General features: G+C 39.6%; 4 protein-coding genes, 1 long non-coding RNA gene and 1 pseudogene across 5 annotated transcripts; 1 reads left to right on the forward strand and 5 right to left on the reverse strand.

Annotated features, from left to right (window-relative positions):
- Positions 1–2,966: 2,966 nt before the first annotated feature.
- LOC114265644 (uncharacterized) lies at positions 2,967–5,172 on the reverse strand. Its single transcript, XM_082873121.1, has 5 exons — positions 5,118–5,172; positions 4,255–4,623; positions 3,964–4,158; positions 3,761–3,901; positions 2,967–3,349 (listed from the first exon to the last, which is right to left on the reverse strand). The coding sequence occupies exons 1-5, from the start codon at positions 5,170–5,172 to the stop codon at positions 2,967–2,969; spliced, it is 1,143 nt and encodes a 380-aa protein (XP_082729247.1).
- A 3,835-nt stretch (positions 5,173–9,007) lies between these two features.
- Positions 9,008–11,423, reverse strand: LOC145789654 (uncharacterized). The gene is made up of 2 exons (XR_014327807.1): positions 11,015–11,423; positions 9,008–10,090 (listed from the first exon to the last, which is right to left on the reverse strand). It is a non-coding gene; the product is annotated as an uncharacterized LOC145789654 (long non-coding RNA).
- Positions 11,424–11,507: 84 nt separating this feature from the next.
- Positions 11,508–13,122, forward strand: LOC114274788 (putative receptor-like protein kinase At3g47110 pseudogene; annotated as a pseudogene).
- Positions 13,123–18,351: 5,229 nt separating this feature from the next.
- LOC114274790 (putative LRR receptor-like serine/threonine-protein kinase At3g47570) lies at positions 18,352–36,939 on the reverse strand. The gene is made up of 6 exons (XM_082873193.1): positions 36,831–36,939; positions 36,625–36,745; positions 21,088–21,413; positions 19,814–20,106; positions 19,114–19,765; positions 18,352–18,730 (listed from the first exon to the last, which is right to left on the reverse strand). Exons 1-6 carry the CDS (start codon positions 36,937–36,939, stop codon positions 18,537–18,539), a joined length of 1,695 nt encoding a protein of 564 aa, XP_082729319.1. The 3' UTR covers positions 18,352–18,536.
- A 1,658-nt stretch (positions 36,940–38,597) lies between these two features.
- LOC145792570 (uncharacterized) lies at positions 38,598–39,059 on the reverse strand. The gene has a single exon (XM_082873310.1). It carries the CDS (start codon positions 39,057–39,059, stop codon positions 38,598–38,600), a length of 462 nt encoding a protein of 153 aa, XP_082729436.1.
- A 405-nt stretch (positions 39,060–39,464) lies between these two features.
- Positions 39,465–40,196, reverse strand: LOC114293276 (uncharacterized). Its single transcript, XM_028237312.2, has one exon. It carries the CDS (start codon positions 40,194–40,196, stop codon positions 39,465–39,467), a length of 732 nt encoding a protein of 243 aa, XP_028093113.2.
- Positions 40,197–72,089: the final 31,893 nt, after the last annotated feature.

The following is a 72,089-nucleotide window of genomic DNA, read 5'->3' on the forward strand; positions in this document are numbered from 1 at the left end:
TTCATAATTTTGCTGCAAATCCTAAGAGGGCAAATGAGATGAATAATTTTGTGATAGATTGGAATGAGATTAAATTTGATTTGGGTTACACCATTTGATGAGATTATTAGTAGTAACAACATTGACTCGTGAGTTGATATTTTAGAACATGTAGGCGAGTTTCGAGTACCTTCGAGATTGGTAGAGTCCATTGTCTCAGAATTAGTTGTTGATTATACCCAAGTGCAGTAAGTGTTTAGGGATATGATGTAATTGATGTCTCGGGAGTTATGTTAGCAAACCAATGTCTTTAAAGAAAATTTTGAAATGATCATGTGAGGATGTTGTGATTCTATGGAGATTATGATCAAGTGCCTTGAGATGGTTGATGTGACTATGATTTTAGTATTTTCATGAAAATTAGTGCTTGATCCATCGCGAGTAATTAATGTTAATTTTTATAGTCACTCTGACTTATGGATTAGAAATTATGACTATGAGAAGTATACGTGAGCATTTTGAGTTAAGTTTGGCGTGTGTAGTGACGGTGATTGTCATGCAATCGAAATGGAGGTTATTTTGTATCCCTTGTCCTTTAACTATAAGATTGTTTTGTATTCTCGGTGTAAGAGTTGTGAACCCCTTATATTAATCCTTCGTTTTGCTATAAGTGTGGTGAGAATTTGTGCTATTGGTATGTTGATCTAATATTATTGTTGGGTTTAATTTGGGTGTACTTGACCTTAAGTGGTAAGTGTTTTCTTAATTAAAATGTATTTAGTTTTGCCTAATAAAGGATGATTCCTTATTTTAAATTTGTTTCATCATGTTTTGTGGTGATATTACCCTAGAAGAAGTTATTTGGTATACCCCTTGTCAGGGAATAAATTGGTATGAAGTACTTTCGTTATTTTGTTAGTCTTAGAAATTGTTATGGGATGACTATTGTTGACATAGAAAATTTCTTAGAGTGAATGAGTGCCTTTATAACTTGTGGTAGTATCTTTTAGAATTTGGGTGGAAGTGAGTTGGCTAGAGACTTTATAGAAGATTTCAAAGTAACTAAAACTAGTGTTTGTTAGTGTAACCTTTTGTCTTGAATTGTGTAGGATTTTCGTGGTGGGTTTAATATGGTAGTTGGTGTTGTTATTTGTGACATGAGCAGTAATGAGGATTCAATCAGGGTAGATTACTTTTAGAGTTAAATTGTTTATTTTTCAGGTGTGAAGCAGATTTCGTAGTGATTGGATTGAAGTACTGAAAAGATTATTTTAATTAGAATTCTGAATCAGAAGTGTAGAATTATTTCTTTTGGTAAGGGATGTACATTGAATTTCCTTTGGAGAGATTTTATTGTAATTTGAGGTTAATCAATTTATTAACGATTCGAGAATTTTAGAGTCGTTTCAGTGTCAATCTTTACGAGTGTCTCATTGTGATTGGTTTTGTATACTTCTAGGGTGAGAGATAGAATATTCCGTTAATTGGCCTCAATAGCGGTAATAATACTTGTCGATAAGTGAGTTGGTATAGTAAGAGTTGTTCAATTTGGGTTTGATCTCATGGGTTATTGTAATATTAGTGTGATGTAGAATCTTGTTGTAACTTTGGAGTTAGTGTCATGGCTTGGGTTTTAAAGAATGAGAATCGTGTTGGGAATACCTTAGTATTGTTAGAATGTGTATCTAGTCTTGATGAATTCTATGTGGACTCGAAGTGCATTGTGTGAGCGTTTGAATAAATTCTATATTGGAGTGAAATTGTGTGGGTGGAGGTAGAAAAGTTTGTGTAAACTGTTAATTGGTTCGTCGAGTGAAAGAAATAGAGTGGATAGGTAAAAGTAATACAGAAATTGCTTGGTTGGGCAATTAAAGTTGTGGCTGAGAATTTTTGAGTAGTGTGTTTGGCATGATTGCATTATGTTTCATAAGAGTTGGTGGTTAGTGCTTTTGAAGAGTAATTATTTCGTTTTGTTAAGGTCTCGGAGTAGTGATAGTTATTTGGCATTGGGATGCAATGGGCATTAGGCGATGGAGATAGTTCGTTGAAGTTGGGTTATCACCAAAATGACATTAATTATCATATGACGTATTGGACAATAAGTTCACTTATTAGGACCTACACGTAAATCCCCTTAATTTAAATTAGGTTTGGTTTGTGTAGAATTCTATATGTAATTAAGAAAATACATGTTGACACAACTCTATTAGAAAAAGTAAGTCCTTATAATGCGCTACCTAAGCATATGAAAAACACTACTTTTAATAATATATATGTGATTTGGTAAATTTATACTTTAATTTGATTGTTTTAATAGTATTAATTAATTTGATCATATGAATTATTAAAAAAGAAAAAATAAATGTGGGGTGGGACATGATTTTAATTTTTTTAAATAAGTTCGACCCGTACCAGACCATTAACTGGTCAAAACCTAAAAAATCTATTAATATATATGGGATGTGGACACAATAGTTATGGGTCGGGTAAGCTTGGCCCGTCCCATTGATGACCCCTAACACCAATAGGTCCTACAAGTTCTTTCTATCATGCCACAAGTCCCATGGCAATGCCGCACACCTATCTAACAGAGCATGTAAGGCTAAGAGTCCAATCAAATAAACCACCAAAATAAAATACTCAAAATAAATCTTTAATTATCATAATGTCAAAATCTATAAATAATAAACAATCCTTATCATATGAAATTGTTCACTAAGTCCACTAATATAATCCACTAACAAAATAGTAATCCAAAGTAATTTAAAATCATATTCCTACTCTCGGCATTCCTACAAGTAAAAACCCATGTAGCTCTACTCAGTGGCGGAGCTAGGAATTTAATATGGGGGGGGGGGGCACCTATTAATTATAATCTCAAAATTTTTCTTCCCCAATCAATAACAATAACATAATAATAATTTTTCGAGCTAATATTAAACATCAAAAATTAATATTCATTACAAAAAGTTTTTAATTTTAAACTTTTACAATTGACCCCGGCGAGTTTTCATCTTTTGAAATCTTTCCATGATAGTATCATTGTCAATACCATCAAAAATCTCTCTCTCAATGTAGACAACCAAGCTATCATTTATCCATTCATCACCCATTCGGTTCCGCAATCGATTCTTCACAATATTCATAGTTGAATATACCCTCTCAACAGTAGCAGTTGCAACAGGCAAGATTAATGCTAAAGTCAAGAGCAAATACACCAATGGATATATTTTGTCTCTTTCAGTCTCCACCATTTTCTTAGCAAGATCGGCAATTCCATTCAACCTTGATAACTCAATACTGGATAGCATGTCGATAATATATGTATCAAGTTTATCACTAAGTACTATGAGCTCTACTGAAGAAAATTCTTTGGGATAAAATTCAACAAGATGAATTAACTTTTTCTTGTCAAAACTAGAGAAAGAGTTAGATGGATTCAAACATGCCACACAAAGTAACAACTCAGTGTTCGCCTCAGTGAAATGAGCATTTAGTTCTTGAATTTGCATATCAAAAACAGTGTAGAATTACTCAGCGTGATAGTGATGTAAGTTTATAATTTCTTGAGCATTGCGCCTTTTTCTCCCTCGAGCTACAAACATATCATCCATTTGGGGAACATCAATTTCATGCTTTTCACAAAAAGACAAAATATCATCAAGTAAAGATGTCCACCCACTCTCCCTCATCTTTTAGAACCGTACTTTAGAAATTTAAACTAAATTCATGGCATTAACAATATCTTGATCTTTCTTTTATAGTGCTTGCGATAACTCACTTGTAATAGCCAATATCGTTTTCATCAAATGAAGGTTGAATACAAACTCAAATGATTGAATTGAGTCCAACAATACATTTGCTTCTGCTCGTTGTTCTGAATTTGAACCATTCTTCGAAATCATTTCAAGCACATCAATCACTGTTGAAAACATACCAGCCAAGCTGACTAAAGTACCATAGTGTGAACACAAGGTGTATCACCAGCACATTTAAGATTAGTTTCTTGATTTAAGCCTTGCCCACTAGATAGCTCTCCAGTATTAAGTGGCTCAGCAACTTTTGCAGCTTGCTTCTCCCTAACAATATCTCGGCATTTACATGATGCTCCAACAACATTTACCACATTAGAAACCAAAGTGAAAACTAAAGCAATTTGATCATGATTCTTTGCCACGGCTACAAGTGCCAATTGCAATTGATGAGAAAAACAATGAACATAATATGCACAAGGATTCTCTTTCAGTATAAGTGTTTTAAGACCATTGAACTCACCTTGCATATTACTAGCCCCATTATATCCTTGACCCCGCAATCTGGAAATACTCAATCCAAGTCTGGAGAATAAATTTTCCACAGCTTGTTTGAGCGAGAGAGCATTCGTATTAGCAACATGCCCAATACCCATAAAACGCTCAATCGCTTGGCCTTTTTTGTCAACATATCGTATTACAACTGCCATTTGTTCCTTGATTGATATGTCACGGGCTTCATCAATCAAAATAGAAAAAAATGCATCACCAAGATCTCTAATAATCACATTGATAGTTTTAATTGTGGCCACATTTACAATATCTTTTTGAATATCAAGAGATGTCAACTTGAGATTTTGTGGAGGATTGCTTAATGCAACCACTTTGACATCTTCATTATGATTGACAAGAAAATTGAGAAGTTCAAGAAAATTTCCTTGGTTACTTGAATTTTCAATTCATCATGCCCACAAAATGCAAGTCCTTGTCTTCGAAGAAATTTGACACAATCAACCGATGCATTCAAACAGGTTCGATACTCAATTCAAGCTTGATCAGATTGTTTGAAAAAAATCATTTGAATATGTTGATTTTGGTTAACAAGTCTTGACATTTACTCAAAGCTTGATTATGAGCACTATTGGGACCTCCAACATGAGTTTGAATTTTTTTCTTTATTCTTCCAATTTGAGAAACCCTCACCAACAAAAGAATCACTACCAGCTTGATCTCCAATATCGGGTTTGAAAAGATAAAAATAAAAACAATTTGTTACACTACACTCCAACCAATTAGGAAATTCACTAAACCAAGCCTAATTAAATCGCCGAAATTTTTGTTCAAATGATTTTTGTGAAAAATTATGATCACGAGGCTGACAAGGACCTTTTTGTAGATATTCCCTACGAATTTGGTCTTTATCATTAGCATTATAGTCCATAATCCGAGATGTAGTCCTGGATCTGCAAGAAGGTCTTCTAAGTTGAATTCTATGCGACTTTGTTTTGCGGAAGAATAATTATAATCTTCTTCTTGAGGAAGAGATGATTCAAACTTTGATTTTCTTTTGAAATATTTCTCCATGACTATTTTAAAAAATAAAAATCAAAATAAAAATTCATAATCAAAATCACAAACCCCCACAAATCAAATCTCCAATTTTAATACAAATCAAAAAATTTAAATTTAGCACAAATCACAACAAATAAAATTTATAATATACCTATATTAAATGAAAGTCCCTAATTTAAGTAACAAATACTACAAATTAATATTTTTAATTATAGCACAAATCAAATCCCTAATTTTAGCACAAACAACAACAAACCAAAATCCCTAATTTTAATATAAATCACCACCAATTGAGATTCATAATTTTAGCATATCAAAATCTCTTATTTTAACATAAATAATAACAAATAAAAAAATTTTACAAATCAAAACTTAACAAATAACTATAAATTAATACTCATAATTTATATTTAAAAATAAAAAATCATAAATAAAGTTACCTGTAAACAATGAAGAGAAGATACCAAGGTTGTAGTGTGATCCCAAATCTGTGTTGTGTGATCCTAATCTAGTGAATCGCGAGTTGATAAATTGCAAAGTAACAAAGAGAGATAAAGAAAACAAAAATATATATATATATATAGAGAGAGAGAGAGAGACACTTAACAAATACTGTAAATAAATTTAAAAAATAAAAAATTCCATACACCTTTAGGGTTTTAGGATTTCAGCCTTGCTACCGGTTTCTCATGAATCAAAAAAAGAAGAAGAAGAAGAAGAAGAAGAAGAAGTAATGGGATTGGAGTTGTGCCAGTGTGTTTGGGTGCGTGTATGCCTGTGTCAGTGTTTTTGGGTCAAATTGGGCTATTGTGCATATAGGCACTGTGTGTAAGCCACAAACAACCCTCAAAATAAAAAAAAAAATTAAAATTTTTTTTTTGAAAAGTCAGGGGAGCACGTGACCCGCTGGCCCCCATGTCCCTCCGACCCTGGTTATAACATCAAATAAAAATGGAGCTAGTAACACAATATCACTTAAACATTATAGTTCATGCACTGCTAGTTGCAAAATTGAACCAAGAGCTCTTTATTGAGATTCAATTAATTCTTTACAATTTTTGTTCTTTTTTTTTTTCTTTTCTTTTTCATATATGAATAAATAATTTCTAAGAATTATGATGACATAAACAATCTAATATATCCACATGTCAACAAGCAACAATCTGAGGCTTTGGGTTTGGCCTAATGGACTTGTAGCTACATTTTAGGGTGTCGTGAGTAGAAGGTCAGGAGTTCGAGCTGATAGAACAGATGCGACCCTTTAGTTGTAATCTTATTTTACTAAGAACTAACATCCTACAATCTTGGCCAAAAAGAATAGAAAAAAAAAGGGAACAATCTATTCAAATTTTAGACATTTTAATTTTTAAATAAAATTAAAAAAACAATTGAAATAGAACTTGAAATGATACAAAATTTGAAAACATCTAAGAGAAAATCAAGACAAAGTTCAATTTTAGAATGGTCGATTGGGTTGAAGAGAAATTTGGTAAAATAAAATAATTACTTTGGGCCCTCCATTATTAATTAGAATAATTTTATTTTGGGTTTGGTATTAACACTCCATTTGGATTAAGGGGCTTGGTGAGAAATGAAAAAAAAAATAGAGAAGTTGTGAGAATGGCGATAAAACCAAAGCACACCAAACTTAAGTTTTGTTTCTCATTAAAAGTGGTGAGATTTGGTGAAAAATCAAAATTATTTTTTTAAACATAGTATCTAAATAAGAAGGTGAGAAACCATAATCATTTTTTTTTTTTTTTCTTATCTCTCAAACCAAATGGAGAGTAAGCGTTGAACTTATTTTGATAAGTAAAGTAATTGGGTTCTTCTACTAATATTTTTTAGTTTGGTGGTGGGGTCATCTCTTTAATTGAGGTCTAACAAAAAATAGATTATGTTAAATTTTAATCCTATATGGACCCTATTTTTTAATCCTAAACTGGCGGGTTGAAACGGCAGTTTCCCAGAGCCGGCCATGAAAGATACTTGGCATAAAAGCAATCCACCAGAACACAGTCATGCACGTTCTTTGCTCAATGGGGCTTCGAAGCTTAAGCTTGAGCATGTCATGGTTAGTTCACAATTTGCATATTCATCTAATACTCTTATGTTGTTTGAGCATTCTAAACTCTGGCTTTACTACTACCATATCCAGCTCCTGGCTAATGGGGAACGAGACAGACCGACTTTCATTGCTGGCAATCAAGGCCAAAATAGTTGATGATCCACTCCATGTTTTTAGCTCCTGGAATGATTCCATCCACTTCTGCCAATGGCAGGGTGTTATGTGTGGCTGCAAGCATCAGAGGGTCATTGCCTTGGACTTACAGTCTTCGAAACAGGTCGGATCAATATCACCACACCTCGGGAATTTAAGCTTTCTGAGGGAAGTACAGCTTCAGAACAATAGCTTTGGCAATGAAATTCCACCGGAAATTGGCCGTTTGAGAAGGCTACATATTTTGCAACTGAAGCAAAACTCAATTGGTGGCCAAATTCCTGTAAATATATCTCATTGTGCTAACCTAATTTTCTTTGATTTTTCTTACAATAGGCTGGTAGAAAAAGTTCCTATGGAGCTCGGATCGTTGTCAAAGCTTGAGACAGTAATTATAAGAGACAACAATCTTACAGGGAGTATATCTCCTTTCGCGAATTTGTCCTCTCTTTTCATATTCTCTTTAGCCAACAACTACTTTGACGGAAGCATTCCTGATGGTTTTGGTCAATTAAAGAATCTTCAGGAGCTCGAACTCGGCATAAACAATTTGTCCGGCACCATCCCTCCTTTGCTCTTCAACCACTCTTCTCTCACACGGTTTGATGTCACTATTAACCAAATCTAGGGAAGTCTTCCCTGGGACTTGGGCATCACCCTTCCTAGTCTTCAATTATTCAACATTGGTCATAACCATTTTACAGGATCAATTCCGGTTTCAATGTCAAATGCATCTCAACTCCATTACCTATTACTGCTTCAAAACAAACTTACTGGAAAGGTTCCTAATTTAGCGAGGCTGCAAAACCTCCAGTGGCTATGAATTTGGGACAATCAACTTGGATCTGGGGAAGCTGATCACTTGAGCTTTATGTTCTCTCTGATCAATGCTACCAATTTACAGCGTTTGGAAGTGAGTATGAACAATTTTGGCGGCAAGTTGCCAGAATACATCGGTAATCTCTCGAGAAACCTTGAATATTTGTATGTAGACCACAATCAGATATTCGGAAGCATTCCACCCGAGATTGTAAATCTTGTTGGCTTGCAGAGTTTGCTTATGCAGGTTAATCAACTCACTGGTACTATTCCAATTGAGATTGGAAAGGTTCAAAATTTACACAAATTAATTCTCTACAGCAATTCATTGTCTGGTAACATTCCATCTTCCCTAGGAAATCTAAGTTTGTTAAGTGAACTTGATTTGGGAAGCAATAATTTTCAGGTAAACATTCCTTCCAGCCTACGGAATTGTAGAACCTTGCAAATGTTGTTTCTTTCTCAAAACAACCTTAATGGTACCGTACCAAAACAAGTTGTTTCTATCTCATCCTTATCTATATATCTAGACCTATCCCAAAACCAATTGAGTGGTTCTCTTTGTCACACCCCAAATCCGGGCATGACCGGCCGTGGCCCACAGGGACTTAGCCCAAGGCACACGTAAGCCTAAACACGCATTCAATTTCACCTTGAACAATTAAACAATAGTCCAATAATAAATAACCAAAACTCAATCCAGACATGTCACAATTATAAACGGCAAAATCAACCGTAATAAAAAATCATCCAAACTTATGGGATATAAACAACCCACATATCAAAAAATAATCCTAAATGAACTTCGATAAGAATAAATATAAATATGCACAAACTTGACATAACACTCTAAACTAAAGGAATGCCCTAGAGGTCCATGCAATTGAGTCCCCGCTATGCCATGAGTCCACTCTAAGTCCTTCTAACACCTGGAAGTGATAAAAACTAAGTCAGCTGATAGCTCAGTGAGTAGCAACATGGATAGTAAATACAGTTTTGAAAACAGGGTTCAATTCCAAAATAAGATATATATCACAGAAACTAGATTGGCATACAGTTTGGTAAATACAATCTGTTTCAAAAAGAAGGTTCCACAAATCAACACTTAAAATACTTATGTCTCGCAAGAACATGATAAACGGCATTTTCCACTTAAAACAGATTATAACATGAACACCAATAATTTTCTGGGTACCAATAAAAACAAATAATCTGCCACACATTTCTCAGGCTATAAGCCCCGTTGGATCCAATACCGAACTAAGAGTCATCCTCAGGGTGGCACCTGGGCCTTTTCTCAAAGACGATCCGATTGAAGGTCACCTAGTTGTTTTTAAAGGTCTGTTCCTTACAATCGTTGAGCACTAGAGTCATCACGGCCCAACCCGGATCTGTTCCCTAGTGGCCAGAGTCACCACACGCAGTGGAATAATTTCCCTGGACTAAATACACACATGGTCCCAATAATCAATACACATCAGTTTCGCAAAACATGGTAGTTCATCATTATAAACATGAGACCAAAACAAATAGTTTACAGTATGCCAAGTTCACACATGTTTCAGAAATAATTTGATTCAATTGATAATATAATAATTTATCAAAACAGTTTAATCATGAAACAACAATTTAATTTTTCCAACAGTTCAGGGTAGGGGAACATTTATAAAAATATGTAGCATGAAACTACTCACCTGAAACGAAATGATGTAATCCTCGAATAGAGTATGAAAGTCCAACTAGTGCCCTGAACCAATATGAAAACTACACGTCACTGCTAATTTAAAAATACTAAAGAATACGAACTGAGTAACCCCAAACTAAAGCGCACTAACACGGCTCAACCCAACTCACCGTTACTCTTAAATATTACCTAAGTTCATGTTGTTCAAGGTCTAAAATCACCCAAGACATAGGTTCCGATCGAAACTTAACTAAAAATAACTTTAAGATAAAACAGTGTTTTAAACTAGTTTTCCCAATCTATTCGCTAACTTTGAAAATTACCAAAACCCACTCCACGCTATTCGAAAAATTCTAATAACCTCCAGATATGATCTAATATATCCTAAGTTTCAAACCCAATTGGTTTCACTTGATTTGCTTATCAAAATAATTTTCTACAATTAATTATATCCAAACAAGTTGTTTTCTGCAGCACTTTAAAGAAATTGACGGTTCTCTTAATATACACGAGCAATCAATGCAAGGCCAAAAACATACGAAACTAGTCTCGTAACCGGTTCTAATGACACTAATTTGATAATTTTTGGATTTATACCCAAAGAGAACAACAATCCCGAATTTACTGTTTCGGACTGGTTTCCTGGACAGATTTGAATACCTCAATTTATATGGATTTCGACTCCCAAAAATTATAAAAAAATTCAGATATGCAATTCAATGTGTAATTGATCTACTGTAAAAATTTCAGATTAAAATTCATCTGTTTGATATGGTTTCTTGATTTTTAAAGTTTGCGATTCTGTGCAGAATTTTTTGGACTGAAAATTACACCCAATCTTTACACATAAATTTAGCTCCTCAAGTTTCTTAATAGGATATCTATATACACAATACATAAACCTACAACCTCTCCATGAATGAATAAAATAATTATAGAATAAGGATAGAACAAAGAAAGAAGAGAAGAAAACCTAAGAGGGCTAACCTTTGATGATCACACACAACACAACACACCCAAAAGTTCTTTGATTGCAACATCTTCTTCTTTTTTTCCTTCTCTCAAACCTTCTCCCGTGGCTGCTGTGTTGTTGCCCTATGTGGTGAACAAATAATAGAGTAGGGTTTGTGTTTATTTTATTCTATACTAGTGGTGGGCACACTTAGGTCAAATAGATAGATAAATATACAAAACATATGTATAAGTTACATGCAACTCAAATGGTAGGAGTCTTATATATTAACCTTGTGGTCTAGAGTTCAAGTCACACCCTCTTCTCCATTTTTTTTTTTTAATAATAAATCTTGCTTCTAAATCAATGACTTTCACCATAAATTTATTTTAGGTTTGAAATTAATTAAAAGATCCTCCAATAATATTTAATTTGCACCTTAGAATTCACCACCAAAATATTTGAGATTGTAATATTATTATTTAATTATTTACTTAATTTTTATATTCGGGTTCTCACACTCTTCCCATGGAAGTTGGAAACTTGATAAACCTTGGTTACTTGGATGTCTCTAAGAACCTATTATTGGGTGAAATTCCAAGCATTCTGGGCAGCTGCACAAGCCTGGAAACGCTGCATTTGGGGAACAACTTTTTCAATGGAACCATTCCTTCTTCTTTGAGTTTCTTGAGAGGCCTTAGTGAGTTGGATCTTGCAAATAATAGCTTGTCTAGTGAAATTACAGCATACTTGGAGAGCTTTATTTTGTTGCAGAGTTTGAATCTGTCTTTTAATAATTTTGAAGGTGTAGTACCAACACAAGGCGTATTTAGTAATGCAAGTAAAATATCAGTAGTGGGAAACAGTAAGCTCTGTGGGGGGTGGGCGGGGTTTAGCTGAATTGAAGCTGCCTAAATGCAACTTCAAAGTGGATGAAAATAGGAGATCAAACAGTGCCTTAACTTTAACACTCTATATACCCTTTGGGCTTGTAGGACTAGCTCTTGTGGGGTGTGTTCTCTATCTTTGCCAGTTTAGAAATAGAAGAAAAGATACTCCTTTAGATTCATCAAAAAATTCCCCCTTGAGGGTGTCTTACCAAACTCTTGTTAAAGCCTCTAATGGCTTTTCATCTTTCAATTTAATCGGTGTTGGTAGTTTCGGGTCTGTGTACAAAGGAGCTATCGATGGAAGAATTGTCGCTATGAAGGTACTCAACCTTTTGCAACATGGAGCCTCGAAGAGTTTTCTATCCGAATGTGAGGCCTTGAGAAACATCAGACATCGAAATCTTGTCAAAGTGCTAACAACATGTTCGACAGTAGATCATCGGGGTCATGACTTCAAGGCCCTGATTTATGAGTTCATGGTCAATGGGAGCCTTGAGGAGTGGTTACATCCAAATCCCAATGAAGATTTATCAAATGAAGAGTTTAGGAAGTTAAATCTTTTTCAAAGACTAAATATTGTCATTGATATTGTTTGTGCACTAAATTATCTTCACAACAAGGGTCAAACATCAATAGTTCACTACGATCTTAAGCCAAGCAACATTCTTCTTGACAAAGATATGACTGGGCATGTAGGTGATTTTGGATTAGCAAAATTCCTTGCAGACAATGCCACCCATGACTTGTCTACAAGTGAAACAAGATCTATTGGCATAAGGGGAACAATAGGTTATACTGCTCCAGGTGAATATGCTTTCATTTGTTCTTAATTGTTTCGTGCACCAAAAAGTGTAAAGAAAATTGCATGTGATTTGGGCAACACATTATTTTTTCTATGCACAGTTCTTTGACTTTTTCTATTTATGAAGCATTTCTGTCTTTTATATCGAATATCTTGTTTTGCCCTTTACAAATGCATTTTGCTTGCAGAATATGGTATGGGAAGTGAGATCTCAACATATGGTGATATATACAGTTTTGGTATCCTTGTGTTAGAAATGTTTACTGGGAAGAGACCCACCGATGAAATATTTAAAGATGGTTTAAGCCTCCATAGCTTTGTGAAAGAGGCTTTGCTTGGCAGTGCATCAGAGATTTCAGACCCAATACTTTTTCAGACCGAAGGAGACGAAGAAGAAGAAAACTCCATAAGGAGTGAAAAAGATTGTGGAGTGCTTGAGTTTGATACTTGAAATTGGAGTCAATTGTTCTTCAGATTTGCCTAGAGAAAGAATGGAGATTAATGATGTTGCAGCTAAATTGTATTTCATCAAAGACGCTCTTTTAGGATCTGAAATACATTGAAAGTGATGAATTTATGAGGGAATCAATTGGAATGTAATACTTTTGTCTTAACGTTTTCCTTTCTAGAAGAGATTACATGTTTAATAACAGCCTTACGTTCACATTGGTTGAGCCGATTGTGCATTTGGTAAGTAAAACGTATGTTACCTATTCAAAAAGGAATGTTAGAATTTGAAATGTGTAGATACAATTTATTTTGAATGTGATTCACATTACACCAAATTTAAATCTACACCACGAATTCAAAATTAAAAATTCAAAATTTGAGTGATTTATTTTGGATTAATTACATTTTCCCTGGTATGTGTCTTGTATCATTTTGGTCATCGATATTTTAAATGTGCCAATTTGATTTCCAATCTACTAATTTTGTAGTAAGTAGTTTCTACCTCTATTTCCATTTAAAATTGATAATGGAAGTAAGGGCATTTTCATCAAATTACATTTAAATACCAGCAAAACGAGAAAAAAAAAAAAAAAAAAAAGTCTCACAATGTGCCATTAGTTTCATGTTGCTCTCCGATGTTTTCAATTGTGTCAATTTGATCCCTAACTTATTTAGTGTCATAGGTAATTTGATGAAAATGCCCTCACTTTCATTATCAATTATAGGCAAAAACAAACATAAAGACTATTTAGTGACAAAATTTATAAATTGGAGATTAAATTGAAGCATTTAAAACATTAGAGATTATTTGTGCAAAACATAAGAGACGCACTATGCTGTTGGAAACTAATGAACTCCGGTGCATTTTACACTTGCAATTCTATATATACATTTGGGCAAATTACAGCGGTAATCCCTATAGTTTACCTGTTTTATCATTTTGGTCCCTGTTGTTTCAATTTGATCAATTTTGTCCTTGAATTTTACGGATTGTGTCATATTAGTCCAATAAATAACGGTGGTTAACTCTAATGGATGGAAAATAAAATGGTGTGTCAATTTGGTCCCTGTAGTTTACAGAATGTGTCAATTTAGTCCCTGTTGTTTTGACTTTCCTATAAACTACAGAGACCAAATTGACACATCCTATAAATTACAGAGACCAAATTGATACCTCATTTGATTTTCTATCCATCAAACTTAACCACCGTTATTTATTGGACTAATATGACACAATCCGTAAAATTCGGAGGCAAAATTGATCAAATTGAAAAAACATGGATCAAATTGATAAAATGAGTAAATTATAGGGACCATTTGCATAAGTTGACCTATATATTTTTATGCTAAATTACATTCATATCACTTTTAATTTTAATTTTAATAATTTCATCTATATACTTTTAATTTTGTTATAAATGTGATTCCTCCATCATTTACTATAAAAATTTGAAATTAAAAAGACCAGGTGTAAAACTAGTGCGACCAAAGACCAATATTCCCTTTAGTTTGTTTGAAATTTCACTTTAATCCATCTAATTTTACACATAATTTTTCCATTCAAATGTTAACAACACATGCCAGATGGATCACAATACAATAAAATTCAAAATGTAGAAATTAAATTATTCAAATTAAAATTACGATGACTAAAGTAAATTTTGTTCAAAATAAAGGAAACGATATAATTTACTCTTTTTTAAAAAATAAATAAATAAATAAATAAATAAACTACAATTCTCTTTTGATTTATTCACTTACAATTATGGGAAAGAAGTTAGAATTTCTCCAAAATCTTACACTGGTTGGTCTGTGTTTAGACTGAAACAATAATAAACCAATCCCTTCCCATTTTTCCCCATTTTATTACCTTCGTCCTTTTCCCCATCACAATTGTAGAGAGCCACCAACCAACAGCTCATCTGCCGCTGCCACCACCACCACCATCCAACCATTGTCGACCATCATTCAGCCACCATGACCGTAACCCAGATCTGATTCAGCCATCATTGAACCACTGCAATCGTCGAACGACCATATTGCCACCATTGCATTACCATCAGATCTCGTCAAACCAAAAATAGGTAAAATTACATGATTGGTTCCCTTTAATTTGAGCAAAATTTTACTTCCGTCCTTGCCATTACATTTTCTTAATATTTTAAATAAATAAAAAAAAATTCCGTGCAAAAACTAAAAAAGCTTAATATAATTAAAAATATGTAGTATATTTATAGGGTTCATTGAGGCTGTTATAATTTTGCATGTAAAAAATTCTAACAGGACAATAGTGTGACAAAATTAAAAATATAAAATATAAATTATTCAAATTAAAATTACAAAAATTAAAGTGATACTTGGATTAAATTTTAGATATTAATAGTTTAATTTACGCACCAAAAATCTTCCCTATTTTCTTTACTTTTTTGGCTGGTACAAAAAATAATGCATGTGCAACCATTAAGACTTTGCTTAATTTACATATATTTATTTATTTTTAAAAAGTCTCGAACTTTTGAACTACTTGTCTAATTATCTTGTATTTTGAGAATATGATGGTAATGTTAATCTTGTGGTTGCAATTCTCGTTGTTGTTTTTTTTTTTTTTTTTTTGTTTATTTATTTATTTATTATCAAGTTTCCATTATTTGGTTGCATGGTATTCTTTTACCCTTTTATGGTTACATGAACTCATATCACACAAGTGCATTACATTACCATTCTCATATGGACTAAATGGGAAATAATGCGGGAAGATAAAAGTACAATCACAATCCTCTTCCTTCTTGAATGAGTGTTGTTCCACCATTTCTCACAGCTTTGACAAGCATCAAGCTTCGTTGTCCTGTAATTTAATTACCGTAAAGCAAAAATGAGATATCAAGGGAATAAATATGAACTCATTCAATGTTGATTTTGGGTGCTAACATAATTCATGCAGTTCAAGCACACAAAAGCATTATTGATTATTTGAATCACCATCAATAGTATGTTAGATTACTTATAGAAGCATGGTGGCCAATATTTTTAGAATAATGCTATACAAATAAAAAAAAAAAATTGGATTGTTTACAATTGATATTTTTTGATTGGAAAAGAATAAGCTCATCTGAAATCTCACACTAGAAAACATGCCTTGCTTGCTCCCCGTTATCGTCCAATTATCTATGCATTGTCCTGTTAACAAGGACAAACCATGGAGGATCAAAACAAATGTTAAGAGGATCACTACACTATTTTATAAACCATTATAAATGCCGAACAATTATTGTTTGAAGGTTAATTTTTTCTATAAAAAACTGATGGAACAGTACAACAAATGGCAGTTTTGGCGACTAAATTTTTACTCGCCAAAAGTCCATTTTTAGTAGCTGAAAATTTTTACTGACTAAAATTTTTAGTCGCCAAAAATTTATACCAATTTTGGAGTACAATTTGCTGCATCAAGACTGCCAAAATACTTCCGATAGATATGTTGATGACATTAACAACATCATTGTTCAGCTGCAAAATCAAACCAGCAACAGATGTCAGCAGCAGTGAATTAAAATCCGAAACAGAACAACAGCAGAGAGAGAGAGAGAGAGAGTTAAGTTGCTAAACAACAATCTTCCCAGTGTTATACCAGGCCACATGGCATAAAGAACTAACTTCACTTCTCACACATACTAAAAAAAGATGGATACCCGGTAAAAAATAAAGAATTGAAAAGATAATTTGTGTTGGTCACCTACCCATCGGAATCCTTCTTTTCTCTTGGAGGGAAGCATCTATCACACTTTCACCAAGATTAGGAATCTGGGAAGCTACAACACAAATCACAGCCTCGGGTCCATTTATCTATTTTCCAATTATTTTTTCAAGAAAAGGAAAAATACATATTTGGTCAGATATCTTTGAGGTAGAACACTATTTAGGCCTCAAAAGTCTAAGAAAATGTCCCCCACTGACTCCAATCAATAAACAAGCAGAAATACCAGACTTTTCACATTATCTCACATAACAGCCAAAACAAACAAATAATAAAAAATCAAATTGAACAAAAAAAGGCATAGCAGAAACAAAGAAGAAACCAATCAAGTGATAAAAAATAATACAAATTGCAGAGACTAGAAAAAAAAAAAGGACTACTATTAGCATTTACCTAATTTCTTTGGACCCCACTTCTTTGAACCCCTGACCACTTAATTGAGTCCCACCCATTTTCTCTTTGAACCTCCACCTTAATCCCACAATACCCCTCTTTTTGAACCCCCAATTCATCTTCTGATAATCTTTTCCTACCGCTGGCAACCTTTCACCGTCAGTTGGTGACCTACCTTCCAGCAACCTCTCCATTGCAAACCCCAAAGCCCATTATCGTCATCTCTTTCATCTGCACTCTCTCTCTCTCTCTCTCTCTCTCTCTCTCTCTCTTTATATATATATATATATATATATCAATTACAGTAGAGAAGAGGATGAAAAAAATCTCTCCTTCGACGACCTTGGCTTCGTCGTCTGCGGTCCCCTTAGTCGCCTCACCGTCGACTCATTCTAGATTGGTTCAGGGGGTTAACATAATTCATGAAGTTCAAACACATAAAATAATCACATTGAATCTTTTAGAATACCCACACAAGGGCATGGTGGCCAATATTTTTAGAGTAATGCTATTCAAACAAAAATTAATATAGAATGATATAACAAGTTTTAATCTAGATTAGTTCCTGGTGCTAACATAATTCATTCAGCACATAATGGCATTATTGATTATTTAAATCACCGTTAATCAAATTTAGTATTTTAGAATACCCACAGAAGGGCATGGTTGCCAATATTTTTAGAGTAATACTATACAAAGAAAAAAATGTAATTAATTTACTACAAAAAGACATGACAACTGTTGATTTTATTAATTTAAAGAAAAAATTCAATCAAAATGGATTAGATTTTAAAAAATGTCACTGTCATACTATTCTGGTTAATAGTCATGAATTCTATTTGACTGGAAGAGGCCAAACTAATTTGAAATCTCACAATAGAAGGCATGCCATGCTTGCTCCCACCGTTGTCCAATTTTCTTTGCGGCTTCCTGTTAACAAGGACAAATCATGGAGGATCAAAGCCAATGCGATAAAACGATAGGTGTAATTCTATAGAAGAAAGAAGTTAAAAATATTGAGCAAGACCGTTTCACTTTCATACCTTGTAGAAAGTTCATCTTGAAGGACTTTGTTCTTGACCAAATGATGTTCATGAAGGATATTACTTATGCTCATTCGACCTTGCGGTGACTCTGTAGAGCATGCCACTCCTATATGGACCATGGAAATTAGACATTCCACCATTTTGTCACCATTGTTCACTTGAATTGATTCCCAAGTACTGGAAGCAACAGCAGTAGCTGCTGTTGTTGCTCCTGCCTCTTCTTCATCATTGTCTAGGAGCTCCGGGTCTACAATCTCCTATCACACGGTTAGGAAAGGCCATCCTAGAAAAGCTATGAAGATTAAGGCCTTCCTCAAACATGCTATCAGTGGGTCTCTTCCCTGTTATTATATCCAATAATAGGATCCCATAACTGTAGACATCTCCATAAGTGGACATCTCAGTTCCAAGACCATACTCTGCCATTAAAGCAATTCACATTGAAAACCCCTAACAATTTGTTTTGCCTAAAAACAAAAATGTTATAAAAGAAAAAAAGGAACAATCAAATCTGGTATATGAGAATGTCAAAATAATAATATGAAAGCAGTGCATTATACATATTCCCAGTATTAGCAATGGAAAGCATAGCCATTTATTAATTCTATGACTAACAGTTGACTAGCTATGGACTAGGTCTTAAGGTAACCATGCAAAATTCCCCATCTTGAGAAGTAGATAGATCAGTACCCATTTAACATTCCTTCAATGATAGTTAACTTATATTTTGTTTGAAGCTTTAAATTTTCATCCTAGAATAGGCATATGTCAAAGTAAAAGAAGGGTAAAGAGAATTTGTTACCAGGAGGTACATATCCAATGGATCCCCTTATTTCAATTGAACTACTTTGATTAGGAATGGTAAGCTCTGGGCAAAATCTAGCTAGACCAAAATCTCCAACACGGGCAACCATGTCATGATCAATAAGGATATTACTTGGCTTCAAATCACAATGAATGATCGGTGTATGGCATTGGTGATGAAGATAATCAAGTGCATAAGCCACATCTATGGCAATGTTTATTCTTTCTAGAAGGTTGAGTCTCCGGTGCTCATTTTGCCCATTATTAGTTTTTGGACTTGAATGTAGCCATCCCTCTAGACTCCCATTAGGCATGAACTCATAAACTAGAGCTTTAAACTCATTTCCTTGAAAATCAACACTAGAACAAGAAGTTATGATCCTGACCAGGTTTCGGTGTCGAATATTTCTCAAAGTTTCGCACTCTGCCATGAAACTCTTTGCAGCTCCATGGTTTTGAAGGTTAAGTACTTTGACAGCAGCGACAAATTCCCCATCTTGATCAAGAATCCCTTTATATACAAAGCCAAAACTACCAAAACCAATCAGATTCGCGGAAGAGAAACCATCTGTTGCTTTGAAGAGTTTTTCATAAGAGATTGTCAAGAACAATTCTTTCAATACTGGAATTGTATTATGAGTTGTTCTTTTCTTCTTGAAGCAATAAATTATATAGAGAGACACTAGGGTTCCTCATACAAGTACAAAAGCTACTGTAATTGGTAATATATGTGAAAGAGACATCTTATGCTTTGATTTTTGGGTGATGCAGTTGGGTAGTTGTAATTCAGAAATACCACCACAAAGTCTGTAATTTCCAATAATTGATATTGCACTCGCATTTGTGAAAACTCCTTTCATTGGTACCTCACCCTCAAAATCATTGAATGAAAAATTGAGTTTTTGTAGGGCAAATTTTTCTAAGAATGTTGGAATTTTGCCAGGAAAGTTGTTATGAGAAAGATCAAAGTTTGCAATCCCTCTCAAAGTTTCTAATGAAAGAGGAATAGATCATTGGTAGAAATTTTCATGCAAGTATAGGTTTTCAAGGCTAGTACAACTGCCAAGACTGCTAGGAATTTCATCAAACAACCCATTTTCAAAAATATCCAATTCCATTAAATTTTTGAGGTTTCCAGCGCCAGCAAACAAGGAACCAAACAAACGGTTCTGAGCTAGATTTAATGAAATTGATAAAGATGAGATTCTCAAGAGTTCTCCAGGAATGGTGCCACTCAAGTTATTTTGAAATAAGTGCAGCAACAACAAATTTTGGCAGTTACCAAGACTTGAGGGTGTGGTCCCCTCTATTCTGTTGCCCGCCAAGTAAAGTTCAGTCAACAATGACAACTTTCAAATGGAACTTGGAATTTTTCCCAAGAGCTTGTTATAGTCAAAACTCAACCTTTGGAACTTCTGAAGATTACCAATGCTAGGGGGAATTTCGCCAGTGATATGGTTGTTGTCCATACCTAACAAAGCCAAGTTGACAAGATTACCTATTGTTGAAGGAATAGTTCCATAGATTTGGTTTCATCAAGCCTTAAAAAAAAAAAGAAAAAGAGATGGCCTGACAAATAGCCCACAGAATCTGGTAATAATACCCCTCTGAATTGATTTTTCTCCATACTCAACTTTTCCAAATTGCTACAATTGACCAAAGAACCAAGAAAGGCTAGTTCATCAAGTTCCTCGCTTCTAAAATGGTTATCTGATATAGTTATATCTCCCTGAGATTTTGTAGGCTTCCAAAATCATTTGTTATTTTCCCATTGAAGTTGTTTTCTTCCACATCAAAACTTACTAGTTCTAAAGAATTGGATATTGAAAGTGGAACATGTCTAGTAAATTGGTTACCATATAGCTGGAGGATTTGAAGATGGGGGACTACCGTGAAGTTGGTTATCAGGGACAAAAAAAAAAAAAAAAAATAGTTAGCAAGGAGAGGTTATAAATGGAAGAAGGGATCATACCAGAGAGTTGAGTGACATCCAATCCAAGGAAACTTAGTTTTTTCATTTGTCCCAAGGTATCTGGAATACTTCCACCAAAAGGATTATAAGCCACAGTAATTCTTACGAGAGAAGTAAGATTCCCAATGAACGGAGGAATACCTCTTGTCAAATTGTTCAAGTGAATTCCTAGGTATATGGGCTTTGATAATGAAGTAAGCTCTTCGGGGAATTTTCCTACTAGATTGTTGGAACCTACACCAAGGTATGTGATGTTTGAGCAGCGAGAAAGGTTGGCTGGAATTTCTCCTTCAAAATTGTTTGTGCTCAGGTTAGTTTTTGGCAACCTGAACAGATTTACAATTTTAGTAGGGATTTCACCCCGAAAAGTGCCGTTATTGAGCCTCAACTTGTGAAGGGAGCTGAGATTCCCAATGTGAGGAGACAAGGAACCAACTAGATCTCTAGATTATAAGTCTATAATGGTGACTCTCTTGTGCCGGTGACCGCATCTAACACATTTCCACTCACAGAAATGGTACGAATTGTTCCATGAGTTCATAACCCCATGAGGGTCTTGTGTTATGTTTGTTTTGAAGGCGAGCAATGCAAGGCGATCAGTCTCATTCCCAACAAAGGTATTCGTGGAGGTGGTAGTGACTATGAGATATATGCCACTCCACAAGTAACATAATTGTAACAGCCCAAAACCCATCCTTGAAGTTGAAGGCGGAAATGCCATTTTTTCTTTCGTTTTTTCTTCTTTGTGGCAATGAAAAGTTAGCTTTTAGTTTGTTTTGTTACAATTAAATAACCTACAAATTCTAACTTGTCCGCATTGAAAGAGGTAGGTTTTTTTTTTTTTTTTTTCTTTTTTTTTTAACAGTAATAAGGATGCTCTGTGGTGTCGTCATTGCATCCGCAAGGCTTGGCCCTAGGATAGTCAGTTGTTGGTCAGATTTAACCCAAATACATAGAAAGGAATCCAATACCGAGGCACCAATGGAATTCAGCCACACGCCACAAAAGAGCCCAGAATCGATCAAAACAATGCAAAATCTCAAAGAGAGCCAACTCAAAATCAACCATTTTTCACACCCTCAAAATTCAAACATGGATCATTCCTGTAGAGAGAATTGCATTCTCCACTTAGCCATGAACCCCGGTGGTATTGAATGGGGTAGTTGATCAACTTGTTTTTGATAACTTTATTGTTTGTCCACATTTCACAAGTCTCTTTTATTAAATGAGCTATTGACATTGACAAAGAAAATGGAACAAGAAAAGTCATGTAATGATGTTTAAAATGATAACAATAATAATTATTAGATGTTCTTGGAGTATCATTTGACATTATTTATCTTTGATTTTTTAACTACCTAAAAAAGGTGAGTTAGTATGTCTTATCTATGGAATTTTCAATTACATTTAGAGTGCCACGCAGTAATGCCACATGATTCTAAGACAATTGAATAATAATTACCTTGAAAAAATGAAAAGTCACATGACAATAATAAAGGGCGCAAATTCCTTACTCAGAAATTATTCTGTCTTACGGAGCATTTCCACATCATTTAGTCAGACAAATCAACATTGTCAACACAGGATAACTTCATAGAATTTTATCAAATGATTGAAATAATCAAAAGAATCAATAACGAATAATTTCACAGAATTTATAAAATGACCAAAATAATCAAGAGGAGTACAAATAAGAAGTAATCACAATGAAACTCTTTACAAAGTGATTTAAAAGAAAGCATATTGTATAACACATAGTTACCTCAAATCAATTCTTCTGTCACCAACACTTTAATCATCTGATGTTTCACCATAGATCTCCAAATGTAGCAGATTAAAATTTTAATGCACAAGGTATACAAGGTTTGGCAAAATCTATAACTTTCCTCTGAATAAAATTAATTACTCTCATTCTAAACACTCTCAAATTAAACTCAAAGTTATATTACAAACGGAGAAGAAAGAGAACAAATTGAGAGAGATGAAACGGACAAAGAGAGGGAGAGAGAATGACGAAGCATAAAAGGGATGAAAGAATAAACTTTCGTCAATTTATAATGAAGAAAACTTGGGGGCAAGGAAAAGAAAAAATAAAATAAAATAAAAAGGACATGCAAATGAAGGAGGAGAAACATGGCACGGTATGGCATGTGTTGCCTATTAATCAAAGATCAATAGGTATGGGAAAGGATGGGGGTGGTTGGCCATTTTTTTTTTTTGGTGTGTGTGTATGTTTTTCTTAGTAAGGAAGAAATATAGTAAATAGGATAGAAAATTTATTTTAAAAAGAGATGAACTAAATATTATTAATGATGAGATGAAAATAAAATAGATAAAATAAATATAAGGGAGTAAACTAGATTATCATCTAAAAATCACACCACCAAGTTATTATAAATCACTAATACCTCTTACGAAATATTAATACCTCAAAAATATGAGATTTAACAAAACATCTTCCTAATCTCATATACGAGCATCTACTAATCATTGTGTGCCTAGCGAATGTTAGGCCTTAGAAAATGCCTAGTGAATGTTAGTACTTATTCCAAAATGCCTAACCTTATCAGGGCTTATTCCAATAATGTCTATGCTTCTAGGTCTTATTCTAAGAATGTGTAGTGCTCCCAAAAATATTGGCATCCGATATATCTAGATTAGCTCATAGACATAATCTAAATCCCATTACTTTTCATTATTGCATACAAGAACATTGAATAATATGGACATTTCAATAGTCAATATTCATACTAAATCTCCATTTTTCCATTAACGATATCCAACATGAGATTTCACAAAAGAGAGACCACATGCATTAATACATTCATCAACCCTAAGATATAAATTTATAGCATGTGACAATAACAAGGTAAAGCAACAATATACAAATTAATGCCTTAATGGTTACAAGTTCCAAGGCTTTGCCCGGTTATAACAAAGTGGTTTTCAAACTCATACATAGATAGCCCTTGGCTTGCAAAACAAAACAAAACGAAACAAATAAATAACTGAGCTTTGTGCTCCAAAAAGATCCTCCACGCCTTCACTTCGGCGAAAGCACACCAAAATCGCCTGAAAAATGGTTTCCACTAAGGAATGAGCATAAAGCTTAGCAGAGATAATTTAAATAAAGTGTACACAATTTAACAATATCATGAGATGCAATGCATATGAGATACCAATGCCAAAATCATAGGTTTTCTCATTTTGAAATTCTCATGCCATATACTTGTTCAAAAACATAACCAATTCAATCATCTATTTGATAGAACAAGAGGCGGTAAGTACGACACTGGTAATCCCTAGGCTGGTGTATGTAAGTATGTATAACTAACACTACCAATCTCCCCTTTACCGGTTCCAAATCGAAAGGCACGTGGTACCTACTCAGTGCGTGTTTTCGGTCTTTCTTCCTGGACACTTAGGCTAACTAAAACAATACCAATCTACACCCCTCATCTGGACTTACCAAATGTATTACCCTATAACTCAACACATTTCAAATATTCCCAATGAATCAATTTGAAAAAGAAATCGATTTCTCAAATCCAATGAGAGGATTAAATCATGAGATTATGCAATATTCAATGTCATGCATGAATTTGCAAATATTTCAATTTACCTGTTTCACATGCAATTTCTACAATATTCAATGTAACCCTCCACGGTTGCCCAAATAATTATCTCTATACAAAATATAAATTTTAAGAGACAAATATAACTCATAATCTCGTATTTTCAATAATTTCAACATATGAGTAACAATCACACGTTCAATCTCCTCTTTCCTAACTCAATCAAGAATCATAATATTCTTCCAATTTTTTTTTTTTATTTTATTTTATCAATTCTTCCTTTTTATTCAAACTCAAGAATTCACCAAGAATCTTATAATGTCAAAAACAACATATGTTTCTTTCAACTTTTCTTAATACCTCAACATGATAAATATTTTCATCTTTTTCAAGAGTTCAATATTTTTAAATTAAATAATTTCCAAAAGGAACCTCAATGGTTTCCAATATTCCCAACAACATTATCATCAATCTCATCTCTTTAAACATCCACTTTCAAATTCTCATTTGTTCAAATAAACATATGTTTTTAACACTTATAAGCTTTTCACAAACTTAGTTCAAAATCTAAATCTTAACATTTTAAATTTCTAGGATTTTATTAAAATTTGAGGATTTCTCATTTGAAAAAAATACGTTCCTCAGAATCAATAAGTCCTACAAAAATCACACTCAACTAATAAGAGATTTTCAAAAAATGTTGAGAACTTCCCCCTTTTTATATATTTAATATACCATTAATAAAATTCTAATCTTTTCAAACATTACACTATCAAAATAACACATAATAAAGTTAAAACACATACACGATGTTTAGAAAATCCCTACCTCAAAAGCTAGAAAAAGAAACAAGCAAAAACTCCAATTTTTGACTTTGCAAGATTTTGATCTCCATTGGCCAAAATGTTGCTCTTGCCAAGCTCTTCACTTTGGCCTCAACGACTAGGGTCTAAAACCTAATAAATTTTGGTGGATCAAAGATCTTACATGATAATTTTAAAAAAACTAATAATAATAAAAAAAATCTAAGAGAGAACTGAGAGAGAGAGAGAGAGAGAGAGAGGAGCACTGCCTATAGCGATCCCGATTTCCCTTTTCTTTAACTGTTGTATCCGGACTTAGGTTCCGTGGAGTTGGTTGTTGTATATGTCTTGTTTACATCCTTTACTCCTTGCATTCGAGTCTTGGGTTGTATTGGGCGAGTTTGAAACAGGTTGGTTGAACTTAGAAACCAAGAGTAGTTGCCCAGATTTTGACCATCACGCTCGAGCGGGTATTTCAACGCTCGAACGGGCCCTTCGTTGTTGTTTGTCCACTCGAGCGGGGTTTTCGACGCTCGAGCGTAGTTTTCCATCTTCCAGTATCTCCTCTGCAGTGTTGTATGCTCGAGCGGGAGTTTCAACGCTCGAGCGGGAAGTTGTGTGTGACGCTCGAGCGGGAGGGTTGACGCTCGAGCGGAGATCTGGTTCTGTAAAAGTTATAGGGGTGTGTATCCGCCGCTCGAGCGGGATTGCTAACGCTCGAGCGGGAGTTTGTGAGTGACGCTCGAGCGGGGAGTTTGACGCTCGAGCGGGGCGACTGGGTTAAAGCTCCGTGTTTTGGCTTTTCAAATCACTTTTTCCATTCTCTTTCTCTCTCTTACTTTCCAAAAAGTCGTTTTGAGAGCTCCTCTCTCTAGAAACTCCCTTCTCTCTAGGGTTTAATCTAGTTAGAGTGTTTTCCTCTCCTTCGGCCTTTGTAAAAGTTGTGTTGATCGTCGAGGGCGTCGTTTTGATCCGAGAATCTTGGCTTTTGGAGCACTTTGGTTTTGGTCTCTTCTCCATCCGAGCTCTAACTTCGAGGTAGGGATAACCTACTCCTTACTATGGGTTTTGTCTTTAAATTTTAGTAGTTTGAGATGTTGGAGTTGGTTTGGTAATTTTGTGAAAGTTTGGGACTTTTGTGCAAATTTACAAAGTTGGGGTTTTAACTATATAAAAGTCTAGATGCATGTTTGGCATGGAAAAGTGGAATTAATGTCAAAACATTAATGAAAGTGGAACCTAAGGGTTGAATGTGAATTATGGAAAATACCCTAATTACATCGATTAATTAATTTGTAAAATTAATTGTGAGAAATGAGGAATTGAATTAGAAATGTTGAGATTGGGAATGTATGAGATTGAAGGGTGTAGTTGGATTTTTTATCGCTCACCTAGTTGAAAATGTTGATTTTATATCCATTTGTTGTATTTATTTTCTGTATAGAAATAACTGCTTTGGGCTATCGGTGGAGGATAGTCTTGATTGTTGTAGACAATGCATGATGATTAGGCAAACTAAAACTAATCACCGGAATGTGTCATTGAGTATGACGGTTGAATGAATACATTAAATGTTATGTATTGGTTGATGATGTGTATAATTATTGTTTATATACATTGTGTTGTGTTGGAGGAGATAGGGGATGTACTCCACGGTTTAGGGGATGATAGGGGATGGACCTCTAAACCGGATGTTGTTTGGGAGAAGATAGGGGATGGACTCCATAGATAGAGCTCATATGCTTATCTAGTGATGTGTTGACATGGCTCATATGCTTGTCTTGGGAAGTGTGATAGTGCTCTTATGCATATCTATGGAAGTGATGATATAGCTTGTATGCTTATCTGTTGGTGTGTGATATAGCTAGTATGCTTATCTGTTATAAAATGGGAAAGTGCTTAATATGAGTTACCATCTCATGTGAGTTGTTTGGCCAGGTTCTAAGCCAGGGTTATAAATTGAGAATTTAAAGGAATTGGAAAATGGATTGTAACATGGACTTGTATGTCATGAAACTGTAAAGTGTAATAAGAGAAAGTATTAGTGTTGGCCATCTATCAAACTGCTAATCTTTTAGTCATTGTTCATATTTGGTTTAGTGTATTTCTACTGGGCTGTGGCTCACCCTATATGGGAACATCATTTCAGGTACAGGTAGCATGCCACCTCCAAGGACATAGCTTGGGAGGCTTGAGGCTGACGGACTTTTTGTTGTCTTTTCCCTTTTGATGTATTACATGTAAATTCAAGCCAAGGGCTTAATGTGTAAATGAGTTAGTACTCTTTTGTTGTACCCAAGTGTTAACTTGGAAAGCTGTAAGCCTTTAGGGCATTTGCTTTTGTCGTTAACATGTAATACTTTATGTAATGAAGCTCTGATGAATAGAAGAATTGTGGAACTTTTATTTATCAATGCATGTCTATATTGATGGGTTTAACGTTATTATTTTGAGGGCGTTACACTGCCGCTCAAGAACAAATAAAGAAAAGGGAGAGAAGTCAAAAGAAGAGGAGGAGGGGGGCAAGGGAGGGGAGGGTGCAGCACCCTCGCATGGGTCTACCCCTTTCCAAACATTTAATTAATTAATTTTTATCTTCTTTTAATTCACATCTTTATATATATATATATATATATATAATGAAAAGTACATTATAATTACATTATAAAATTTTATAACATAATTTATAAAATATTATAATTTTTCTCACCACAAAATATACTTTGTTTATACACCATAAATATTTGTAACTCTCTCAAGATGATAAAATAAATAATAATAATAATAACAACAACAACAACAACAACAACAACAACAACAACAATAATACATGGTTACAAACGAGTCGTGATTCAAACAATTTAGTCCAAAATGAATGAAATTTAATAATCTAAAATAAATCTTCGATTAAGATTAAAGCATAAAATAATTTAGATAAATTCAAGATGATCCCCACCATTAACATAGTCAAATATGAACTAAAACAATATAATTTGGGTTAGTTAAATGAAATTCCAAAAATCAAATTTATATCCACATTCAATAATCAACTCAAGAATAATCAAAACTAAAACACATTACAAAGCGGGCCTAACAAAATCGAAATTGTAACACTCCGAAAATATAACAATAAAACCATCTCACAACAATTACCCATTTACAATACATTTAGAATGGAATGAGATCTCTCTTTACATTCATATGAGTCTATGGTTACAAAAGATGACACATATGCAACTATACATTCATAAGTCCTAACCCTAAATCTATAGCATATGTCATAAGCAAGTGATATGAAATAAAAGTTACACAGATATAGTAATGTCCTATTAGCTACAACATTACAAGACGGGGCATGGTTGTAACAAAAGTGAGTTTAAACTCAATACACATACAGACCTCAGGTTGTACAGAATAATTACAACAGTGACAAAATAGAAGCTCTTGGCTCCAAGTCTTCCCAAACTATTGCCTTGGCGAAGGCATATCATCAGCACCTGAAAATGATTTTCCATATAGGGTGAGCCAAAGCCTAGTAAAGATACTCTAACACAGTGTATAAGTCTTAACAGAGCTATAAGATGAATGCATATGCAATACTCATTCCAAAACATTTTATATCTTTTTCCCAAACCATGCAATGCCTAGTTGGCAGTGAAGACGACACTAGGAATCCCTAGGACGTGTCTACAAGTAGGCTACAAGCACTACCCATTTGTTAGTTTTACCGGTATTAACCGAAAAGCTCGACACCTAACCGCATAGGTTTCTGAACTTTCACCAAGGACACCAGGCCAACATAGTACCACAACTACACTTCTACCCAAATTCATCAAGGTATTCACCCATTTTTCTCAAAACTGTATACATTTTCGATGAGTAATTGTGTCACAATGCTCAATGCAAATGGATGGGAAAATAATTTCAATTCACCTATTCTTCATGCAATTTCTACAATAATCATAGTTATCCTCCACCGATAGCCCAAAACAGATATCTCTAAATAGAGAATTAATTTTCAACACAGATATACTTTCCAATATTCTCAAATAGAAGTGATAATTCATATCCAACTCCACCATCATCATCATCATCAATGTTCCAATACCATAAAACCAACATCGATTTCCATTTTCTCTTTACAAAAATCAAATCCTCACAATTTAGGGCAAAACCCCCTTTTCTTTAAAATAAATTTCCATTGATAAAATCCATGATCTATCACAACCCAACTATTTTTACAAAGCCACAATCATTTACAATAACCCATTTTGAAACCCCTCTTTTAATTTCGAAGCCAAAACCCTAGGTTTTATCCAAAAATCTCCAAATCACTAACTTAATTAGAAAAGCAAATAACTTAAGTTAAAAATCATAAAAAGAGTCAATGCAATCCTTACCTCAAGGAAGAAGACTCAAAGGAAAGATGGGTAAAGCTTGACGGAGCTGAAAACACGAACTTCTCCGATTAGAACGAAACCCTCGATGTGCTCTCTCTTTTTATCCAAGGAACTAGGGTGTAGAAATTGATGGATCTAGGTGTATTTGGGTCAAATGTTCAAGAACTAGAGAGAGAGAGAGAGTGTGTGTGTAGATCTGAAGTTTTGAAATGTTTAGAGAGAGAGAGAGGTATGCAAAAGTGACTCAAAAAGGTGACTTTACGGACTGATATACACGCAGACCGCTCGAGTAGAGGAATGGTCGCTCGGGCGACCAGACAGAATAAGTGAAACCGCTCGAGCGAACAAAGTACTGCTTGAGCGAAGAACACCACCCTCCCAGTACTTTTGCAAGCCTACAAAAGTACTGAGAGTTCCAAAAGACCGCTCGAGTTAAGAATGCCATACTTTCAGTAGTTTTATAGACCTGCAAAACTACTAGAAGTCCTCAAAGTTCGTTTGAGCGTAAGAAAGTTTGCTCAAGCGAACAAGCAAAACTCCCAAGACACTCTAATAGCCAAATTCAACTAAGAATAAAGTGGAAGAAGGCATGAACAACAAACAAGACAAGAAAGGAAGGATCCAAAACAATAAACAGGTCGGGTTTAAACCAGAGCCGCTATAGAAATCGAGAAGTAATATAATTTGTTTTCACTAATTTAAATAGAAGGATGCACGACACCACAACTATAATAATAATAACTACACAATCAAATGATTTGGAAATTCATACCAACCAAATCCAATAATAACCGAGCCCTCAAACATAATGAGGAGATTACTAAACAAGTACCCCCCCCCCAAAAAAAATTAATTAATTAAATTGAATTTGATTTGACTCATTATAGAATGCCTAGCATTGTTAGGTCTTATTCCGAGAAAAATGCATAATCTCATTAGGATTTTTACCATGGGGAATCGCAATTGATCTTGCTCCTGAGATCCACAGGGGACTTACATATAGGTCCTAATAAGTGGACTTATTGTCCAATAGGTCCTATGATAATTAATGGCATTTTTCATCAACCACTATTACAAAACATCACTAATTATTAATTTTTAGCAACAGTTTGAATTTTTTTTTTTTTCCACAAAAAATGTCACTAATTATAAGTTCTAGAGACAATTCAAAAAAATCATCACAAAAAAACCTCAAATTTTGAACTTTCAGCGACTGATTGAAAATTGTCACAGAAAAATGTCACTAATTGTAAGTTTTCACGACAATTTATATAAACTGTGACAAAAAAGTTAGTAATTGTCAATTTTTAGCGACGTGTAAAAAATAATTGCAAATAATTATTTTTAATGACGATTTTACGATGATTTATTTTGAAGAGAACTTGATGGGAATTAAGGTCAACTATTTTGTTAGGTCCCTTAGTTTTGTCAATTCTGCGAACAAACATATTTTATCGAGTTGTAAGTTTCCTAGTAATTTGCCTTGATCGCTCGAGCTAAGAAACTTTGCTCCTACTAGTTTTCTTTGTCTACAAAAATACTAGGAAGGAATTTTGTGCGCTTGAGTGAATCTCTTGGTGGCTCAAGCAAAGGCACTTAAGGAATACACGCATATTAGTCTCATCGCTTGAGCGAGAGATCCTACGCTCGAGTGACCTGTAGACACCCCATTTTTGACCGTCCTCAAGACTTGGATGTCATCATTTGAACACTCGATGATCATCCATGCTCGTGTTCGTTTTGAGTTCTCGAAGGTCTCGGCTGCGTGCTTTGCCTTAGGATCTCTCAACTTGTCTGTTTTGTGCTTGGTTGTGGACCAAGGACTTGTGGTTTTGCTTCTGAGGGAAGAGGGTGGCTTGTTTGCCATCCCCTCAACCCACCGGCCAAGGCTTGAAGCCATCGGCCTTGTTTTCTTGCCATCGGCCAAAAGTGTTGGCCAATCGGCACTTTTTTTGGTCAGCCGGCCATTATTTTGGTCGATCGGCCATATTTTCTGGCTGAGGCCTTTTCTTTGCCTTTTTCAGGCATTGTGCATGCCAGCTGTGCCAGCTGGTGAGCACAGACCCTCCCCCTCCATACACGTGTATGGAGGGATTTGAACTAAAGCTTAGCTTCTCTAAGAAGCTTTGAACTTGATTTCCTATAAGAGGGGAGCCTCCCCTCCCTAACCAGAGGTTGAGAAAAATAGATATAAAGTTCATATATCCCTCTATCTCTATATATATATATATATCTCTCTATATATATATTTGTGTGTGTGTGTTTGTGACCTAAAGTGTATTTTGTTCATACTTTTGCACTATAGCACCTTGTAGAACACCTTCCTTTGGTTGCTGAGGCACTAGGAAGTTGGTTTTAGAGTTCTTGGACTGGTTTTGATCCAAGGGAGTGGCTGGAGTTGTGTTCTTCAAGGTGTTCTTCAAGGGTGAGCAACTAACCTTTTGTTTCCCCATTTTGGTTTAAGCTTTTAGACCTATTTGCATATAGTTTTAAGCTTAACTATAAACTAAAAAAAGTTCTGATTTTGTATGCTTTAGATGATTGTTTAAGGTCACTTTTTGGTTGGGGGTTGTCTCCCCCCTCTTAGGCCTTGTTTGGCCTTGTTTTGAGCCGTCTCTTTTGGCCTTTGTTCTTGTCTTTGCATGACCTTTCTACCACTGAAATCTAGAGGATTTTTAGTGGTGGAAAGGTGGTTTTAGTGTCTTGTATAGGAGGGGGACACCCCTCTCTCCTTGTGTCTCATTTGCTTGTGTTAATGCCTTGTAATGGTAGCATGTTTTCTTAGCATGTTTTGGCTTCATTTCAGAAAGTATTTGGTGTCATTTGGTCATGATATACCTCTGTTCTAGGTTGGTTTAATGGCTTCTTACATGCACCATATACTTGTCGTGTAATCCTCTCTATTGCCTTAGCATGCTTTGTGCTGTAAGCTATGGTTTTAGCATGATTTTGACTCGACCCAAAGGAACTTTTGTTCATATTTCAGCATGTTAAAGCTCTGATTCATGTTGTTTTGGTCATGCATGCATTACTTTGTATAGCTGCCATACATTTTAGCTTGTTAGCTTTGAGGGTCCAAGTCATTAGCATGCACTACTTGGACCTTTTTCCATGATTTGGCATCATCTCATATGTTATTTCAGTCCATGTTTCATGCTCATACACTTGTATTTGCCATCCTTTCAAAGCTTTGAAGAGTTGGTGTCTTATGCCTTAAGGTTGGGTCATTGTGCATGCCTCCATGATTAGGTCTTTGGGATGCCATCTAAGTGGGTTTTTGGGCCTATTTTGACATGCCATATCTCTGTTTTTCGTTGGTTAAGTCATGCCATGTTTGGTTATAATGGGTGTAGTGTAATCCCCTTTGTTGGCCTTACTTGCATCTTGCCTTCGGTCCTTCATTTTGGCTTGTTTTAGCTTTGGCCCTTGCATGTTTTAGACTCCCTTTAGCATGACCTAGGACTGTTTTGGTTGTCCTTGGCTCTTCGAAGCTTGTTTCATATGCCCTTAGTACAAGCTCCTTGGTTAGCTTTAAGCTTTGAGCTTTCTTGCATGTCATACTTGCTTTGATTGGTTGATTTGGCATCACTCCTCACATCATTTCAGAGCAGGTAGTATTGTCATACATCCTTGCTTGTCACTCTTTAGGTGTGCTTAAGAGTTGCATCTTTATGCTCTAGTGTCACGCCCCTAACCCGCCCCTAGAAGTTTGGGCATGACCTATGCAAAAATGGACACTCAACCTGATATATAATATAGGGGCCTGAACGGAAGCATTGACATCATGACACTATATAAGAAAGTATGACATCCATTGAGCTCGTATTACCATGCCAGGATCATAGACACTGCATAAGACGAATAGAGCTAAGGAGATACACATTTGAGCTTGTTATATACATATGCATATACAGATCCAGCCCCAAGGTTGGGCGCATAACAAAAATATTGTGTACATTTTATCCTAAGCCAATAACTAGAGTACAAGCCACAGTCTAGCAAAACACCACAAAAATATACGGCTTCGACCAAGTGCCTGGCTATACTTAGGCTGACAAAAGTGTGACGGTGTCAGGACTAGGACCGACCTCTAGGTTGATTACCTACAGAAACAGACATAACATAGAGTGAGCCAGGCTTAGTGAACAATAATACATAAATGATTCGATGCTCAATTTAAATTACAATACATTTCAAAGCGTAAGTGAATGCAGAAATCATGTGGTTAATCTGATTCTGTACAATTTTTCAGAACAATCTTGTCGGTTCACAACCTTGTCGGTTCACAACCTTGTCGGTTCACAACCTTGTCGGTTCACAACTTCACAGATTGGCCCTTGGCCTGATGGGTTCACAGATTCACAAATTGGCCCTTGGCCTCAAAGATTCATAGCTTCACAAATTGGCCTTCGGCCTCATAGATTCATAACTTCACAAATTCTTTCGATGGTTCCATAATGTCACACTTATTCCCAAGTAGCATATATGTTAACATAATTTCTTGCGAAGAACATAACGTCAATAATAATAATTATTAACGTGATTAAAGATACAACGATAGTACTATTACTACTGTGTTGCGGTGGGGCACTAGTTCCTCCCAAATCGTGTCCTACAAATACACAAAGATACAAATTAATTTCCCTTTTTCTTGTTAAATCATCTCTTGACTCGTTTTACTTCGACTGAATTAACGAACATCAAAACAACATCAATTACAGATTTTGACAACATTAGAGGATCTAGCACGTAAAACGGAGCGACCCGTGTTTTCCAGCTTGGGCCGCACTGTGAGCCCCGCACGTGCGGCAAGGACCCCGTGCGTGCAGCAGTGATGCCCGCACGTGCTTTTTAGACAGTAGCTGAATGCCTAAAATTCCTCATTCGCCGCACTTACGGCCATGACTCCCACACGTGTGACTGGGGTTCTCGCACATGCAGCCATGACCCCCGCACGTGCGGCGATTCTGCTCAAAACAGTCCAAAAATTCCTTCAAAATTCCATGTTTTTGTTGGTATGTTTAGAGCCTCAAACCTAACAATAAATTGCGAGTATAAGGTCCCAAATTCATGTGAATAGGGATCATAATACATACATCAATTGAGTATAAGTTAGATCATTCATCTTAAGTTCATCAACACACTCACTCTCATGAGATTTCTACATATAGACACATATACACAAAGCCTTGCCACATAATTAAATTCAAGCAAGTCAATTGAAGGAATAGAGTGTAGCTTCTCATAAATACTAGAAATTGAGTCATAACATTCAAAAGTAAGGTTATCTTGCCAATTCCTTCTTACACACACATAGCATCACAATCCAACCCTTAAGTGACATGATTATGAGAATATCTCACACAAATTAGGAAAAGAAGAGTTGTAGGAATCAATTAAGATAAACATCTACATACCTTAAGCTTTCCCAACCTTCTTGATGCTCTTCTCCTACTACCTTTCAACTCTTCTCTCCCCTAATCTTTCTCTTAGGAGCTATTTTTCAATTGAAGCTTCTAAGTCAATGTTGGGCATAACTATATATATATATATATATATATATATATATGAGGTGAGTAAAACAAAAATCAGCCAGTTTAATCATCCCAAATCAAATTTCTACGAACGTGCTTATTGTTACATTAAAACTATGTCGATTCCAAATATAAAATCAGTTTCGGATTACCAAGCCTCTAAGGCCCTCAATTTCTGATTTAATATTCTAATTGTGACAGATACTTTCCTTACCAAACAGATAGAGGTTCAATTCATAAGATATATGAGCTTAAACTTACTTTCTCAGGAAGTTTCACCTTAAGCATTTTGAAAGCACAGAATAAGAGACTAAAAATATGTCAGAATCACATACGAGGGTCGGGTTATTACACTCTCCCCCCCCTTAGATAAGTTTGGTCACACAAACTTGCTTTACCTCAAAATGGAAACAGATGCGGATATTGGTGTTGCATTTCCTCTTCTTTTTACCAAGTAGCCTCGGTTCCGTAATGTTCTTGCCATTCTACTTTTACCATTGGAATTTCTCGATTGCGTAACTGCTTGACTTGTCGATCCAAAATTCGAAGTGGTTTTTCTTCATAGCTTAGCTTATCATCCAACACAATTTGGTGGTAATTTATGACATGAGATGGATCTGAAAGGTATGCCCGAAGCATAGAGACATGGAACACGTTGTGTACTTGGCTCATACTCGGTGGGAGGGCCGCTCGGTAAGCTACCGGGCCCACTCTTTCCAGAATTTGAAAGGGACCAACATACTGGGGTGTTAACTTACCCCTTTTTCCAAATCTCGGATGTCCTTTCATTGGGGTGACTTTTACGAATACATGACTATTCACTTCAAATTCTCAATCTCTTCGTTGGTTATCCGCATAAGTCTTCTGTCTACTTTAGGCAATTTTCAGTCTTTCCCGAATAATCTTAACCTTTTAAGTTGTCAACTGCACAATTTCAGGCCCTAGCAATGATCTATCCCCAACTTCGGCCCAACACACGGGGAAACGACACAGTCTTCCATATAGAGCTTCATAAGGTGCCATCTCAATACTCGAATGGTAACTATTGTTGTATGCAAACTTTACCAATGGTAGATGGGTTTCCCAACTTTTTTGAAAATCTAGCACACACATTCGAAGCATATCTTCTAGAGTTTGTATTGTTCTCTCGGATTGACCGTCAGTCTGCAGGTGAAAAGCTATGCTGAACTTTAATTCTGTACCCATTGCTTCCTGTAGACTCTACCAGAATCTCGAAACAAACTTTGGATTCCTATCTGACACAATTGAGACCGGAACACCATGAAGCCTGACAATTTCATTCACATAAATTACTGCAAGTTTATCTGCATTATACTGAGTCTTCACTGGAAGGAAGTGAGCAGAATTAGTTAACCGGTCTACAATGACCCATATAGAATTCATACCTCGAGGAGTCCGTGGTAACCCCACAACAAAATCCATGGTCAAATGCTCCTACTTCCATTTCGGGATTGGAAGGGGTTACAGCAGTCCTGCTAGTCTCTGATGTTCTGCCTTCACTTGCTGACACTGTAGACATTTAGAAACGAATTCTGCGATCTCTTTTTTCATACCTGGCCACCAAAAGTTTTGTTTTAAATCCCGGTACATTTTGGTACTTCCCAGATGCATCGAAAACCTTGAGGCATGTGCTTCTTCCATTAGTTTCTATTTAAGTTCCAACATATTAGGGACACATATTCTGTTTTGAAACTTGAGCACTGAATCCACTAAACTGAACCCCGATTTTGGTTTTGTCTTCAACTCATCACATACTTTCTGTAGTGTTTCATCTTCCATTTGACGTAGTTTGATCTCTTCAAGTAAGGTTGGTTGAGCTATCATCGCTACTATTACGACTTCCTGTCAACGTATCACAAAATCCACATCCATTTTATCTAATTCAATCACCAACTCCTCTTGCTTCGTAAATAGATTTGCCAAATCTCCCATATTTTTCTGACTAAGCGCATCTGCAACTGTGTTGGCTTTATCAGGATGGTAATGAATCTGTAAATCATAGTCTTTAATCAGCTCTAACCAGCGCCGTTGTTGTATATTCAACTCTTTCTGAGTAAAAAGGTACTTGAGACTTTTGTGATCAGTATAAACTTCGCAAGTAGTGCCATACAGATAATGCCGCCATATCTTCAAAGCAAAAACTACAGCTGCTAGCTCAAGGTTGTGTGTGGGATAATTCTTTTCATGGGGTTTCAACTGTCGAGAGACAAAAGCGATAACTCTTCCATTTTGCATAAGTATATAACCAAGCCCTTTATGCGAAGCATCACTGTAGATTACAAACCCTTCGGTACCGGATGGTAAGGCCAGAACTAGTGCTGTAGTCAACTTTGTTTTCAACTCCTGGAAGGCAAATTCCCACTCTTCTGACCATTCAAATGCAACTCCCTTTTGAGTCAATTGTGTAAGCGGCAAAACGATTTTGGAAAAATCTTGAACAAACCGCCTGTAATAACCGGCTAATCCCATAAAATTGCGTACCTCAGTCACGTTGGTAGGAGTTGGCCAATTCACGATCGCCTCAATTTTGTGTGGATCTATAGAGACTTCATCCTTTGTTATTACATGCCCCAGAAATGCTACCACATGTAGCCAGAATTCACATTTCTTTAGTTTTACGTGTAGCTTCTTTTCTCGAAGTGTTTGAAGGATTAGATGAAGATGATTCTCATGAGCCTCTGCACTCTTTGAGTATATAAGGATATCATCGATAAAGACTACCACATACTCGTCCAGATAAGGCTTAAAAACACGATTCATTAGATCCATAAATGCTGCCGGTGCGTTAGTAACTCCAAAGGGCATAACCAGAAATTCATAATGACCGTACCGGGTTCGAAAAGCTGTCTTCTCCACATCATCAACTTTGACCTTCAATTGATGATATTCGGACCGTAGATCAATTTTAGAAAAGACCTGTGCCCCTTGTAACTGGTCAAATAAATCGTCGATCCGTGGTAAGGGGTACTTGTTCTTGATTGTTACCTTGTTGAGTTCCCTATAATCAATACATAGCCGAAGTGTCCTGTCCTTCTTTTTCACAAATAAAACTGGCGCACCGCAAGGAGGTACACTCAGACGGATGAATCCCTTATCAAGCAAATCCTGTAACTGAATCTTTAATTCTTTCATTTCAACTGGCGACATCCTATACGGAGTCTTAGAAATAGATTGAGTTCACGGCGCCACTTCAATTATAAACTCAATTTCACGGTCTATCAGCTGCCCTGGATATTCTTCAGGAAAAACATCCAGAAATTCACGGACCACTGGAATCACGTCAATATCCCCATTCATCACTTGCCCCTCCAAAACACTACATAAATACCTCTGACACCCTTTCTGAATTAATTTACAAGCCTTTGCTGCGAAAATCAAACAAGGTGGAGAAGTCACTTCCTGTCCCTGAACAATAGACTCCGATTGTCCCAGAGAGTGGAAACTGATTTGCTTAGTCAAGCAGTTTATAGTTGCACCATAATCACTCAGCCAATCCATTCCTAGAATAACATCAAAATAGGTCATGTCGAGAGGTAACAGATTAGCATACACCCGAATATCCCCAAGTTGGAGTTCACAAGCTAAGTATACAGAAGCACAGATCATAGAGTCTCCTAAAGGTGAAGACACACACAACATATAAGACAAGTTTTCTTCAGTTTTATCTAGATTAGGAGCAAATAGTTTCGACACAAAAGAGTGGGTGGAGCCAGAATCAAACAATACATGAGCAAAATGACTGTGAACAATAAATGTACCTGACACCACTGTTGCCGCATTTTGTACATCTCCCGGAACCAATGCGAACACCCTGCCTTGCCTCGCAGTATCTTTATTGTTAGTAGGTTTAGCAGCTGTCTTAGTGTTGGGGGTTGGTGTAGACCCCGCAGAACTTGTAGCAGTCCTATTGCCCTTTTGTTGAGTCTATTGCGGGCAATCCCTTACCCGATGACCCGTTTTGCCACACTTAAAACAAGCTCCAGTCTTCCAGTGGCAAGTCCCACGATGCTGCCTTCCACAGTCTAAACACACAGGAGTGGAGTTTTAAGCAGGGGTGGTGGTGCTGGAAGTCCCTGAATTATGCTTCTTATTTGGTGGAGTAACTGATCCCTTTGACCATTGATTGTTCTGCCTTTTCCCTTTCCACTCGGAAATTCGATTCTGAGCAGCAAGGTTTCCTTCTGCTATAACAGCCCTTTCTAACACATCGACATAGGTAGGTAGCTTTAACATATTGACTCGGTCTAGGATAGTACCCCGTAATCCCCCTTCAAATTTCCATGCCTTCTTATAATCCGTATCCACCATATGAGGCGCAAACCGAGCTAGTTTTACAAATTGAGCTTCATATTCTGCAACAATCTTACTTCCTTGTCGAAGAGTTTCAAATTCAGTCACCTTTTTATCTCGTATACTTTGGGGAAAGTACTTATCATAGAACAGCTCCAAAAATCTATCCCATGTTAAGCGTTGATGCACAGTTCTCGTAAGCATCCACCATCTTTTCGCCTCGTCTTCAAGAGTGAAGGCGACAAGTTGCACTTTCTGGACTTCAGTACAAGGAAATACTTCGAAAAGTTTCTCTATTCCTAGCACCCATGCTTTAGCTTTCATCGGTTCTATTCCTCCCTTGAATGACGGTGATTTCATCTTTTTAAACTCCTTTGTGAGTGTAATGGTTCGGTCCTCAGCATGAAAATCTTGTACTACAGGTGGAGGTACCGGTGGCGGTGGCGGTTGTGGTTGTTGCTGTTGCTGCCGTAAGGTCTCCACCATTTCCATAATCATTCTTTCCATTCGGTCCAACTACGCCGAAGTAGCATCTTCCGAATCTTCTGTCCTTGTTCTCACCATAACCTACATAACATTCAATTATATACAATAACCATAGTTCAAATTATTACCATAGAGTACATTAAACGTTGCCATCGATCTTTTCATACGTTTTCAAGATGTCGTACATGATGCTTACTCTTGTCTAGACATCCTAAAGCTCAATGGATTCGTGTGTGAGATAACAACTCGTGCTCTGATACCACTTGTCACACCCATAACCCACCCCTAGAAGTTTGGGCATGACCTATGCAGAAATGGACACTCAACCTGATATATAATATAGGGGCCTGAACGGAAGCATTGACATCATGATACTATATAAGAAAGTATGACATCCATTGAGCTCTTATTCCCATGCCAGGATCACAGACACTGCATAAGACGAATGGAGCTAAGGAGATACACATTTGAGCTAGTTATATACATATGCATATACAGATCCTGCCCCAAGGTTGGGCGTATAATAAAAATATTATGTACATTTTATCCTAAGCCAATAACTAGAGTACAAGCCACAGTCTAGCAAAACACCACAAAAATATACAGCTTCGACCAAGTGCTTGGCTATGCTTAGGCTGACAAAAGTGTGACGGTGTCAGCACTAGGACCGACCTCCAGGTTGATTACCTACAGAAACAAACATAACATAGAGTGAGCCAGGCTCAGTGAACAATAGTACATAAATGATTTGATGCTCAATTTAAATTATAATACATTTCAAAGCGTAAGTGAATGTAGAAATCATGTGGTTAATCTGATTCTGTACAGTTTTTCAGGACAACCTTGTCGGTTCACAACTTCACAGATTGGCCCTTGGCTTGATGGGTTCACAGATTCACAAATTGGCCCTTGGCCTCACAGATTCATAGCTTCACAAATTGGCCCTTGGCCTCATAGATTCATAACTTCACAAATTCTTTCGATGGTTCCATAATGTCACACTTATTCCCAAGTAGCATACATGTTAACATAATTTCTTGCGAAGAACAAAACGTCAATAGCAATAATTATTAACGTGATTAAAGATACATCGATAGTACTATTACTCACTGTGTTGCGGCGGGGCACTAGTTCCTCCCAAAGCGTGACCTACACATACACAAAGATACAAATTAATTTCCCTTTTTCTTGTTAAATCATCTCTTGACTCGTTTTACTTCGACTGAATTAACGAACATCAAAACAACATCTATTGCAGATTTTGACAACATTAGAGGATCTAGCACGTAAAACGGAGCAACCCGTGTTTTCTAGCTTGGGCCGCACGTGCGGCTGTGAGCCCTGCACGTGCGGCAGTGATGCCCGTACGTGCTTTTTAGACAGTAGCTGAATGCCCAAAATTCCTCATTCCCCGCACGTGTGGCCATGACTCCCGTACGTGTGGTTGGGGTTCTTGCACGTGCGGCCATGACCCCCGTACGTGCGGCGATTCTGCTCAAAATAGTCCAAAAATTCCTTCAAAATTCCATGTTTTTGTAGGTATGTTTAGAGCCTCAAACCTAACAATAAATTGCTAGTATAAGGTCCCAAATTCATGTGAACAGGGATCAAAATACATACATCAATTGAGTATAAGTTAGATCATTCATCTTAAGTTCATCAACACACTCACTCTCATGAGATTTCTACATATAGACACATATACCCAAAACCTTGCCACATAATTAAATTCAAGCAAGTCAATTGAAGGAATAGAGTGTAGCTTCTCATAAATACTTGAAATTGAGTCACAACATTCAAAAGTAAGGTTATCTTGCCAATTCCTTCTTACACACACATAGCACCACAATCCAACCCTTAAGTGACATGATTACGAGAATATCTCACACAAATTAGGAAAAGAAGAGTTGTAGGAATCAATTAAGATAAACATCTACATACCTTAAGCTTTCCCAACCTTCTTGATGCTCTTCTCCTACTACCTTTCAACTCTTCTCTCCCCTAATCTTTCTCTTAGGAGCTATTTTTCAATTGAAGCTTCTAAGTCAATGTTGGGCATAACTATATATATATATGTAAGGTGAGTAAAACAAAAATCAACCAGTTTAATCACCCCAAATCAAATTTCCACGAACTTGCTTATTATTACCTAAAAATTATGCCGATTCCAAATATAAAATCAGTTTCGGATTACCAAGCCTCTAAGGCCCTCAATTTCTGATTTAACATTCTAATTGTGACAGATACTTTCCTTACCAAACATATACAGGTTCATTTCATAAGATATATGTGCTTAAACTTACTTTCTCAGGAAGTTTCACCTTAAGCATTTTGAAAGCACAGAATAAGAGACTAAAAATATGTCAGAATCACATACGAGGGTCGGGTTATTACATCTAGTCCTTGGGCCAATTGGCATACATGTTTGCCATGCCTTTTTCATGCTCCATTTCCATTATTTCTTGGCATTTTGGCCACTGATTTTGGGCATGGCTGAGGTCTGTCCGTCTTTAGTTTAAGTCCATTTTCCATGTTGTTCAAAGTTGCTACTCTACATCATGCTTGCATGTTTGTCCATCTTTGCATGCCATGCATGTTCGTAGGATTATGGTTGCATTTTGCATGCTTGCTAGCTCACATTTTGTCACATGCTTGTTTAGGTCGCATTGCATTTGGGATGCTTGTTACTTTAGCCTTGTGTACATGTTTGAGTCATATTGCATTTGGCATGCTTGTGATGCATTACACAGCTTTTCCATTGTTACATACATTGCATTATGTTTGGTTTGGGGTGTCAAGCCAAACACGAGGACCGAGGGACGTTCGTTCTTGGAGTGACGAAACGTGCCTCGATCCTCGGTCGCCGACGCTCTTGATCAAGCATGATAGAGTTCTAGGCATTCATGTGTTTTGTGCATTCATTCCACATTGATTTGCACACTTGGCTCCTTTGGCCATCATGCATTGAAATGCGCGATTGCTGGTCCGAGGGTCGAGAACCATATTCCCTTGAGTTCATGACATGATAGGGAGGGTGTTTTTGCACACATTGCCTTGAAAATGCATTGCCATGCTCTGTTTGTCCTCTGCTGCAGCAAAACAACATTTTGCAGAAAGATATGGTCGGCCTGCCATCTTCAGTGCCGATCGACTAAACATTGTTGGCCGATGTCCTCACAAATGGTCGGTGACCAATTCCACATGGCCGGTGTTCCTACACCTTGGCCGGTGACATCTCACAGTGCCCAGGGAGTGGTTCGGAAGCATCCTTCAGACTTGTACAGTTTTCAGAGGTGCAAAACAGTGCAAACAGAGGCAACAAGTGGCATGGCAACGGGTTTCCGAGCGAGGCGATCGAGCATGCATCATTCAATCATTTCGAGGCAGAGCTGTGGCAGCCTCTTTAGCTTTCATACTTAGTCTATTTTGTAACTTAATTGATTTGCTTAATTAGGTAAGAGTTATGTAATAATTAATTAGCCAGCGTAGTTAATTAATTAGTTGATTTGTATTATTTATTCGAACCCTCCGTCGGGAAGGTGAATTTTGTAATAAGTGTGCGTAAGTGTGTGAATGTCTTCTAACCCCACGTCTTTCTCCCTTTTACTTACCTGCTTTCAATGGTTAGTTTTAGGTCATGTTTCAATTAGCGTCCTTATGCTCGCATGTTTGCGTCATTCATCTATATTGCATGCACCGGGCTCAGCGTATCATACTAACCGCATGGTATTTCAATTCCAACTTGAATACGTGTATCGAGTTGTCGCATTTCACATGCCATTCTTAGATAGTCGAGCCTATTTCTAGTTGCATTTTGCATGTGTTGCATTAGGCATCTTAACATAGCTAGGATCATGCATTGATTACTAACTAGATTTTGTTTTGGCTCGGAGTACTAGGTAAGCTTTTATACTTTAGCATCTTGTACGTGCGTGAGTGTTAACATGACTGGATGCTTACCATGAGGCTAACTGCTTATATGATCAACTGTCTAAATGCCTATAGGTGAAGGACAGATTACTTGCATTGGAACAATTCATTGAAATGTGAGTTTTAAGCCCACTTGATTATGGCAAAATCATGTTTTCTAAGCCCACTCGAGGGTGGCAAAATTCACGTCTTAGCCTACTTGCGAGTAGCACCTTCAAACCATTTTCAAACAAACATGAGATGTTTTGTTCCAACTTAAGCGATCTAGCCTATACTTATGTGTTGTGCGCATCACATAGTAATTCTAGGCTAATAACCAGAATAAGAACGCATGTGTTTTAAAAAAAAACAAGATATCATGTTAGTAAAGGCCGATCTTTGATCGGACGAGCGGGGGTGCTCATAGATGACCTTCCCCAATCGTACCCAAGTTCCTGAGTTGAGGCAACTTTGGTGATGACGGACACGTGGCCTTAGGCACGAGTCAGGGTTTCCTAAATTCTCCCAAAATAAAACATTTAGGTGGTGACTCTGTATCTGGCAAAGCATTCCATGTTTGGCACTTCTTTACAAAAATTAGTTTTCCAAAACGATTTGCCAAATTTGGACTCTTTAGTGATTTATCTATCTCACATTGCACATTGTGAGATCAGATTAAGAACCGTGACATTTGAGTTCGAACTGTAGTAGCCCAATGAACAAAACGGGATTTTGTGCCATTTCGCGCGCGGAGACCGGGACGTTCGGGGCGCGTCTACAGTTTCTGGCGACTCTGCTAGGGATTTAGAGAACTTGACTCAAATTCATGATATCTTGTTTTGCCTACACTTATGTGTTTTTTTGCATTGCATTTGCATTGGTGTGCCTAGGATACCGTGTTTGCCGCATGCAATTCCTTGCATTTGCATTGGTGTGCCTAGGATACCGTGTTTGCCGCATGCAATTCCTGAAAGGTTTGCTGGAGGCATGCTTTGAGAAGCGTGCCATAAGGCTGACCGGTTGCGGGCTCTGCCACGATGGGAACACAAACCTCAGTTTTCACCGAGGCACCCTCTTTAACCATTTGACCTAGTGCATATCGGAATCCATAGTGACTATTCCAAACTAGGACAGGTTGCTTACCCGATTGTAGGTTGTTTGAAAACCGCTGTGTGCGTAGTGAACCCTAGCTCCTGACAATAGGACAGGGAAACCCTACCCCAACATAGGGGTGTTTTGGCTCTCACTTGCTTGTTATGTGCTTTTAGAGTTGGCCTCTACAGGTATGCACGTATCAGTCTGCAAGTTTGGGCATTAGGCCTGCGGGCATCAGCATCAGTACTTTGAGAATCAGTTATATCTATGGGTATCAGATTCAGATTTGGGGGGCAGTTATTTGGGAACAGTGATCAGTGGTTGAGAACAGTCCATTCAGCTTATGTTTGCCAACTGTGTGTTGTCTTTATTTAAGCTATTATGCTGTCCATTTTTCTGTTCATTATTTCCTTATTATGCTTTATTTATCTTTTTGCAAGGTAATTTAGCACTATTGATTCCGACCAGGAAGATATCTCCCGAGCACTCTGGGTTAGTGGTTGTAGACTTAATCGATCTAGGGATCTGATAGACGGACAAACAATGTTCCTTTCATTACCCCCGGTTACTAGATGGAGGTCAAGACGACGCAGTGTATCGGTACAGTGGTCATCAGATCAGTGGTCTACCCCACTAGTGAACAGTCAAGCTGAGGTCTCAGTTTCCATTGCAGGGATATATATACCAGTTATTCAGCTAGATCAGCACAACATGGCTGGTATAGAGGAGATGATGTGTCAGCTCTAAGAAAGTATGAGGACCACGCAACAGGATGTTGCCCGTCAAGTAGAATTTGCCAAACAATAGGCCGAGGTCATGGCCCAATAGGCAGGGTTAATCGCCAGGTTACAGCAGCAAACCGGAGCGTCTTCTTCACACCAAGTCCCTCCCCCACCAAGAGTTCCAATACTCGGGGAGACACCAAATGTCCAGGAAGTTACGGACGTTCCGACAGGGCCGGCTCCGCCCCCAATCCTACCCCAGCTATCCAAAACACCTACCAACCTACCAGATTCTCCCTTTGAGTTCGAGGTGGACCCCACAGCGTTAAAAGTGAGCAAGCTTGAAAAGCTATTCAACAAATCCCTGGGTGTGAAGTCCATTCCGGATATTGAGGACAGATACACCGACTCAGCCGTGACGCTACCGGACCGATTTAAAATGCCGCACATAGACCGTTTCGACGGGTCTGGAGATCCTATGGTGCATTTGCGGCTGTTCTCGGACATACTAAGGCCAATGGGCCTCTCTAGATTGCATAAAATTTCTCTGTTTGGCCGGACCCTGTCAGGTGTAGCGGTTATTTGGTATGCAAAACTGGAAGACTCTGTTCAGAGGGACTGGGATGAGATGGCTGAGGCCTTTATGGCTCAATACTCCTATAATACTCAGATCGAGGTCACAAGTCGTGATCTTGAGACAACTAGGCAAGAGCCGAAGGAGAGCTTCTCCCATTTTGTGACCTGGTGGAGGGCCAAGGCCTCGATGATGACCATCAGACCTGTTGACAAAGATCAGAATTAGATGGTTGTGTGCAACCTCCAGCCCAAGCTTATGCAGAAGATGATCATTCTCCCCCTCCCCACCTTTGTAGATTTACATAAGATAGGGGTTCAGATCGAGGACGCTATGAAGCGAGGACGCTATGAAGCAAGGCCTCATTGATCATGAGAGAGAACAGCCCAGGAGGGCATTCAACTGCAGTACGAATGCAGGCACAAGCAGTGCTGCAGCTGCCAAAGCTTCAGATGTGAGTATGGTTACCACCACCACCACCCCAAGAACCCTTTCAGCTACACCATTCACCAGTGTGTCCGGAAGTAGTTCACAAACAACCAAGTTTCCACCTAGAACCCAAAGAACCTTTACTCCACTATACATGCCTTTGTCCAAGGCTCTGGGGGTTTTTATCAGGAAAGGGCGCTTAAAGCCCCTAGAGCCGCGGCCATTGCTAGAAAAACTTTTCCCCTCCTACAACCTAGCTAAATACTGCGCGTTTCACCAACAACATGGTCATGACACCGACCAGTGCTATAGATTGCATCATGAGATCAGGATCTCATTGACAATAGGGTGATCGTGCCTCCAGAGAAACCGAATGTCAGAACCAACCCTCTCCCACTACATAACCAAGCTCCACCTCCCAAACGCATCAATTTGATCCAAACAGGGGTTGTGTCATATGACCCTAGTATATATATCACCCCTTCTCACCTACCCAAGACGGAGGTGTTTATTCCTGACAGCACTGACTTATGCATGTTGGACATCTCCCAAACCCAACCTGAAACGGTGGTGGTAGCTATCGAAGATAGAAGTGGGTCGACTGCGGAGGCAGATGAGAATACAAATACAGAGCCTGAGAGGTCTGCAAGCTTCATGTACAACTCGAGCGGTTACATTACATCAGCAGACTAGGCTAGGCCGAATGTGGAATTGCCAGTGGAGGTAGAGATTTGTGTAGTGTGAGAGGATGGACTTAATCAGGGACTGGATGACCTGGCAGAACTAGAAGAAGACATTGCTAACCTTCAGTTTTTCAACGAGCAAGATCCGGGAGACGTGACAGTCAACTGGTTTGGTTTGGATAAGGCAGTGGAGTCTACTGGGTGGCTTGACGACCAGCCGGATGTTGTTGAACAACCTCAGCTAGAACAGGGTCCGTCAGGGACGGGGACATCAACTATGGCCGGAAGGGCTGGGAATCTGGATGCATCACCGGAGAGCGCCGGTACCAAGAATTTCGCTCAGGATCTGGGCAATTTGAATATAGGAGATGTTGAACAGCAAGCTGCGCTGAAACAGTGTGAGCAAGAAAGGATCGAGGATTCTGAGAGGGCCAGAAGGGCCAAGGCCTCTGTGGGGACAGAACGTGCTGTGTGCACAGAAACAGAGCATGCTGCGGGCATAGGAACGGAAGGTGTTGTGGGCATAGGAATAGTTGTAACGGAGCTGGACAGGTGTCTGTCGGCTGCCGATGGCATGTGGTGGGAAGGTGATGATCTATGTCTTGCCCACATCGATGAAGACTGGGGGAGTAACTAGCCGGATGATACCTGGTACATTGGCGAAGTTGATCACATGACAAGGAGCAGACAATATTTCAAGCCCCCGCACTTAGATTAACCAGAAGCGTCCGGAAAGGACAAGGGGGCAGACGAGCAGAAGAAAAAATTGCTCAAAGAGGAGGTTGTGCTGAAACAGCAGAAGAAGATACAGGCAGACATCTCCATCTTGGGACTGCTTATGGCTTCAAGAGTACATAGACAAGTTGTCCTTTCTGCTATGGACATGGCCAAACTTTCAATAGATACCACGCCTGAGCAGCTGGTAGGATTGGTTTTTCCAGGAGGAGCTTCCCCAACGTTGACCTTTTCTGACAAGGAACCGTTGCCTGAGGGCGCAAACCGTAACAAACCGCTCTACATCTCTGTGGAGTGTAGAGACAAGTGGGTACCAGTAGTTCTTGTCGACACGGGATCCGCCATTAACATATGTCCGTCGAGGATGACATATGCAATCGGGTTGAAGCCCGCGGACTTTGTGCCAGTTGTCCAGGTGATAAGGGCTTATGACAATACTAGCAGAGAAGTGATGGGGACTGTGCAGATTCAAACCAAGGTTGGTCTAGGACATCACGAGATTGACTTTCATGTCTTGGATGTTCCCGCAACCTTTAATCTACTCTTGGGGCGGCCGTGGCTGCACCAGCTAAAGGCGGTTTCTTCTACCCTGCATCAGATGTTGAAATACCCCCACGGGAAGGGCGTGGCTATAGTTTTTGGGAATTCGTCAATCCATCCGCCGCTGGAGGTGTCTACACCGATTTTGGAAATCGAGCATTGCATGGAGGATGTGTTCCTATCATGATTTACCCTAGCCGAGGCCAGGGTTATTCAAAATATCTTGGCTGTTGATGAGGGGTTGTATGTCAGCGCACAGTCAATGTACTTTATGAACATGCTCCAGCATATCCCTAGGATGGGATTAAGAAAGAGTGGCTGGAAAGGCATTGCAATATCGATCGAAGTGCCGCATAACCCGCATACCTTTGGTTTAGCTTATCTGCCTACCAAAGAGGACTGGGTGAGGAGAGGCAAAGAAATGGTTGGGAGAGCCAGAACCAAGCAGACTGGGAAGCATTTTGAGCTGATGCATCGGCCTATCCAAGGCACACTGAACGGATGGTTTGTTAGGGAGGGGGAGGACTTTCCATTCTGTGGCTTCCCAGAGCCATGGCTGAATGCCAAGAAGAGATGCCTGCTGGGTTTTGAGATCTTCTTCGACTTACAGTTGTCCGGGGAGGATGTTGCCGAGGAGCAGACAGATCCATCAGCTGAGGTTGAGAAGTGTAAGGAAGTGGATTTCGAGAGCACCAAGATTGAAATGGGGTTAGCACTGGCTAGTCTACTATCAGATCCTCTGATCGTACATGAGTGCTTGGGGGATGATCTCTCAGTGTCTATGATTGGGAATGAAGCAGCCGTAAACCCATCTGCAAACATTTTGGATGTGTCCATCGCACCCTCCCTCGTCTGGCAGTACGAGGAGGGATTCTTATCGAGCAGCACCGAGTCTAGTAGTGAGCCGAAATCTGATTCTACCGATTCTGTAGGGTCGGAATCAGGTTCCAGCTCGTCTGAGTCTAAGTCCAGTATTCCTGGGGGTGACAACCTGGATGCCACAATCCTGTCTAGGTCGTCTTTTTCTTTTTCCTTTGAGTCTGTTGTAACAGAGGAATCAGGCAACTTGGAAGTGATTAATGAGAATGGAATGGTTGTGGCCTTTGAGTATTTTTCTGTGCCTTTGATTTATTGCATTAATTCAGACTTTCAAAACTTCGATGAAAACGACAAGAAAGAAATTCCTCCAGTTTTGAAACATTTGCTAGATCAGGAGCAGGAAAGGTTTGTAAAACTGCTGGTTGATGAAATCACTACAGTTAATGTTGGTACTGAGAAGGACCCGCGACTGGTCCAGATCGGGTCCACGTTGTCTTCGGAGGAGCGCGAGCGCTTAGTCGCTTTACTAAAAGATTTCAAAGATGTTTTCGCGTGGTCCTACGAAGACATGCCTAGAATCGATCCGGAGATTGTACAGCACCGAATCCCTCTTGACTTAGAGGCCTGACCTGTTAAGCAGAAGCTCAAAAGAATCCGCCTGGACTGGGCTCTCAAGATCAAAGAAGAGGTCACCAAGCAAATCGACGCAGGGTTCCTATTGGTATCTGAATACCCAACTTGGTTGGCCAACATAGTTCTGGTGTCGAAGAAGGACGGTAGGATTCGAGTATGTGTGGATTTCAGGGATTTGAATAAAGCCAGTCCGAAGGACGACTTTCCTTTGCCGCATATCGACGAATTAGTAGACTTCATTGTTGGGCACGCATTGCTTTCATTCATGGATGGATTCTAAGGCTAAAATAAGATTCTGATGGCACCCGAAGATCGGGAGAAGACTGCTTTCACCACCCCGTGGGGGACATATTGTTGCAGGGTGATGCCATTTGGGTTAAAGAATGCTGGAGCTACATATCAATGGGCTACAACCACGATATTGCACGACATGATCCACAAAGAGGTTAAGGTGTACGTGGATGACATGATTGTCAAGTCCAAGGAAAGGGAGGGCCACTACACCGCCTTGCAAAAGTTCCTCCGAAGGATCAGAGAATTTCGGTTCCGGCTGAATCCTCAGAAATGTACGTTTGGTGTTACAGCAGGGAAAATGCTGGGGTTCTTGATTACACAGAGAGGTATCGAAGTCGACCCTTCCAAAATAAAGGCCATCTTAGAAATACCACAACCGAGGACTGAAAAGGAGATGCGGGGCTTTCTGGGTAAAGTGCAATTCGTAAGACGGTTTATTGCGAAATTAACCTTGACCTGTGAACCACTCTTTGGTCTCCTAAAGAAAGGAAAAAAATTCCAATGGGACGGCCGATGCCAAGCTGCTTTTGAACAGATCAAGCAATATTTACAGAACCTACTCGTGTTGTCACCACCTGAGCTGGGGAAACCATTGATTTTGTACCTTTAGTAACTGAAGCTACAATGGGCTGCATGCTTGCACAGGACTCTGCGGACAAAGTGGAGAGAGCTATCTACTACTTGAGCAAGAAGATGCTGGATTATGAGACCCGCTACACTCCGCTGGAGAAGGCTTGTCTGGCCTTGGTATGGGCTACCAGGAAGCTGCGACACTACCTGTTAGCTCACTCTATAATGTTGGTTTCAAGATTAGATCTTATCAAATATCTCTTCGAGAAATCGGCACTTACGGGTAGGCTAGCTTATTGATTGCTTCTACTTTCCGAATTCGATCTGAAGTATGTGACGCGCAAATCAGTGAAGAGGAGAGCGGTAGCGGAGTTCCTAGCCGATCACCCAGTTGAAGGAGATGAAGCAGTTGAGTACCTATTCCCAGACGAGGCCATTCTGCATGTCGAAGAAGAATTTTAGACGATGTACTTTGACGGAGCGTCAAACCAATACGGGTATGGGATATGGGTGTTGCTGATAGCACCCGATAATTCTCGTATTCCTCTATCATTCGAACTCCGGTTCAAAGTCTCGAATAATGAGGCAGAGTATGAAGCGTGTATTACTGGACTAGAAGCAGCTCTGGAACTAGGGGCAAAACGGTTGGACGTCATCGGGGACTTGAACCTTGTTATATCTCAAGCAAAAACGAGATTGGAAAGTCAAAGAAGAAAAGATGAGAATATACCACTAGACCTTGGACTTGCTGATTCCTTGGTTTGAGAAGCTGAACTTCGCTCATCTACTAAGAGAGAACAACAGGTTTGCAGATTCATTAGCAACTTTATCCTCTATGATAGACAACCCTTTTGGAGTCCGGATGCGTCCGATCATTATCGAACAGAAATTCGCGCCGGCCTACAAGCTGATGGCTACCATAGATGAGGTTCAAGATGAGAACCCCTGGTATTATGATGTCTGGAACTTCGTGGAAAATGAGGTGTATCCACCAGGGGCAAATGCCAAGGATAAAAGGGTGATTCGAAGAATGACTGCTCAGTTCATCGTCTGTGGATGGAAGGTATACAAGAGAGGTCATCTCGAGATGCATAAGTTGTGTGTTGATGCTGAAGAGTCTAAGCGCCTACTGGAGGCCATCCATGGAGGAGAGTGCGGAGCCCATATGAACGGGGTGATGCTAGCCCGAAAGATCCTTAGACAAGGTTACTACTGGTCCACCACGGAGGAGGATTGTATAGGCTTTGCGCGGCGATGCCACAAATGTCAGATCCATGCAAACCGCATGAATATTCCACCATCGAAGCTGTACAACCTGACTTCGCCATGGCTGTTTTCAGTCTAGGGGATTGATGTAATTGGGGCTGTCACTCCAAAGGGATCCAATGGGCACGAGTTCATTTTGGTCACGATAGACTATTTCACAAAGTGGGATAAGGCCCAATCTTATGCGGTGTTGAAAGCGTAACACGTTGCAAAGTTCATCAGGAACAACATCATCTGTCCCTACGGGGCCCCGAACGAGATCATTTCGGATAATGGTTCCCACTTCAAAAAGGAAGTGATCGACTTGTTGGAAAAATACAATGTGGCTTTTCACAAGTCATCTACATATCGGCCGCAAACCAACGGAGCTGTTGAGGCCGCCAACAAGAATGTCAAGTGTATTTTACAGAAGATGGTGGAAACTTACCAGGACTGGCCAGATAAGCTGCCATTTGCTCTGTGGGGCTACCGGACTTCAATTCGAACTTCTACGGGGGCGACTCTGTATTCCTTGGTCTATGGGATGGAGGCTGTTCTACCTATGAAAATTGAAGTTCCGTCATTATGGGTACTGGCTGAGTATCAGATAGCTGAGGCAGATTGGCAGCAGAGCAGGTTCGAGGAACTCATGCTCTTCGATAAGAGAAGACTGAAAGCACTGTACCATGTTCAAAGTTATCAACGACGAATTGCTAGGGCTTTCAACAAGAAGGTTTAGTCCAGGAATTTTAAAGAAGGAGATTTGGTGCTCAAAGACAACCGAGCTTCCATCCACGACTCCTGGGCAAGTTCAGACCCAATTGGACTGGTCTTTACATCATCAAGTCTATCTGGTCAGGTGGAGCTGTCATTCTGATGGACCTAGATGGCCTAGAGTTCTCCCAACCGATCAACATGGATAAGTTGAAGAAATATTTTCCCTGAGAGGCTCGCTAGCCGGAAAACCCGAAAGGGCGACCTAGGCAAAAGTTAGAGCACAGAAAATTTGAAATTATAAAAATTGAGCTCGTAAGGTTGAAAACCCAGAAAGGGCGGCCTTGGCAAAAGTTAGAGCGTAAAAGGAGAGAGATAATACGCGAGTGAACCAAAGCCGAACTACGTAAGGCTTGATTCTCATGTTTGGGATACGTAGGCAACTTCGTCCTGAAGTCCAGCCAAAATCACTTCCCCGATCAACTTTGTCCATTTGATCATCTTGGTCATCTTTGTCTATTCAGCATTCAAGAGTTCGGTTGTGATCTCCGATGTAGTGCTATTCAGACTAGGGGCAACTTTCCAGTTACTAGAATTCGGGGTTGTACATCTCAGTGACAGATCTCAGGCGTGTCCAGTTCTGATCCATATCGAAAATGGTTTTGAAAAGTTTTAATAAAAGTTGATTTTGCTCAAATTAATCTTTTTACAACTTAGACCATTTTTTGGACCAATCGGAAAATTTTCAGTACCACAACCTTCAATTTTATTGATTTCAATACAGAGTTCTCCTACTCTTTAATACAAAATTGAAGTTGCTTTTCATTACATTCATAAAGAAAACTTGAAAGTTCTGATTAAAAGCAAATAAATCTGGGGCATAGTCAGGTGTTCCTACGTCCACTCCCAGAGCTGGTCGATGCCTCTGATGCCAAAGTGGGCCTTACCTGTGCCTCTTCATTGAGCCAATCCATGCACTCATCAGAGAGGGTGCAACTGAAAGTGGGAGCGGGGGCCAAAAGCTCTCTCATCCTCCATGCTGTAGCATACCGAGCTAGCTGCGCGCCTCGGACCAGAAATGTAGCAGGGTACTCTATCCCCTTCTCTGGGCAAATCTGATCATGTCTGAATTGGTGCCGGAACCAGAACGGAAAGTAGAAGACACAGTGTGTCATGCCAATCAACTGAATCTCGGGCTGACGGGTCATGCTGTAACTCATTGTCGGCAGGTTAAGCCCAGGGCAGCTCCAAGCAATGCGGTCCGCAGACAAATTGCACATCCAGCTGTACCACCATCCTTCATCCGGAGCATCGACTAGACGTCGTTAGGAGAAATAGCTGCGAGCTGAATATGCCGGACACGAGTCCACAACTCTCAACTTGTCCATCAACCACACCTGGGGGGGGGATTGAAAAATGAGAGAATAAAGAATAGAGAGACGTACGTTGAGAGAAAAAGCGAGCAGAAGGTTTTGAGAGAAAAATCGAGCATGAGGGCTGAGTAATGTGAGCAATATATGTGAGATGGGGTGAGAAACATTACCTGTAATAGTAGTGGACTTCCAGCAAACCTAGCCGTCTCCCGGCGATGAAAAGCGTCTAAGCCCATCAATGTTTCGGCCAATGTCATGGCGTTGCAGTTTTTGCCCTCTTTCAAGCCCTCGGCGACTTTGATCAAACGAGTGCTAAACCCACCAGAGCTTGGGACAAGTAAGAAATGGGACAGCATGCACAAGCAAAGCGCATGTCGTCAATAACCCTGCCAATGATAGTCGCCACGGTCACCGGCATCAGAAAACTAACAAACCAAGCTCAGAATGTCCAACTTTCCATCATGAATCAATGACCGAGCGTCATCCAAAGAAAGGTCGCACATCCGTCCTAAGGCTTGGACGTGGCCGAGCCGGAACTAAGGCAAGATTTCCTCGCCACGCTCGGATTCCATTAAAGCTTGGAAATCTTCAAAAGTGGGACACATCTCTTGACCGCCAAAACTAAAGACGTGTGTGTAGACACCCCATTTTTTACCGTCCTCAAGACTTGGACGTCACCGTTTGAACACTCGGTGATCATCCATGTTCGTGTTCGTCTCGAGTTCTCGGAGGTCTTGACCACGTGCCTTGTCTCAAGACCTCTCGACTTGCCTGTTTTGTGCTTGGTTTTGTACCAAATACTTGTGTTTTGCTTTTGAGGGGCAAGGAATGGCTTGCTGGCCATCCTCACACCTCACCGGCCATGGCTTGAGGCCACCGGCCATTGTTTTGTTGCCATCAGCCAAATGTTCGGTCAGTCGGCACTTTTGTTAGGTGTATCGGCTCCTTGTATGGTCGGCTGGCCATTTATTTGGCCGATAGTCTATTTATCTGGCCGATACCTCCTTTTTGCCTTTTTCAGGCATTGTGCATGATAGCTGTGCCAGCTAGAGTGCACAGACCTGTCCTCCATACACGTGTATGGAGGAATTTGCACCCTTTGCACCCTTTTGGTCGAGCTTCTTGAGGAAGCTTGGACCTTTGTCTTAGGTTCCTCAAGAAGCTTGGACCCCTGTCTCAGCTTCCTCAGGAAGCCTTGGCCCATTTTCCTTAGTTTCTTTAAGAAGCCTTGACCCCTTTGTTTAGCTTCTCTTGGAAGCTTAGGCCTTTGCCTTGTCTATATAAGAGGGCCTCTCTCCTCCTTTGAAGAGGTTGAGCGAAAATCAGAGATATACATCTGATATACCACTCTCTCTCTCTATATCTCCCTCTCTCTCTTCATTTGTATGGGTTAGAGTGTTCAAAAGGGTGTTTTGTTCTTAGTTTTGCACTAAAACACCTAGTGTTACACCATACCTTGGTTATTGAGGTGTTGAAAGGTTGTTCTTGGAGCTTTTAAGCTGGTTTTGACCTAAGGAAGCTGCTGGAGCATTGTTCTTAAAAGGGGCCTTCAAGGATAAGAACTTTTCTCTTTATTCCCCATTTTTGCATAGGCTTTAGCCATCCTTGCATCTATTTTTGAGCTTAAAAGTTCTGATTTTAAGTGTTTAAAATAGTTGTTTAAGGTCTCTTTGAGGTTTGGGGTTGTTTGACCCCTCTTAGGCCTTGTTTGGCCTCATTTTTGTGCTATTTTGGTGAGCTCCGGGACCACCTTGTTTCGGCCTCCTCACCACTGAAATCCAGAAGGGATTTCAGTGGTGGGGATGGTGCTTTGAGGTCCTATGAAGGAGAGGGCCATCCCCTCTCCTTGCTACCTTCAATAATTGTCATTTTAGCCTCATGTGTGAGCACCATTGTTGAGTTCATGCTGGCCATGTCTTAGCTAGTATTTGTGCTTATTTTTCCATGATATAGCACTGTTTTAAGTTGGTTTAGACACATCGTTCTTGCTTTGCATACTTGTCTTGTAATGCTATGAATCGCCTTAACATGCTTTGTGCGTTGAGCCTTGTTTCTAGCATGTTTTTGGCCTAGCTTTGTGAAGCTTTTATGCATGTCTTAGTATGCTTAAGGTCTTTTTAGAGTTTTTTTTGTCCATCCACGATATCCTTTGTATAGCCACCTTGCATTTTGGCTTGTTAGCCTTGAGTATGTGAGTGTTGAACATGCATTGCTTGGCTTGTTTCAGTGGTTTGGCACCACTTATAGCATCATTTCAGTCCTTGTGGCATGCTTGTATGCTTGCATTTGATGCTCCTTTAATGTTTTAAAAGGTTGGTGTTTCATGCTCCATGTTTGGGCCATTTTGCATGCCGTTAGACTTAGGCCATTTAGATGCCATCTAGGTGTGCCTTTGACCTTGTTTTGGTCTGCCTTGAGGTGGTTTTGAGTCTCCATGGCCCTTTGGGACTTGCTTCATATAGCCTTGGTTTAAGCCCCTCGGCTTGCCTTGAGTTTTGGGACATAGTTGCATGCCTTGTTTGTCTTGTTTAGTTGGTTTGGCACCATCCTTACATGATTTTTAGAGCTTAGTATGATTGCCATATGCCGATGTTTATCCTCTTTTAAGTGTGCTTAAAAGTTGCTTCTTTATGGTTAAGAGTTGGGCCATGTGCGCATGCATGTTCGTTTGTGTTTTGGCCTTCATTTCCTTAGCATTTGGCCACTGTTTTGGACTTAGTAGAGAGCTATCCATCTTGGTGTAAGTCCCTCCTTTGCATGTTGTTGCACGCTCGCCTTGTGTGTTGTCGCATACTTGGCCTATCGCATGTGTTGCATGCTTGAATCACATTGTATTTAGCATGTTTTCTTCCGTTTGTCTTGGTTGCTCAACATGTTACGTGTCTTGCATGTTTGCATGTTCGCATTGCATATTGCATGCTTGTTAGCTTGCACATGTTGTTACATGCCTTGCATGTTTGTTTGTTTAGGTTGCGTGCTTAGTACACATTACTTGCTTTCATGCTCATGATTGCATACTTACCTCACATATCTAGGTTGCATTGCATTGAGCATGCATGCCTTGTCTCTTGATCAAGTGATAGAGGTTGGGTCTTATGTGTTTATTTGGTTTGCATTTCATTTGACATCAAAATGCATAACTTGGCCACTTTGGCCATCACGCATTGAAATGCGCGATTGGTGGCCCGAGGGTCGAGGACCATCCTCCTTTGAGTCATGAACATGATAAGGAGGGTGTTGGTGCAATATTTGCTTGAAATGCATTGCCATGCCTTGTCTTGTCCTCTATTGCTGTCAAAACAGGATTCTGCAGGCATACATGGCCGACCGACCACATTTAGTGCCAACCAGCAATGAATTAGTGGCCGAGAGCTCAATAGATGGTCGATGACCACTTATTTATGGCCGGTGGTGTTCCCCATTGGCCGGTGACCTTCTACGGTGTTCAGAGAGTGTTCCTTGGGACTTGTGCAATTTTCAGAGGAGTAGAGTAGGGTAAACAGAGGCAGCTTGTGCATGGTGATGGATTTCCGAGCAAACCCGAGCACGCATGCATTAGGCCCTCTTCCTGAGGCTGTTTTATTGCTTTCTTAGCTTAGTTAATTTTCTTAACCAGTTAAGTGGTCCGTAATAATTAATTAGCTTGTAGGTTAATTAATTTGTATTATTCTTTTGGTCTCTCCGAGTGATGGAGAATACGTAATAAGTGTGGGTGTGTGTGTGCATGTCTTCCAACCCCATTTCTTTCTCCCTTTTATTTACCTACTTTTGATGGTTAGTACTAAGGCATATTTAATTTAGCATACCTTATGCTATGCATGCGTGCATTCATTCATCAGTATTGCATACACCGGGCTCGGCGCATCATGGTAACTGCATAGTATCTCAAATCTAACTTGAATACATGTTACTTGTTGCATTTCACATGCCATCCGAGGATTAGCCTAGCCTATTCTAGATTGCATTTTGCCTGTGATGCATTAGCCACTTAACATGGACTTGGATCATACGTTTGATTGCTAACACGTTCTTTGTTTTGGCTTGGAGTACACTGTAAGTGTTTTATGCTTTAGCATCTCGCATGAGTGCGAATGTTAACATGACAGCATGCTTACCATGTGGCTATATGCTTATGTGATATATCTGCCTGAATGCCTGTGGGTGAAGGTTGGATTGCTTGAGTTGGAACAACTCGTTGAAATCCGTATTTTAGCCTATTTGCGAGTAGCAAATTTCAAACCATTTTCCGAACAAACGGATTTGCAATGATTTGCTCAAAATTAGGCGATCCAGTCTATACTTTTGTGTTATACTCATCACATAGTAAGATTAGCTAATTAATCGAAATAAGAATACATAACGTTTTTAAAACTAGATATCATGGTTAGTAGAGGCCGATCTTCAGACATGGTGAGCAGGGGTGCTCATAGCTGACCTTCTCCAATCGTACCCAAGTTTCCAAGCCGAGGCAACTTTGGTGATGACGGACACGTGGCCTTAGGCAAACGAGTCAGGGTTTCCTAAATTCCCTAATAAAAAAATATTTAGGTGGCGACTCTGTATCTGGCAAAGCAGTCCATGTTTGGCACTTCTTTACAAAAAATCTGTTTTCAAAAACGACTTGCCAGATTTGGACTCTTTGGTTCAGATTTAGAACCGTGACGATTTGAGTCCGAACTGTAATGAGCCCAAATGAACAGAACGGGATTTCCTTCCCAGGACGTTCGGGGACATCTACAGTTTCTGGCGACTTTGCTGGGGATTTAGAGAACTTGACTCGAACTTATGATATCTTGTTTTGACTACACTTATGTGTTTCTTTGCATTGCATGTGCATTGGTGCACCTAGGACACCGTGTTTGTCGTCTGCTATTCCTGAACGGTTTGCCGGAGGCTTGCTTTGAGAAGCGTGCCATAAGGCTGACCAGTTACGGGCTCTGCCACGATGGGAACACAAACCCCGGTTGTCACCGGGGCACCCTTTTTGACCATTCGACCTAGTGCATAACGGAATCTGTAGTGACTATTCCAAACTAGGACAGGTTGCTTACCCGATTTTAGGTTGTTTGAAACCGCTGCGTGCATCGTGAAACCCTAGCTCCTGACAAAATAGGACAAGAAAACCCTATCCCAACATAGGGGTGTTTTGGCTCTCGCTTGTTTGCTACGTGCTTTTAGAGTGTGTCTCTACAGGAATGCATGTATCGGTTTGTGAGTTTGGGCATCAGGCCTGCGGGCATTAGTGTTTTGGAAATCAGTTTTACCTGAGGGTATTAGATTTGGGGCAGAATTCAGTAGAGAGCACACTCATTCAGCTTTGTTCATATCTGTTTTGGTAAATTTAGGCTGAGATGCTGCCTGTTTTCTCTTTTGCTAGGGGTAGTCATGGAACTATAGCTTCAGAGGGCTCTAATATCCCCCGGGTATATTGGATCCGTGTTGATAGACTTTGTCAGGTCAAAGATTTAGTTCAAGGGCAAATCAGTGTTCCTTCACCAGAGGCAGGGTAAAAAGGCCAGTCAGGCGCAGATCACCAGTTCAACAGTCTCCAGATCAGCAATCATTATTCATCTCACCTGTGCGCAGTCGGGGTTAAGATATCTGCTTCCACCTCATAGAACACACCTATTCAGTTAGATCAGGGCAATATGTCAGGCTTGGAGGAGATGGTCCGCCAGCTCTAGGATAGTATGAAAACTATGCAGCAAGACGCTGTCCGTCAAGCGAAATTTGCCAAGCAACAGGCCGTGGTCATGGCCCAACAGGCAGAATTAATCACCAAGCTACAGCAGCAAGCCGGAGCATCTGTTTCGCACCAGGATCCTCCCCCACCAAGAGTTCCCATACTTAGGGAGGCAACTGACGTCCAGGATGATACGGACATTCTAGTCAGGCCAACTCCGCCCTCGGTTCTACCCCAGCTATTTAAAACACCCACCAACCTACCAGACTTCCCCTTTGAGTTCGAGACGGGCCCCACAGCATTGAAAGTGAGCAAGCTTGAGAAATTGTTCAAAAAGTCTCAGGGGGCCCACTCTATTCCTGATATAGAGGATGGCTATACCGACTCAGTGGTGACATTGTCGGATCGGTTCAAGATGCCACATATCGATCTATTCAATGGCTCTGAAGACCCAATGGTGCACCTCCAACTGTTTTATGATATCTTGAGGCCAATGGGTTTGACCATAGCCCAGAAATTGTCACTATTCGGCCGAACCCTATCTGGGATGGCCACAATCTGGTATGCGAAATTGGAGAACTCTGTGAAACAGAATTGGGAAGAGCTAGCTGAGGCCTTTATTGCTCAATACTCCTATAGCACACAAATCGAGGTCACAACTCGTGATCTCGAAGTCACCTGCCAAGAGCCAAAGGAGGGTTTCGCAGAGTTCGTGACGAGATGGAGAGCAAAGGCCTCAATGATGACTACAAAACCTTCCGACAAAGATCTGATCAGGTTGATTGTTTGGAATCTGCATGGCAAGTTGCTACAAAAGATGGTCGTTCTACCTTTGTTTACCTTTCCAGCCCTTCATGAAATGGGGGTTCAAATCGAGGATGCCATCAGACAAGGGATCTTTGCAGAAGATAATGAGCCTTTGAAGAGGAATGTTGCTCGTAGTTCCAAAGTAGAGCGACGAAATGCTCAGAAGTAGACACTATCACCACTTCCCTCAATGGCCAAAAACCAACCACTTCAACTCGGCCCCAAGCCCGAAAATTCCACCCTCTTTACATGGGTCTCCCTCAAGCTTTGAAAAAGCTGCGAGAAGAAGGGCACCTAGAACTTCTAGAACCCCAACCCCGTCCAAACCCTCTTCTACCAAGATATGACCAAGCTAAATACTGTGCCTATCATCAACAGCATGGTCATGATATGAACCGTTGCATCCACCTCCATCATAAGATTCAGGATCTTATTAACGAAGAGACCCCAGCTCCACCAAAAGGACCTTAGGTTAGTACTGACCCGTCACCTCTGTATCTCAACCTCATCCATATGCCACCTACGACCCCAGCGTATACATCACCCCGGCCCATCTACCCAAGCCTGAGGTGTTTATCCCAGAAAGCATGGACTTATGCATGATGGGTGCATCTGAACCCCAATTATCTCAAACCCATGAACCCACTACTTCTGAGCTGATGAGGATGATCGAAGATCTTCAGAGAACTGTAGCAGATCTGGCCTTTGGAGGTATGGCTCCGTCATCAACCGCATCACACACTAGGGAGTTCATGTCAAAGGGCTCCCTAACCTTAGGACAGGTTGCATTGGGAAAAGGCCAATCTCTTAGCAAAATGGAGGCCAGTGATAAGAATAAGGCAGGGGCAATTAGTCCCCATGAACATCTTTAGTGGGCTATTGAGGCTTTGAAAGCCGAAGGGCTGAACAAATAACAAGTGATTGCAGTTGTTGCAAAGACTGTGGATGACACTTTCGCCACTCAAGTTGGGGGCAGTTTGAATCAAGCGGCAAGCCGGGAGAAGGGTCGTTGTACCAGGAATGTTCCTTTCAACCCTAATCTCGTGCTCGGAAGAGATCATCAAACCTAGTCAGCGCCTGTCAATCCCTTTGCTAGTGCATCCAGCAAAACTCCACAAACCTCAAAACACCCACCTCGGGGCCAGAGGGTGTTCACCCCACTGTACATGTCTCTATCAGTAGCCTTGAGGGTCTTGATTAGAAAGGGGGATCTGAAACCCCTGGAGCTATGGCCACTGCCTGATAAACTTCCCCCCTCCCATGATCCGGCCAAGTACTGTGCCTTCCATCAACAAGTCGGCCACGACACTAACAGTTGTTACCGTCTTCGCCATGAAATACAAGATCTGATTGATAACAAGGCCATCGTCGTGCCGGGTCCTACAAAGTCTATCGGCACTGGATCAGTGAACTTGTGGAGGATAATGTGACTATTTGTTCGGGGGATGAACCACCTGCGGATGGCGCTCAGATTACTCCAGCTATGGTGGATGGCACACACTATTTTGAGCAATGTACAAATGCTATTAATTTTTCTTTCTGATTGGGTATTGGGTCAGTCTTGTTGTGTTATATAGATTCAGTCTTTTTTGTGCTGAGTCAGTCGGGTCTGTCTTGTTGTATCAAGTCAGTCCTGTGTTATTAGAGTCGTGTGATTCCGGGGTTGTTACCTCGGACATCGCTCGCTCGTTTTATGTTTGTCTTTTCGCTTTGTTTTGAGTCTGTCTCTGCTGGGGAGCCCTGTTGTGCCAACAAGTCTAGAAAGAAATGGCGAAGCATCTCACCTGCTCTTCTACACCTTTAAATTATTGCATTGACCTAAGTTTTTCAAAACTTTTTGAACACTGTGGTGAAAACGAAGAGGAAGGAATTCCTTGGGTTTTGCAAGAATTTGATCATTTGAGAGAAAGAAAGACATGTTAAGCCCTTAATGAATGAAATCATGTTTGTTAACGTGACTACTGAGAAGGATCCTGGCTTGATCCAGATTGGTCCCACACTGTCTTCAGAGCGAGCGATTTGTCGCTTTCTTAAAAGACTTCAAAAAAATGTTTCGCGCGATCTTGCGAAGACCTGTGTGGAATCACTCTTGAGATTGTGCAGCATAGGATCGCTCTCAGCCTCGAGACTCAACCCCTTTTGCTTTCAAACCTTGAACTTGGATTCAGAATGTTCAATGGTCAACCACAATGTGAGGCCCGTGTGGCCAGACTTGAGGCAGCCCTCGAACAAGGGGCATGGAAGTCAGATCAAGAAGATCAGATGTCGTCAAAAGAAGCTTGCAAAGCTAGATCAGAAGCACCCCTCGAACTAGGGGCAAAAGATGCCAGATTGTGCTTGAAGAGCCGAAGATAGATCATTCCACAAATCAATAAAGATCGGCAAGAATGCCAAACCCTAGAAGGTAGGAAAAAAGAAGACATTGCTGAAGGACAATCAAGTTCCTATCCACAACACTAGGGGCAAATTCACCCTCCATTGGATAGACTCCTACATCATCAGTGAACATCAGCCATTCTCCTAGATTCGGATGACTTTAGGATCTCAAAACCATTTGACATGGACAAAGCTACACTTTTACCCTTGAGAGGCTCGCTGGGCCGAAAACCTGAAAGGGCGACCCAGGCAAAGTTAGAGCAAGGAAAAAAGAAAAGAGAAAAGAAAAGAAAAAATGCAAAGAATGAAAAAAGAAAAAGAAAAAAGAGATGAAAAAAAAAGAAAAAGAAAAGAAAAGAAATAAAATGAAAAGAAGAACACAGCTCGCAAGGTTGAAAACCCGAAAGAGCGTCCTTGGAAAAAGTTAGAGCACAAAAGGAGAGGTTAATACCCAAGTGTACCTTACCCCGAACTACGTAAGGCTCGATTCCTATCTTTGGGATATGTAGGCAACTTCATTCTGAAGTCCAGCTGTAAAACACTTGAAATTCGACTGTGTCTATGTGATGGTTCTAGTCATCTTTGTCTTCTCTATATCCGAGAATTCGGTTGTGATCATCACTCTAAGGACTGATTACAATGCGCTGCGGCATCATCCAAACAAGGGGCAACTTTCTGTTGCCATTCAGTATGCTACGGCGTCATTCAAACAAGGGGCAACTTTCCGTTGCCATGCAGTGTCCTTTAGACAAGGGGCAATTTTCCATTATTTATGGATCTGAGGTCGTGCATCTCAAGAGTAGGCTCCGTGCTCATTGAGCAGTGGCCGTTTGCAAAAACAGTTTTGGAGAATTTTTACTGAGGCTAACTAATTTTCTCGAAAATTTGCTCCATTTTTTCCAAAAATTGGACCATATCTTGGACCCAAAAAGGAAAATTTTCAGTGCTCATAACCTGACTTGCATGATTTCAAATCAAAAATTGAACAAGCATGTTAATCTAACTCTCATTTTGGTCAAAATTGTTTTAGTAGAAGCCAAAAACAAAAAATGGTCAAAATAATGAACTAGGGGCAAAGTTGAGTCAGGCTTCCTGTCTTTCCCCCATTTTCAACATACTTGCCAAGAAGGGCACTCTACCTGCCAGAAGAGGGCACAACTGAAGTTAACAACAAAGGGCTGAAAGCTCTCTCATCCTCCAAGCAACGAGGTATCAAGCCAAGTGCGAAGCACGAATTGGAATGGATCAAGCTACTCCACTCTGAGGCATCGACTAAATGTCATCGGAGGAAGTAGCCGCGAGCTAATAATTTTGGGCAACAGCTCGTAACTTCTTGTTTATCCATCAACCACCCAGGGGAGGGATATAAAATGAGAGACTGAAGAATAGAGAGATGTACGTTGAGAGAAAAAGTAAGAAAAGGGTTTTGAGAGAAAAATAGAGCCTGAGGGCCGAGTGATGTGAGAATCACAAATGAGAAAGGGTAGGAAACAATACATGGAGAAACTGGCTCCTCGCGATCTGAGAGGTCTATCATCTTCGTTATACATCTGAGTGTCATCTCTTTTGTTTTTGTTTGTCTCGATTCTTGTCTTGAGTCGTTTCTAGAGTCAGTAGATGTGTTTAGATTGTTTACCATTTGCTTTCAGTTGTTGAGTCGTTTTTGCGGTGGTCAGTCGTAGGCTCAATACCCAGTTAAGAACTCACTTCTCAAATCTAAAATTCCACAATAAAATCATTTTGTGCTCAGAGTGCTGTGCCATTCTTTGCGTTTGTGCAAAACAAGATTTATTCTTTCATAAAACTGCAGGGTTTAACCCAGGTCATGTCAGAACAGTAGCACCAGGACCTATCTGAAGCTATATAGGTTCTAGACTGCAAAGCAAAGGAAAATGGGGAAAATTTTGAGCATGTGAGTGTGTTTCACCTTCAGAAAATTCCGTGATTGTATTCCAGATGTACCTTGTCAATGCTCCGAAGTATGAGTGTACCTCTACCTCAAGCGCAAGATTAAGCCTGCTTCAAAGTTATGCACCCTTCCACCCGCATTGTTATGCACTCTTCCACTTGTATTGTCATGCACACCTTACTTGCATTTATTTGCATTTTGTGTTATCTTCTATCGTTTATCCTTTTACGCTGAGCAGCGTTTGGGATCGTTGTCCTCCGGGACTTTCTCAGGTTGCACCGGGCATGCGCCTGATAGTTTGTTGGACCTCCTCTCATGATTTTAGCATGGTTTGAGTGTCCCGTTCCTTACGCAATTTCAGCGTGTTTGGAATTTATCCCAGGTCGTGTTGTAGATATGCTGGGCGGGTAGTTTTTGGACTTCCTCTTACGATTTCAGTGTGGTTTGAGTGTCCCGTTCCTTACGCGATTTCAGCGTGTTTGGAATTTATCCCAAGTTGCGTTGTAGACGCGCTGGGCAGATTTTTGGACCACATCTCATGATTTCGGCGTGGTTTGAGTGTCCCGTTCCTTATGTGATTTCAGCGTGTTTGGAATTTATCCCAAGTTGCGTTGTAGACGCGCTGGGCAGATTGTTGGACCTCCTCTCACGATTTCAGCGTGGTTTGAGTGTCCCGTTCCTTACGCGATTTCAGTGTGTTTGGAATTTATCCCAAGTTGCGTTGTAGATGCGCTGGGCGGATTGTTGGAGCTCCTCTCACGATTTCAGCGTGGTTTGAGTGTCCTGTTCCTTATGCGATTTCAGCGTGTTTGGAATTTATCCCAAGTTGCGTTGTAGACGCGCTGGTCGGATTGTTGGACCTCCTCTCATGATTTCAGCATGGTTTGAGTGTCCCTTTCCTCACACGATTTCAGCGTGTTTGGAATTCATCTCAGTTTGTGTTTGGTACACACCTGGGCGGTTTGTCTTGGACCTCCTTTCACGATTTTAGCATGATTTGAGCATCTCCTTCCTCACACCATTTCAGCGTGTTTGGAATTTGACTTAGGTTGCATCGTATGCACACCTAATTGTTTGTTTTTCCTCCTCTCATGATTCCAGTATGGTTGGAGTATTTTTCTCTTTCGCATTCACCCTACTCGCATTGTTTTGTGCACCTTTAGTTTGCACTGTCTTGTGCACCCATGTGGTCTAGGAGACCTTAAATCCTCTGGTCTAGGAGACCTTAAATCATGCATCTTCATTCGCACGGTCTTGTGCATTCGCTGGTCTAGGAGACCTTAAATCCTCTAAAGGTGCAATTCCTTTGGTGTTTGTCGTGCCCGAACGACTTCCAGTGGTCTGGTATAGCCACCAGCCTGTGTTTGCGGTGAGTTCCTAGGAGACCAACTGAGCTGGTGGAAACTAGGGTTCGAATGGCTTATGCCTAGAACGCAAAGGTTCAGGATTACCGAGACGAAAGTCTAGTTTAAATACCCAGGGGTATATCCTCGGCTTGAGATCTGTATGGCAGCCCCATAGATTGAGATAGCATCTGTATGCGCCTCAATTCTGGATACTGATCCAACCTAGTCTGTCAACCTGTTGGAGAATAGGGAAAGCTGCGACCATAGTCAGGAAGAAAAGTAGTACCTGTGGTTCAACCAAGAAGAAGTGAAAGATCCCCAGCAGCATGAGGTGAATCATCGTCAATTGCCCCTGCAAGGTACTTTCACTTCCTAGCTACATTGCATTTTGTTATCTATTATGTCTATTACATTGCATATAGAATCTATCGCATGCATTTACTGCATTATCCACCTATGGTTTGCACCTTTCCATGTTGAGCTTGGTCTGGTATGTGCCCATACTTTTGATGTTGAAACACAGTTATGATATTATGTGTACGCACCCAGTGTTGACGGTGACGACACCGTTTCCGTGTTAAACATGTTTTGTTTGTGTCCATGCCTTTCCTAGGCAAGATATGTTTTGGCCGCGCGCCTTATCCATTACATTCATTACATTGTAGTGTAGTGTTTTGCATCCAGCATTTAGGATCACGATCTCTCCTGTGTAGATCATTCCCCACTTATATCATCTCACCCAATTGCTTATATCTTGTGTTCTGTCTACATACTCATAGTTCTGCATGTGTACACGCCTATTCCACTGCTGGTATTGTGGCTTGAAGGTGTCGGCACCTTTTCTATGGTAGATAGACTTTGCATCTCCACCATCTTTATGATATTTGTGTGGTTTTGAACTGCTTACGGTTTGATCATGTTTCAATAGCATTGCATATCATTTGCATTGTTTACACATAGTTTTGTATATATTGCATTATCATTTTGCATCCATTCCGCATTATTATGCGTTGTCACACATAGGTTGCATTGTCATGCACTCCTTCACTTGCATTGTTACACAGCTTAGATTGCATTGTTATGCATGTTGCTAATGATATCATACCTGTTAAATTTTCTTTCTCTTTTAGACACGATATTGTATGTACGGTTCATTTGAAGCTGGTGCAACCAGACGAGCTGCACAGATATTGTATTCTCCATGTGAGATGTATCGAGAATCGAATAATTCTCTTACATCCTTTCTGTATTATAATGTAGTTGGATTTATGTTAGATTGCTTAAAACTGTCGCATGTTATGCTTCGTTACAGCTTTCTTTGCGTGATCATAAGTTATGCTCAGTTTTGTTCATTGTCTTGCATTTTGCCCATGCCTCCGGGCGCATATCTTTATTGTCTTGCATGTTTGTCTAAGTCTTCGGCCTTGTCAAAAATGGGTCATCTCTGGGCTTTGACACTCACTCCTGTCATTGTTATGACTTTCGAGTTCTGTCAAAGAGGGGCAACTGTAGACACCTCATTTTTGACCGTCCTCAAGACTTGGACGTCACCGTTTGAACACTCGGTGATCATCCATGTTTGTGTTCATCTTGAGTTCTCGGAGGTCTCGGCCACGCTCCTTGTCTCAAGACCTCTCGACTTGCCTGTTTTGTGTTTGGTTTTGCACCAAATACTTGTGTTTTGCTTTTGAGGGGCAGGGAATGGCCTGCTAGCCATCCCCACACCTCACCGGCCATGGCTTGAGGCCACCGACCATTGTTTTGTTGCCATCGGCCAAATATTTGGTCGGTCGGCACTTTTGTTAAGTGTATCGGCTCCCTGTATGGTCGGCCGGCCATTTATTTGGCCGATAGTGTATTTATCTGGCCGATACCTCCTTTTTTGCCTTTTTCAGGCATTGTGCATGCCAGCTGTGCCAGCTGGAGTCCACGGACCTATCCTCCATACACGTGTATGGAGGAATTTGCACCCTTTGCATGCTTTTGGTCTAGCTTCTTGAGGAAGCTTGGACCTTTGTCTTAGTTTCCTCAAGAAGCTTGGACCCTTGTCTCAGCTTCCTCAGGAAGCCTTGGCCCCTTTGCCTTGGCCCCTTTGCCTTGGCTTCTTTAAGAAGCCTTGACCCCTTTGTTTAGCTTCCCTTGGAAGCTTAGGCCTTTGCCTTGTCTATATAAGAGGGCCTCTCTCCTCCTTTGAAGAGGTTGAGCAAAAATCAGAGATACACATCTGATATACCACTCTCTCTCTCTATATCTCCCTCTCTCTCTCTTCATTTGTGTGGGTTAGAGTGTTGAAAAGGGTGTTTTATTCTTAGTTTTGCACTAAAACACCTAGTGTTACACCATACCTTAGTTATTGAGGTGTTGAGAGGTTGTTCCAGGAGCTTTTAGGCTAGTTTTGACCTAAGGAAGCTGCTGGAGCATTGTTCTTAAAAGGGGTCTTCAAGAGTAAGAACTTTGCTCTTTATTCCCCATTTTTGCATAGGCTTTTAGCCATCCTTGCATCTATTTTTGAGCTTAACTTATAACATATAAAAGTTCTAATTTTAAGTGCTTAAAATAGTTGTTTAAGGTCTCTTTGAGGTTTGGGGTTGTTTGACCCCTCTTAGGCTTTGTTTTGCCTCATTTTTGTGCTATTTTGGTGAGCTCCATGACCACCTTGTTTGGGACTCCTCACCACTGAAATCCAGAAGGATTTCAGTGGTGGGGATGGTGCTTTGAGGTCCTAAGAAGGAGAGGGCCATCCCCTCTCCTTGTTACCTTCAATAATTGTCATTTTAGCCTCATGCGTGAGCACCATTGTTGAGTTCATGTTGGCCATGTCTTAGCTAGTATTTGTGCTTACTTTGCCATGATATAACACTGTTTTAAGTTGGTTTAGACACACCAAGCTTGCTTTGCATACTTGTCTTATAATGCCATGAATCGCCTTAACATGCTTTGTGCGTTGAGCCTTGTTTCTAGCATGTTTTTGGCCTAGCTTTGTGAAGCTTTTATGCATGTCTTAGTATGCTTAAGGTCTGTTTGGAGTTGTTTTGGTCATCCATGACATCCTTTGTATAGCCACCTTGCATTTTGGCTTGTTAGCCTTGAGTATGTGAGTGTTGAACATGCATTGCTTGGCTTGTTTCAGTAGTTTGACACCACTTATAGCATCATTTCAGTCCTTGTGGCATGCTTATATGCTTGCATTTGATGCTCCTTTAATGCTTTAAAAGGTTGGTGTTTCATGCTCCATGTTTGGACCCTTTTGCATGCCTTTAGACTTAGGCCATTTAGATGCCATCTAGGTGTGCCTTTGACCTTGTTTTGGTCTGCCTTGAGGTGGTTTTGAGTCCCCATGGCCCTTTGGGACTTGCTTCATATAGCCTTGGTTTAAACCCCTTGGCTTGCCTTGAGTTTTGGGACATAGTTGCATGCCTTGTTTGTCTTGTTTAGTTGGTTTGGCACCATGCTTACATGATTTTCAGAGCTTAGTATGCTTGCCATATGCCCATGTTTATCCTCTTTTAAGTGTGCTTAAAAGTTGCTTCTTTATGCTTAAGAGTTAGGCCATGTGTGCATGCATGTTCGTTTGTGTTTTGGCCTTCATTTCCTTAGCATTTGGCCACTGTTTTGGACCTAGTAGAGAGCTGTCCATCTTGGTGTAAGTCCCTCCTTTGCATGTTGTTGCACGCTCGCCTTGTGTGTTGTCGCATACTTGGCCTATCGCATGTGTTGCATGCTTGAATCACATTGTATTTAGCATGTTTTCTTCCTTTTGTCTTGGTTGCTCAACATGTTACGTGTCTTGCATGTTTGCATGTTCGCATTGCATATTGCATGCTTGTTAGCTTGCACATGTTGTTACATGCCTTGCATGTTTGTTTGTTTAGGTTGCGTGCTTAGTACACATTACTTGCTTTCATGCTCATGATTGCATACTTAGCTCACATGTCTAGGTTGCATTGCATTGAGCATGCATGCCTTGTCTCTTGATCAAGTGATAGAGGTTGGGTCTTATGTATTTATTTGGTCTGCATTTCATTTGACATCAAAATGCGTAACTTGGCCTCTTTGGCCATCACACATTGAAATGCGCGAATGGTGGCCCGAGGGTCGAGGGCCATCCTCATTTTGAGTCATGAACATGATAAGGAGGGTGTTGGTGCAATATTTGCTTGAAATGCATTGCCATGCCTTGTCTTGCCCTCTGCTGCTGTCAAAACAGGATTTTGCAGGCATACATGGCCGACCGACCACATTCAGTGCCAACCGGCCATGAATTGGTGGCCGAGAGCTCAATAGATGGTCGATGACCACTTATTTATGGCCGGTGGTGTTCCCCATTAGCCGGTGACCTTCCACAGTATTCAGAGAGTGTTCCTTGGGACTTGTGCAATTTTCAGAAGAGTAGAGCAAGGTAAACAGAGGCAGCTTGTGCATGGTGATGGATTTCCGAGCAAACCCGAGCACGCACGCATTAGACCCTCTTCCCGAGGCTGTTTTATTGCTTTCTTAGCTTAGTTAATTTGCTTAACTAGTTAAGTGGTCTGTAATAATTAATTAGCTTGTAGGTTAATTAATTTATATTATTCTTTTGGTCCCTCCGAGCGAGGGCGAATGTGTAATAAGTGTGGGTGTGTGTGTGCATGTCTTCCAACCCCCATTTCTTTCTCCCTTTTACTTACCTGCTTTTGATGGTTAGTATTAGGGCATATTTAATTTAGCATACCTTATGCTATGCATGCGTGCATTCATTCATCCGTATTGTATACACCAGGGTCAGCGCATCATGCTAACTACATAGTATCTCAAATCTACCTTGAATACATGTTACTTGTTGTATTTCACATGCCATCCTAGGATTAGCCGAGCCTATTTTAGATTGCATTTTGCATGTGATGCATTAGCCACTTAACATGAACTTGGATCATACGTTTGATTGCTAACACGTTCTTTGTTTTGGCTTGGAGTACACTGCAAGTGTTTTATGCTTTAGCATCTCGCATGAGTGTAAATGTTAACATGACAACATGCTTACCATGTGGCTATATGCTTATGTGATATATCTGCCGGAATGCCTGTGGGTGAAGGTTGGATTGCTTGAGTTGGAACAACTCGTTGAAATTCGTATTTTAGCCTATTTGCGAGTAGCAAATTTCAAACCATTTTCTGAACAAACGGATATGCAATGCTTTGCTCCAAATTAGACGATCTAGTCTATACTTTTGTGTTATGCGCATCACATAGTAAGATTAGCTAATTACTCGGAATAATAATACATAACGTTTTTAAAACTAGATATCATGATTAGTAGAGGCCGATCTTCGGATCGGGGGAGCGGGGGTGCTCATAGCTGACCTTCCCCAATCGTACCCAAGGCCACGAGCCGAGGCAACTTTGGTGATGATGGATACGCAGCCTTAGGCAAACGAGTCAGGGTTTCCTAAATTCCCCC

Source organism: Camellia sinensis, chromosome 1 (genome assembly GCF_055761805.1).
Source record: "Camellia sinensis isolate YWXY chromosome 1, ASM5576180v1, whole genome shotgun sequence".
NCBI lineage: Eukaryota > Viridiplantae > Streptophyta > Magnoliopsida > Ericales > Theaceae > Camellia > Camellia sinensis.

Bases quoted from the DNA above. Each gene is read 5' to 3' on its own strand.
- LOC114265644 (XM_082873121.1), bottom strand. From the start codon at position 5,172: ATGGACTATAATGCTAATGATAAAGACCAAATTCGTAGGGAATATCTA. The intron at 4,159-4,254 runs GTGAGTTCAATG...TGGCACTTGTAG, and splicing joins TGGGGCTAGTAATATGCAAG to CCGTGGCAAAGAATCATGAT. The intron at 3,350-3,760 runs GTGAGTTATCGC...TTTATCCCAAAG, and splicing joins AACGATATTGGCTATTACAA to AATTTTCTTCAGTAGAGCTC.
- LOC114274790 (XM_082873193.1), bottom strand. From the start codon at position 36,939: ATGTCTACAGTGTCAGCAAGTGAAGGCAGAACATCAGAGACTAGCAGG. The intron at 21,414-36,624 runs GTAGAGTCTACA...AAATCTGTTCAG, and splicing joins AAGTTTGTTTCGAGATTCTG to GTTGCCAAAAACTAACCTGA. The intron at 20,107-21,087 runs GTATGATCCCTT...CTCTTTCATTAG, and splicing joins GGATGTCACTCAACTCTCTG to AAACTTTGAGAGGGATTGCA.
- LOC145792570 (XM_082873310.1), bottom strand. From the start codon at position 39,059: ATGTTGTGTGTGTCTTCACCTTTAGGAGACTCTATGATCTGTGCTTCT.
- LOC114293276 (XM_028237312.2), bottom strand. From the start codon at position 40,196: ATGGTGGAGACCTTACGGCAGCAACAGCAACAACCACAACCGCCACCG.